The sequence below is a fragment of the Zingiber officinale genome, chromosome 4A, assembly GCF_018446385.1.
Source record: "Zingiber officinale cultivar Zhangliang chromosome 4A, Zo_v1.1, whole genome shotgun sequence".
Lineage (NCBI taxonomy): Eukaryota > Viridiplantae > Streptophyta > Magnoliopsida > Zingiberales > Zingiberaceae > Zingiber > Zingiber officinale.
In genome coordinates this window covers 149,397,762-149,469,850 of record NC_055992.1, presented here as the reverse complement: position 1 = coordinate 149,469,850, position 72,089 = coordinate 149,397,762, and the positions used below count along the sequence as shown (strand labels likewise).

The window sequence follows — 72,089 nt, the reverse complement described above, 5'->3', positions numbered from 1 at the left end:
AAGTAATGAAATAATGGGTTTTCTTGATAATGTTGGTGACCTTTGGTGAACCTAAACCATGCAAAATATAATGGCATTGGGAATGAGCCTACCAGTGTCATTCTCTATCAGTTAAATTACCATAGGCTTTACCAATTGAAAGGTTCTAAATGAGCATAGTCACCAACCAACTACAAGAGAGTGATGATATTTAATTGGGATGATTTTCCAACAAAGAAGAAAAGTGGTCCTCCTTAGTGAAAAATCTTAATTCATTATTCTACTACTATTACTTTTTCTTTTTCTTCTTTTTGTTATTATTATTTCAAGATCTTTTTTGCTGTCTTTAATTTAATTCAATTATATATTTTTCTCTTTATGATCCTAAATTAACCTAGTTGCATCCTTAAATTAACCAAGTTATTCTCCTTATTATTTATGAGAACTTTAAAACCTCCTCAATTGCAAGAACAGTAGAGATAAAAGAGACTAAAGGAAGCATGCGGTGAAAATTTTGGTCTAAGAAATCTAAAGCTTTAAAGGTCTTTCTTTGTTACCTTTTATTTTTTGTACTATTGATTTTTCTTAGGTGAGGTAAATTATAAGATACCATAGATTGTTATATCCTTTTGAGTCCTTATGTTGTAAAGATTTATCTATATCTTGAGTCTTCTACCTTGTGAAATTTTATTTTTTAATTGAAAATCCTATTAATATGAGTTGACATCTTAACTCATGATGTTTTATTCTTGATTCAAGTAATGGTGTAGAAGAAAAATTGGTAAGATGATTTATACTCTTCATTTATTTTATTTTAAAGTATTTTGTTAAATTATCATTATGTGTTAAATAAGTATTTACATGTCTATAATGGCTACAATGAAAGAATTAGAAAATCAACTTTCTGAAAATTATAATGATTAAGTGAGTCCGAATGATATATTTGCTCAAATCATTAGACCAGAAAGACTTGGTCAAATACGTATGCTTGGTGATGATGTTAGCCTATCTAATACAAAGTGGCTAACATATTGCAATGTTAGAAACAAAGATTTCTGATCAATCAAACATAAATCCTCTTTCAAATTGCAATAATAGTCAACATCGTTCATCAAATAGTAATCCATAAGGTTCTATTCCACCTCATCTAATCTTACGGGTAAGATTTGTTTAATTTCTATTTTATTATATGTTCCACACCTCTTGAAAACTTTTGCTATATTTTGCACTTTCATGTAGATTAAAAGTTCTGTCTTGATCAAAAGATTATTTGATTCGACAAAAATTGTGGCAAAAGGAGTGTTAGCATAAATCCAAATAATATAGTAGGGAGACAAAAACTGTTAAGGTCGATTTGTAGATAGAGGGGAGGGGGGGAGGGGGGTGAATAGCTCGTTGTGCGCTCGTCGTCCTATCGTCGCTTGTTTCTTGGTGATGATATGTAGCGAAAAATACAAGAAACACAAATACAACACTAACACGAAGGATTTACTTGGTATCCACCTCAAGAAGAGGTGACTAATCCAAGGATCCACATATGACACGCACTATCCACTATGAAAACACTCCTCTACGGTAACTACCGAAGGCGGAGAAGCCTGTATAGGACTCACACACAAAGATACACAAGAAGAACAAACTACAAGCTGATAAAATAATAAACCTTACAAGATTTACACGGTAGAAACCCTAGCTTGCCTTTCTTCTTGCTTGTTGTTGCCTCTTGAACATTGGAAGTGCACCAGCACTTGTTTCCAAGAGCCTCCAAGAACTGGCTGTGAGTTGTGGAGAAGATGCTGTGAAGATCAGAGAAGAATCAGGAGCTATCGAATGAATCCGTGCGGAGAAGAACGCTCACCAACGGATATAACCTGCGCCAACGGTCAAATCCCAATCGATTGAATTGCTCTTAATCGATGGGGGAGGCTTTAGATCGATCGACCGATCGATCCAGAGCGCCTTTGTGCTCTCTGGAACTCGCTTGAATCGATTAGTCGATTGATTCACTAAACCTCACGTGATTCCAACCTCTGTCCGCGATTTCCATCTTCCTAATCGATCACCTGATCAATCGGAGGCTCCCAATCGATCGAGAGGTCTTCTGTGCTGTCGCAGATTCTCCCCAATCGATCCACTAATCGATTGAGAGAAGGCTTTGTCGCAGCACCTCACCCAATTGATCAACCGATCGATTGGGCATGAGTCAATCGATCGGTTGATCAATTAATTCAACTTGATTTGCCCTAATCAAATCCCTAGCCCCTAAAACACAACATTTGGTCAACCATGACCTGTTGGGACATCATGCCTAGTGTCTGGTCATCCTCGACCCGCTAGGATTTACTCACTAAGTGTCCGGTCAATCCCTTTGACCCACTTGGACTTTTCTCCTTGTGCAAGTATCCGGTCAACCCTTTGACCTACTTGGACTTCTCAATACTAAGTGTCTGGTCAACCTTGACCCACTTGGATTTCCACATACCTGACTTCACTCACCAGGACTTCCCTTCTACCTAGCTTCACTCACTAGGTCTTTTCATTTGCCTGGCTTCACTCACCAGGACTTTCACCTAGCTTCACTCATTAGGGTTTTCATACTACCTAGCTTCACTCACTAGGTCTTCCCATCTGCCTGGCTTCACTCACCAGGGCTTCCCTTCTGCCTAGCTTCACTCACTAGGACTTTCCCAGTCAAGTATCCGGTCAACCTTGACTTACTTGACTCTTCATCACATCAACCTAGTCAACCTTGACCAGAGGAGAATTGTACCAACAATCTCCTCAAACGAATGATTGCCCCTGCAATCTCCATGTATTGTCAGTCTCCATGTATTGTCAAACATCGAAACCCAAATATCAAGACTCAAGCTTGAGCCATCTCAAGCTTAGTCAACCAAGTCAACCTTGACCTAGGGAATATTGCACCAACAATCTCTCCCTTTTTGATGTTTGACAATACCTTTTAAGTTAGGCTAATTCCATAGCCTCAACTTCCTTTTCCTGCCAAAGTATGAATGAGGGTTTCCTTTATTCTCCCCCTTTCGTAGAGGGTAAATTCCCTCTTGAGGTAATGAAGGCCTAACTTAACCCTGCACATTTCCCCCTATTGGCACACATCAAAAAGAACTCTCCCCTAAAGAGTTACTCACCGTTGTTCACAACTTCACTCGTTGTGCACAATGCCATAATGAAGGTCTCATACCCTTCATTATCTTTGCTGCTCACCCTTGAGCGTTAACCAATCCAACAATGAAGATCACATACCATTCACTGTATTAAATGCTCACCATGGAGCATTATTCCACTTGATGATGCTCATCCTAGAGCATCCATAACCCCTCAATGAAGATATCCACTCTCCATTGTATTTCAACGCTTAACCTTGAGCATTGTTTATCTAAATGAAGGTTTAACCACCTTCAATGGTGTTAAAAAATAAATTTCATGTCCTTAAAAAGTAACTCCCCCTAAACACATGCTTCAAACTTCTGTTATTGCACCAACAATGGTTTAGAATCCTCAAATATTTAGGAAATCCAAAATTAGAAGTTTTGAGGTTCAAAAATTCAATAAAGAAACCAAACCTCAAGCTAAACTTCTACTTAGTCTTCCTTAACCAATCCAATCTTATTTTCATCATGAAAACTCCCCCTAAACATAAATAAATGTGTTTTGAGGGGTTAGGAATGATTACCTAGACTCAACATGGTCTAAAATGCTGAAAACAGGCTTGCACAGCCAAATCCGGCACTTCAATCGATCAATGGATCGATTGAAGCAGTGTGGATCAATCAGTGGATCGATCCACTGCATTTCTGTTTGTGTAATCTGCCTTCTCAATCGATCGCCCGATCGATTGAGACACTTCAATCGATCGGGTGATTGATTGAATGCCTGATATCCTGAAATTTGATTTCCGCGAATTTCAGAGACTCCCTAAAAATTCTAAAAATCATGAAAATTTGTGTAGACATTACTTAGGGTATACACTATCAAGGAAAAATAGTTTTTTTATGAAAATACTTCATATTTTCAAAGATTGACATAAACTTGAAAACTTGTAAAAACTTTAGTGTTTTCTTCAAGTTTGTGTCTAACTTTTCAATGATGATTACTATCAAAAGATAGTCTTCACCAAGGTTTTCCAAAAGCATTTTAAAATGACTTTCAAAACCAATATCCAACCATATTCTTTGGGCTCAATGCACATGACTTGTACATTAGCTTTCCCTATGAATGGAAAACACAAAACTATGTGTTTTGATGAACCCAAAACTCAACTAGATGCACTAAATCAACATCTTGAGTTTCGTTCATCATCCTAACATCTCACTTGTATCTAATGTGCACTAAAACACATACAAGTCACCTTAAAAGTCTTTGTGAGATGTAAAGTTTGGTTTTACCCTAAACTAGGGATTATCTAGTCATTTTAAGAGTTTTGAACATCCACTAAGGATGTTACTAGTTAATAAATGTCATTAGTCCTTAATTTCAAGAGATTAAAAGTGATGCATGATGAGTTATGACATACATCAAAAATAAATGATTTTTCAAAGGAAAAATTTACTATAACTACATGATGTATGTATGACATGACATGACATTTTTGTTTGGTTTTCATAATAAACATGAATGCTAAACACGATGTCATGACATATGATAGGCAAACAAAGCATGATAGTTTAGCTTAAATAAAGTACCTAGATTATCTATCTAAGTGTCCTTAAATCCTTAGCTAAACCTAAAAATAACCTAGATTGCCCCTTATATACTGATGAAAATGCCAAGATCCAAATTGACATTTCTTTAATCCATGATTAAATTTGTGCCAATTAAAATTAAGTATATTCCTTAATGTTTGGAACACTTTTACTCTTTCAAAGAGTAATAATTTTAAAATAAGGCCTAACTTGCCCTTAACTTTCTAAGAAAATACCAAAATCTCAACTTGGCATTTTTTATCCTTTTCTCAAATGTGTCAATTTAAATTAAGTCCAATTCCTCAAATTTTCGACACATTTTACTCTTCCAAAGAGTAAAATAAATAATCCATTTCATTTTCAGAGGTTAATAAAAACCTTGAAAATGCTCTTTGAGTGTCAACTTCATCAAGGTTGGATAACTATCCTTCCAATTTGAGTTGACACTCTCTAACCCTCTAGGGTGTAGAGAATATGCTCCGAGGAACTCAAAACCTATTGATGCTCCTTGGATGTTCTAGGTACTCACTAGGGATAACTTCCCTAGAAACCTTCATAATGACCTTGTTTGGCTTCTTAGAAGCCTTGGTCACCTTCTCTAGGTCAACTCTAGGGATAGCTTCCCTTGTGACCAGATACTCCTAGGGATAACTTCCCTTGTATCCTTGCCTTGACTGCTAGACTTGTTCCATAGTTATATGGAACCTTATGATAAGAAGACACATCCTTCTTGGTTTTTTGTTTGTATCCCAAACCCCTATAATCATTGGATGACCCTTGTTGTTTTCTTAGACCTAATTTATGCTCTTTTTACTCTTTTAGGATATTTTCCATTCTTTTTAGGGTATTTTCAGTTTTATCAAACCTTGACCTCAAGACTTGATTTTCTTCCCATAAATCTCTAGACTTTGGTTTTTCATTAAATCCTTGAGCATTTTTATTTTTAGGCTTATACCTAAAATCCATAGAGTTCTTGCCTAAATTATTTTCTACCCTACTAACCTTAGGTTGAGTGGTTTTAGCATGATAGGCTACATGTTTTTCCTTAATGCTATCATGCTTCCTATTTTTATGGTAAATAGCATTAAAATGATAAAAACTTGAACTAGCATGCTTTTTAACATTATTTAAAGGGGTAGGCTCAATAAAAGATACCTTGGGTTTTACCTTGGAAGCTCCCTCTTGACTTGTGCTTCCTCCTTTAGCTTTGACCACTTTCTTCCCCTTATGACATTGACTTCAATAATGCCCTTTTTGATTGCACAAAAAGCACACAATGTGCTCCTTACTCTTCTTTATTGTAGGAGCGGTCTCCTTGGGCTTCTCCTTGCCCTTTTGTGCTACTTGGCCCTTCTTCTTGGCCAATTTAGGGTACTTGCTTTTGTAGTGCCCATGTTTCCTACACTCAAAACATATAATATGATTTTTATTGTTAATTGAAATAGTTTTACCTTCGCATGTAGGGATGACACTTGATCCTCCATTTGATGTCTCTTGATTTTTGGAAGATGCATCATCTTCTTCTCCACTTGACCAGGATGTAGAAGCTTCTTCTTCTTGATCCAATGTCACCAAAGGTTGCTCCCCCTCAATCCCAGAGGTGGAGGCTTCTTCATCTTCATCTTGTACATGAAACAAAGAGTATGCTTTCTCTTTGCCCTTTTCGTTGAGTTCCTTTGAAGATGAAGCTTCTTGGACTTTTTCTTCGAAAGCTGAGCATCTCTCAACTTTCGAGTCCTCTCCTTCTTCCTTTTGGTCTTGATTCAATGAATCACTCTCCTTCTTCCTTCTTCTTGGTTTGGTACAGTGGAGGGGACTTCATGAAGCTTGGTCAATTTGCTTCATAACTCCTTGGCATCCTTGAATTCTCCAACTTGAGCCAAAATATTGCTTGGCAACAAATTGACCAATAGCTTGGTCACTTTGTCATTTGTCTCGCTCCTTTGAATTTGTTCTTGGTTCCATTTGCTCTTCTTGATAATTTTACCCTTTGAATTTGTTGGAGCTTCAAAGCCTTCCATTAAAGCAAACCATTGCTCTATCTCCATCATAAGAAAATTTTCGATTCTTGATTTCCAAGAATCGAAACTCGTCATTGCGAATGGTGGAGGCACCCTTGTGTCGAATCCGAGTCCATCTCGGAATTCCATCTTAAAGTTGAGTCTTTTGATGAAGTCTTCGACTTTTGAATTTGCTTCAACTTCTTTGCCCTCTAGCTTTGTTGCCCCTTCCGGCGATGATTCCGGTGAAGAGCGACCTTACACTGATACCACTTGTTAGGGTCGATTTGTAGCTAGAGGGGGGGGGGGGGGGGGAATAGCTCGTCGTGCGCTCGCCGTCTTGTTGTCGCTTATTTCTTGGTGATGATATGCAGCGAAAAATACAAGAAACACAAATACAACACTAACATGAAGGATTTACTTGGTATCCACCTTAAGAAGAGGTGACTAATCCAAGGATCCACACATGACACACACTCTCCACTATGAAAACACTCCTCTACGGTAACTACCAAAGGTGGAGAAGCCTGTACAGGACTCACACACAAAGATACACAAGAAGAACAAACTACAAGCTGATAAAACAATAAACCTTACAAGATTTACACGGTAGAAACCCTAGCTTGCCTTTTTTCTTGCTTGTTGTTGCCTTTTGAACCTTGGAAGTGCACCAGCACTTGTTTCTGAGAGCCTCCAAGAACTGGCTATGAGCTGTGGAGAAGATGCTGTGAAGATCAGAGAAGAATTAGGCGCTATCGAATAAATCCATGCGGAGAAGAATGCTTGCCAACGGATATAACCTGCACCAACGGTCGAATCCCAATCGATTGAATTGCTCTCAATCGATTGGAGAGGCTTTGGATCAATCGGCCGATCAATCCAGAGCGCCTCTATGCTCTCTGGAACTCGCTTGAATCAATTAGCCGATCGATTCACTAAACCTCGCGTGATTCTAGCCTCTGTCCATAATTTCTAGCTTCCCAATCGATCACCCGATCGATTGGAGGCTCCCAATCAATCGGGTGATCGATCGGGAGGTCTTCTGTGCTGTCGCTGATTCTCCCCAATCAATCCACTGATTGATTGGGAGAAGGCTTTGTCTCGGCACCTCACCCAATTGATCAACCGATTAATTGGGCATTAGTCAATCGATCGGTTGATCGATTGATTCAACTTGATTTGCCTTAATCAAGTCCCTAGCCCCTAAAACACAACATCTGGTCAACCATGACCTATTGGGGGCATCATGTCTAGTGTCTGGTCACCCTCGACCCGCTAGGACTTCCTCACCAAGTGTCCGGTCAATCCCTTTAACCCACTTGGACTTTTCTCCTTGTGCAAGTATCCGGTTAACCCTTTGACATACTTGGACTTCTCAATACCAAGTGTCCGGTCAACCTTGACCCACTTGGATTTCCATGTGCCTGGCTTCACTCACCAGGACTTCCCTTCTGCCTAGCTTCACTCACTAGGTCTTTTCATCTGCCTGGTTTCAATCACCAGGACTTTCACCTAGCTTCACTCACTAGGATTTTCATACTGCCTAGCTTCACTCACTAGGTCTTCCCATCTGCCTGGCTTCACTCACCAGGACTTCCCTTCTGCCTATCTTCACTCACTAGGACTTTCCTAGTCAAGTATCCGGTCAACCTTGACCTACTTGACTCTTCATCACATCAACCTGGTCAACCTTGACCATAGGAGAATTGTACCAACAATCTCCTCAAACGAACGATTGCTCATGCAATCTCCATGTATTGTCAAACATCGAAACCCAAACATCAAGACTCAAACTTGAGCCATCTCAAACTTAGTCAACCAAGTCAACCTTGACCTAGGGAATATTGCACCAACAAAAACTATGATCAAATTGATGTGAAGTACAAGTACTAGTTGTCCTAGAACTAGAAGAAAATTTAATTAGACCTTATAATTTTTTTACAAGGTTTAAGGATACACTTGGAGGAATGATAGCTTGACCTTGTCATCTAGTATGATTTTAACCTTTTAGTGAAATATTATTAATTTTTTATATTTATCATGTTATTAAAATTTTAAATAAATATGAAATGTATTTGTAGTGGACAATAATCAAAGATTTCTATTAGTGCATATGGAATGATACTATATCTTTCTCATTTGGTATGATATTCAATCTTTTAAATTATATTTATTAGGTTTATATTTTCATTGTTTAATTTACTTATACAAATTTATGAATTGTATTTGTAGGTGACATGTATTTGGATTTTGCTTATAATATGATGGTTGAAGATGATTGATAGTAAATTAGTTGAGTTTTTATTTTATAAGACTTCGTTAGTTCTAAAACTCAATGTTTTGTTAGTATTTAGTTAGTGTTGGATTCAATACTTTTACATTAGTTTTACATTTGCACTTTTGTGATGATGAGATGAATTGTGATTATGTGGTGAATGAATTGGATATTTTGGATGTAAAATTTTTCTATTTTGTATAGTGGGTGAATTGTGATGGGTAATTAAATTGTAATGATGTGATGAATGGATTAGATATTTTGGATGTAAAAATTTTCTATTCTATATAGTGGGTAAATTGTGATAATGGGTAATTGTGATGATGTATAATTTTTCTATTATGTGATGAATGTTTTATATTCTGAATAATTATTAGCAACAATATTTAATGTCTTATAAAATATTATAATTGACATTTAATAATGTCATTATAGATTAGTTAAGATGACAATTTAAAATTCCCTTAAAAATTATCACTACTAACATAATTTATTGTCCTTATATAAAACTTTAAAATATTTATAATTGTCAATATAAATTAGTTTAGGTGACATTTATATTTGTCCTTATTAAGATAATAATGTTAGAATTTGAGGGATGTCCTAAGGCAATCGCCTTACGATTTTTTTCTATTTATTTGATAAGTATAGATTCATTATTTGAATGCATATTATATGTTTGATTGTTTTAAACTCATTTACTGAATGTCTGTAATATAATTCATAGCATGAGAAAATTTGTAATTGGATCACAACTAGTGATTATCTCTACATGTGCAATTATGAATATATTAAAATTTTCCTAGTCGTCGAATTGATGCATTCGAGCATCATCAATTTTATAAGACTAGCACGGGTTATACTCCTTAGTTCGACCAAGCAGCTGTTTTTTCACTCGCTGGAGACATTGGGATGTCGAGAGTTAAACGTGGATGCTGGTTATGGTAACTAGTTCATTGGAGTGACTCGCTGTAAGACTTCATATGGTTCTCTACATAGGATTTTTACTTGGATACAACCGGGGAGGTTGTTAATCCAAGGAAAGTATAGCACTAAATACTCCTTCAGGCTGAGAAGTCTCTTACAGCAGTGAAGCGCAAAAAACAAAGATGCTAATCTAGAAATAAAGCGTACAAGTGTTGGAAATGAATTGCTTGAGTTGATGTAAAGCTTCTGGACCAAGGCTGTATTTATAGCCTTGGTCGGGGTGCCCCGAAGTGTTTCGGACGTCCTGGGGGGATAAAACTTTATCCCCAATGCACAGATCTCGATTTGACCGAGATCTGGAAATACTTTCGGTCCGGGTGCCCGGAAGGGTTCTGGCCGCCCCAGACAGTTCCGGGCGCCCCGAACAATTCCGGGCACCCCGGATAGTTCCGAGCGCCCCGGGTGGGAAAGTCAACCTCATTGACTTTTTCAGCCCGGGTCTTTTCCTCCGGCTCCGTTCATCTCAATCCGAGTCTTCCGCTCGCTTGGGTGATCTCTGCCATCCGGAATAGGGTTCACCCGAACCTAACTTCCGGTCTTTTCGAGCAGGCTTCCACTCCGGCTTCTTGTCCCTCGGAATCATCGCTGCTTCCTTCTCATCTGCCAGTGTACTCATGCGCGGTCTTCGTCCCTCAGTCGCACCCCGTGCTGACCTTCTCGCCACTGCATCTCTTGCTCCATGAGTAGTCTTCCGCTCTAGCTTCTCTTCCCTCGGAACCACCGCACGCTTCCTTCTCATCTGTCGATGTACTCTTCCGCAGCTGCTCGTCCCTCAGGCATACCGCGTGCCGTCCTTTTCGCCAGCTGCATCTTCCGCTCAACTACCTGTGCTCCTAAGCTCCTGCACACTTAGACACAAGGTTAAAAACTAACAGGACCTAACTTAACTTGTTGATCATACCAAAACAACCTTGGGGTTCTAACAGTATACCCTATGACCACTCGTTAGGATTATCACTCAAAGTCTTTCACCAAAGCATCACATTTTAAGAGTGTGAGACTCTTATACACATGTACGAGTAATTTGAATCCATAGAATGAGGAAGTATTACTTAGCCTAGGTGTGATGTAGTTAGCCTAGTGGGGACAAGACACATAGAACATGTCTTGAACCAAGTGAGTATAAGACAAGTGAAAGAAACGAGACATGACTCACTGTAGCTGCTGAAGGGTTTAGAATTAATTCTAAGATCAACTATGATTTTCTGACTAATTGAGGATCATGATGTACTATTAGGTGCTACTCATGATTGTTCTATACTTAAATAGTTAATTATAGATGACCAAGATAAACCGGGAAGGTATTAGATCACACGCACTAACGAGTCTCTAAAAGACATAAAACAAGTTAAAAATAAAATTCTTAGATCAAGAGATAAATGTTTGGTTGGACCATACATAAGACAAATATGAAAATATTTATCGCAATGGAAGTGCGGATGAGCCACATCTCTTATGGAAGAATTGGACCATATTTGGTTTAATTATGAAATAGTCATGAACCAACTTGGTTTAGTTGTGAACCAAACCAATAGGTTAATAGGCTAATTTTTGGTTAAGGGATAATGGGTTGGATTTGAACTTTCTAATCTAACTCATTAATGAGGGCTATATATTGATATGGTTGAGAGAAAATTATACACATAAGATTATTAATTGGCTTGTAAAGTTTTTAGAAAACCTTAACCCAATTTCTCTTCTCTTCTCCCTCTCCCCTCTCTCTTTGCCACCGCCAACAAGGGGAGGCCCTTCCCTTTGTTGCCGTGACCACCACAAGGAATAAATCTCTTCCTTGTGTACTTCTCTTCCTCTTCCTCTTGATCCCTCTTCTTCGCTCATGGCTAGTAACTTTTGAAGGAGAGGCTTATACTTAAGAAGTTGTTTTGAAGAGCTCGACGTGGATACGAATAGAGGCGAGGTTCGACAACATCGCTACGGTTGATGCCCTTCTCGTTACAGATCATCCGTCAGGTATACCTAGCGTAAATTTATTTTTCATAAAAAAAAAATTAATTATACGATTATGTTTGACATGTTGTATCCTTATATGCGTATAGTGCGTGTGATGTTATAATTTAGTAATTATTATTGTTTTATTTTCCGCTATGCATGTTTACAAAACCTACTTTAGTACACACCGCATCGAGCATATCCCATCAAATAATAGGGCATACATAAATGCCCATGAAATGTTTTTCATAATATTTTCAATTGTCAGTATATCCCTATATTTAAGACACTTTTAAAGTTAGTATAGATATTTTATAATGACATTAAACAAATATCAGAGGGACTATGCCAACACCGCATTTCAATATATTTTTTGGTGATGTCACCATAGCCTTAGTGATGTGTACAATCTGTAAGTACACGGTTGTCATCAAGTAATAAAAATATCAATCCCACATGGATTGTTGATTAAATACTAGTTAACTTCGCGCGGTAAGTTATCTAGACAATCGAAGGTTGGCTCACGAACTCTTAATAGAGGAAGAGAAGGGGGGGGGAGAGAGAGAAGAGTAGAGAGAGGGAGCGTAAGTGAGTGAAAGTGAAGTTGGTTGGGGGAATGATTCTAGGAGTTCGATTTCACTATGATGCTAGTTAATATCCCTATACATTGTTCATCTCCTTACCTCCATCCTTATAAACATGTAGGAAGTCTAACTAAATACCGATATTATCCTGCACAGGCATGTTGAAGTGCTATGCCTATTGGTATCTGATGCCACTAAGTAGAAGAGATAACCTAACAAGTCTGGTTAAATGGATACCCTTGTCACTAGGGCCTTCTGTCATACAATCGCTAAATTATACAAAACACTTATTAATATAGGATTAGAGGTAATCCATTAAGCCTAATTATATATTTCCTTGTGGAGAATTAACCTTCCCTTTAAAGTGATACTTTAGATGGCTGGTGATATGAGTTAGGTTTCATGGGTTCCCGATAAGGAAGGGAAAGGAGATAACCAAATGGAGAAGATAGGTCAATATCGACCGGGATATGCCTCCAAGGAGGCAGATCCATATCGATCAGCATATACCTCAAAGGAGGTAAGCTGATATCGGCCGGGATATACCTTTAAGGAGGTAGGCCAATATCGGCAGAGATATACTTCCAAGTAAGTAGGCCAATACCAGTCGGGATATACTTCCAAGTGATTAGATCATTGTCGACCGAGGTATACCTCTAAGGAGGTAGGCCAATATCGGCCGGGATATACTTCCAAGTAAGTAGGCCAATATCGGCCGGGATATACTTCCAAGTAACTAGGCCAATACCGGTCGGGATATACTTCCAAGTAATTAGATCATCGTCGATCGAGATATACCTCTAAGGAGGTAGGCCAATATCGGCCAGGATATACTTCTAAGTAAGTAGGGCAATACCGGTCGAGATATACTTCCAAGTGATTAGATCATCGTCGATCGAGATATACCTCTAAGAAGGTAGGCCAATACTGGCCGGGATATACTTCCAAGTAAGTAGGCCAATATCGGTCGAGACATACCTTTAAAAAGGAGAGCCAAACATCAGTCAGGCTGAATAATACCTTGACAAGATACTTGATAAAAAGTACATACTTGATAAGATATAAGCTGGTGCCAGTTAGGATAATAAACATAGAGTAGCACGAACGAGCACTAAGCCTCATGAGGAGTGATAATAATTGATCAAACTTAATTAAGCTCAGCCCCGATCAATACAAGGACCAAAGTTATATATAATATAGTAAAACAAGAGGCACAAGTAGGAAAGATAGAAACACCTTGAGAGAACTTGTGATACAGAAGAGAAGTAGTATTTTCAATAAAATGATTAATGAAGATATTTGCAGTATATGATTGTATGACAGGTGTTATATATATTTTGGCGGGAAATGTGTTTTCAGACTGTTTTACAGGTACTAGACGACAAAGAAGGTACATCTGGGGTACAAAGAAGATTCCTTAAAAGTCATTCACCACAAGTACACAGCTTACGTTATCTCATAACAAACACTAACAAACCGGGGTCCACTTCATGACTACGGAGGTTATATGAAGTGGTATAAAGAGGGGAATCCTCTCCGTTGGCTAGGTAAGTTCACATCATTGCGTACATTCATAACCCTAATTTTTCAACTACTGTTCATCTTCTTCCTCCTTCTTCCACACCAAGAGAGATCACTAACTTGAGCGTTGGAGGGCCTAGCCAGGGATTCCCACCCCGGTCTTAGGTCACTGACAATAGTTTTGGTTGGTCTCTTGTGCGCAGGAAGTCTTGGGAGTTTCGAATTTGGGTATTATTCAATTGGATCTCTTGATCGCCATTGGTATCTTGCATCGAGAGGATACTCTTGTGGCTTCATCTTCTCGGATCTGCTTTGGGTTTCTCGGATCAGTATTCTACAGGTATTATTCTTCACCGGTGGTGGGTTTTTTCTCCCGGCTCTCCGTCTTGTCCAGCTTCTCAGACAGGATCAAATTTGGCGTCGTCTGTGGGAACTTCACCTAAATCTGAGACTATAAGATGGAAGAGGCCAGAAAATCAAACCTACTCACCATTAGTCGAGAGGATCTGGATTTCCTCATCAATTCTCATGTACAGAAAGCCTTACAACAACAACTTTAAGCTCAGACTGGAACTACTCTACCAACAGCTCATAATCCAGCGATTTCAACTACTGAGCATCGGAAAGGAAAAGAGTCGGAAGAGGAGGAACATGCGTATTTTCCCCCAGTTGTTGTTTCTCCGACAAGACATCCCCGAGCCTTTCTTCGCACTCCCATGGAGCAAGGGGGTAGGAGGCCTGTGTTTCAAGAATTCTCTGGCGAAGCACCAGACAGAGAGAAGCGTAAGATCAAAATAATAACTAGTGATAGCTCGCCAGAAAAAGTCATCTCTCCATTCTCTCAGAGTGTACTGGATGATCCGCTTCCCAAGCGGTATCAAAATCTTCAAATCGGCGAGTACACTGGAACAACAGATCCAGAAGATTATCTATTGAAATTTGAGAATGTAGCATTATTACAACAAAATTGTTCTGATGGGGTGAAATGTCGGATGTTTCTTACTACCCTCGGAGGAGCCGCACAACGCTGGTTTAAAAGACTGCCAGAGAAGTCTATTCGAAAATTCAAAGATTTCAAGAAAGTTTTTCTGCATCATTTTTCCAGCAACAAGATATATCATAAGACTCCTTGGAGTCTATTTCAATTAAGCAGGCATCCAAGGAGTCCATCCGAGCCTACATCAAAAGGTTCAATCAGGTAGCCATCGATGTACCTAATGCTACCACAGAAATCTTAGTGAGTGATTTTTCTCAAGGTTTAAATGATAATGATTTCTTTAAAGATTTAGTGAGAAATTCTCCTATTAATTTTGATTCCTTGATTGAGCGTGCTACTGAATTCATTAATGTGGAAGAAGCTCAAGCTGCCCGTAGGAAGGAGGGCGTTACTTCTTCTCCTATTCAGGTTAAGGAGAAAGCTCCTGTCCCTGTTCCTCCACCAAGAGGGCCTAGAGCAACTCATCCACCTCACCGTCAACCAAAATATCGTCCACAAGCCATACAACATGTGGAGATACAACCAGAGGCACCAAGGAGATGGTGCACTTATCATAAAACTAGCAGTCATCATACTGAAAACTGTTTTGTTTTAAGAAATAAACGAGCTAATAGGGAGCGTTATCAGAGGCAAAATTATTATCGGCAACAGTACCCTAGACAGCAAAGTCCGCTCAAGTTGGAATATCGCCCGGTTGAGCCCCAGCAGGATGCATTGCCCACCCCGGCCGGTACAAGTCAAGTATCGGAAAAAGCTCCTTCTGAAGCCATGACAACTCGACAAGAAGAAAACAGGAGTAATACAGTTCGGGACAATATTAATATGATTGTAGGCAAGCCCACTGATGGGGATTCTAATAGGGCTAGGAAAGCACATGCCCGAAGACTAGAAATTCATGTCGTAGGGTGTAGCATGGAGCGAGCAGCCGGTCCCGAAATAAGTTTTGGAACTAGAGATCTCGAGGGAGTAGAAATACCCCATGATGATGCCCTGATCATTAAAGTAGTGATAGCCAACTACGCTATTTCTCGTACCTTCATAGACACGGGCAGTTCTGTCAATATTATATTCAAGAAGGCTTTCGATCAACTACAGATTGACCCGAGTGAACTTCAACAGATGATCACTCCTCTATATGGATTCACGGGCAATGAAGTGCAACCACTGGGACAAATAAAGTTGGTCATATCTATAGGAGAGGAGCCTCTGATGAGAACAAGGAGATCTTATTTCATGGCCTCATCCTCTTATAATGTGATACTGGGTCGACCTGCCTTGAACGAGTTTAGGGCGGTCGTTTCTATATTTTGTCAGAAAATTAAATTTCCCGTTGATGACCAAGTTGGGGAGGTACGAGGTGATCAGAAGATAGCCCGAAAATGTTATGTAGAAATAGTTCGGGCCGAAGCTAACACTGCCCGAAAGATTTAAAGAATGGAAGTTAATGCCATTCAGGAGAAGCAGCTTGTTCTGGTTTATGAAGAAAAGGAAGAAGTTCTGATCCAGACTGGTCAGCCTGAAGCTACTACGTATATTGCGGCTGACCTTGATCCCACTCTGAAAGCCGAATTGATACAATGCCTAAAGAAGAATAATGATGTATTTGCCTGGACACCTAAAGAAGTCTCGGGCGTTTCTCCTACAGTCATGGAGCATTCCTTACATGTCTTCCCAGATGCCCGCCCGGTCATGCAGAGAAAGAGGAATTTTAGTGCGAAACAGAACCAAATCATCAAAGAAGAGATAAATAAACTTATGGAGGCTAGTTACATCAGGGAAGTACAATTTCCTAGCTGGTTAGCTAATGTGGTGTTAGTCTCTAAGCCAGGAAACAAATGACGAGTGTGCATTGATTTCCGAGATCTCAACAAGGCTTGCCCAAAAGATTATTATCCATTACCCAGGATCGATCAACTGGTAGACTCCACTGCTGGATGTGAGTACATTTCTATGCTAGACGCTTATCAAGGCTATCATCAGGTTCCCTTAGCTAAAGAAGATCAAGAAAAGGTCAGTTTCATAACATCTGAATGTACTTATTGTTATAATGTTATGCCCTTCGGATTAAAAAATGCAGGAGCAACTTATCAAAGGCTTATGAATAAGGTCTTCCAGAGGCAGATAGGAAGAAATATGGAAGTATATGTTGATGATATCTTAATTAAATCTCTTCAAGCTGTTGATCTATGCAGGGATGTAGAGGAGACCTGCAAGACATTAAGACAATATGGACTCAAGTTAAATCCGAGCAAATGTTTATTTGGAGCAAAAGGGGGAAAATTCCTGGGGTATATGGTGTCCGAACGGGGAATAGAAGCCAACCCGAGCAAAGTCAAGGCACTTCAGAACATGGAGCCGTCGCACAACATGAGAGAAGCTCAACGACTGACTGGCCGGATTACAGCCTTGTCTAGGTTCATCTCCAGGTCGGCTGATCGTAGCTTCCATTTCTTTAAAATACTCAGAAAGGCCAATAAATTCCAGTGGAATGAGGAATGTGATAAGGCTTTCCAAGAGTTAAAAGATTATTTATCTACTCTCCCTATATTAGCTAAGCCTATAGTAGGAGAGACTCTTTGGGTCTATTTGTCGGCTAATGAAAACGTCGTAGGCTCTATATTAGTCAGACAAGAAGGAAAGGAACAACAACCTGTATATTTTTCTAGCCATTTATTAAAAGGAGCTGAGTGTAGATATACTACACTAGAGAAATTGGCTTATGCACTAGTATTGACCGCTCGGAGGTTGCGCCCATATTTCTTAGCACATGAAATTATTGTATTAACCAACAGTACTCTCAGACGGGTGTTACTCAACCTAGAGGCATCATGTCGGCTGATCAAGTGGACCACTGAACTTGGTGAATATGACATACAATATCAACCCCGCTCAGCCATCAAGGCACAAGCTCTAGCAGATTTCATTATAGAAGTTCAAGGCCCTGAGGAAGAAAACAACTGGAAAGTTTATGTAGATGGCTCCTCAACTAGACAGGGTAGCGGAATTGGTATTCTTCTTATATCTCCAAGAGAAGACAGACTTCAACTCTTTATCAGATTGAATTACAGAGCTACTAACAATGAAGCAGAATATGAAGCTTTGATAGCTGGATTACAAGCCGCTCGACATATAGGGGCAGCTCGAGTATTCATTTATTCTGATTCTCAATTAGCAGCCCAATAACTATCAGGTAATTTTGAAATTAATAATGACAGGCTCAAGCTATATGCTGAGGCATTCGATAAGTTGAAGTCCCAGTTTCAAGAAGTAAATATACAAAAAATTCCTCGATCTGAGAATCAGGTAGCAAATGAATTGGCCAAGCTGGCCTCTGCTATAGTGTCATGGAGTCTAGATCGACCAGTAGAGCAAACTCTGATAATATCTTGTATCGAAAGACAAGCTGACGCAGAAATTCAAGGCGACTGGAGAGCTCAAATCATATTGTATCTACAGCAAAGTACTCTTCCGAGTAATGCAGAACAAGCAAGGGTATTTAAGAAGAGAGCTGCTCAGTACACTATGGTAGGAGAACAGTTATATAAAAGAGCTTTTTCTAGACCTTTGCTCAAGTGTATCAGCACGGAAGATATACAATTTATTCTACAGGAAGTGCATCAAGGTTCATGTGGTAGTCATATAGGAGGGAGATCCTTGGCCCGTAAAATCTTATTAGCAGGGTATTTCTGCCCTACTTTACACGAAGATGCCAACAAATTGGTAAGAACTTGTATGTCTTGCCAAAAACATCAAAATATTTCGCATCATCCCACACAGTTGTTGAAAACCTCTATAGTCTCATGTCCCTTTGATCAATGGGGCATGGACATAGTAGGCCCATTTCCTATGGCAGTTGCACAAAGAAGATTTTTATTGGTAGCAGTGGATTATTTTTCCAAATGGGTAGAAGCAGAACCACTTGCCAGGATTACTGAAGATGCAGTTATTAAATTTCTATGAAAAAATATTGATCCTGTCCGAATCGCTGAACCAACGGACGTTGGGCACGTGGCGCTCTCCTAGTCGATGACGTAGGCCTCCGTCTAGTCGCACGAATCGCCGGCGAGCCTGCACAAAAGTCGGGCCGGGAAGGGGTTCCCGGCGGCAACCTTCCGACGCTCAAGTCAGGCAAGCAAGCAGCGAAAAAGTGGCTCTCGAAATATTAGAACGCGTACCTCCGGCGAAGGATGAGGGCCTTTATATAGGGCAGCGGAGAAGCGAGTGTACACATACCGAGATGTACACGTGTCCGCGGCCCATACCCTAGTAAGGGCTTGTCAGTGAGCTTACCTGACCCATACTGCTACAGTCCAAGCATGTCCTCGACGGGACAGCGGAACCCCCTGTCATAAGATTTGGAGTATGGCCTACATGTGGAACATACCCGCTGTCAGAAAAAGATGTCACTTGTCCTTTTGCCCTTACTCTCTGGAGAGCGTCCGGCCGGCCAGCTTCCGCAACATCCGGCCGGACGTATACGGTGGTTTACTTGGGGAGATTCTCAATCACGTGCTTTGTGGAGACTATTAGCAGTATGCTACCTGATGGCTTTGGCCGAACGTGCAGTCCGATCGCCCCCTGCGATCTTGTCCGCTGAGCGCCGGAACCCTGACTTTCGACAGGGCGCCTTTAACCATCAACTAGACACCGGCTGACCGCCCAGCCGGTCGAACCCATCCCTCTCCGGCCGGGCACCTGCCACTTTGACTTCCATGTGGCGTTGACCCCACCGGACGGGGGGCCCCTGTTCTTACAACCGGATCACTTGCCTCCCCTTCAAGTCTAGTCGAAGGACGCGATTAGTCCGACTGACTGGACTGTTAGCCTAGCCGGGCGGTGCCTTCAGGCACACCTAATCCGCTCGGCTTTTCATAGGGGTGGCCTTTAAGGTTAGTCAACAGCAACCTTCCTCGGATCTCCTCGTAACCTGTGCCAATCTTCGACATTAAGGCTGAGCATGCACTCATTAAATGCATCGAATGACCGACCGCCACGTGGCGAATTGTAGTCATCATACGGCGGCGGCGGTGTGGTGCTTTGATGGGATCGAGGCGGTTCGAAATGGACGGCGCGATGTGCACTTTGATTCCCGTGACCTGGATCCAACGGCGGAGGCCGCCCGGCCCCCGCTATATAAAATCTTCGCTTTCTCCTATTTCCCTCACTTGCTTTCGTGATTTCTACCTTTGTTTCTGGTGTTTCGGTGCTCCGGCGATTCCATTCCTGCTTTCCGACGCTTTCCGGCGCCTCTTCTTTGATCCTTTTTCCTCGCAGTAAGGCTCTATACCTTTTCTTTCTTGTTTCCGGTGTTTACTCCGTATTTGTCTCCCCAGTTTCAATCCTTGAAACCTCTTTTCGATTGCTGTTGTTTTTCTCCTACCTTTTTGCCTTTTTGATTTCTTCCGACCGGCCTATGGCTAGCTCTTCCCATCCCGAAGACCAGTCCCTTGACCCTTGGTACACTACCATGCAGTCACGATTTGATCAGCGTGACTTTGACATTCTAACCAATAATTTTGAAATCCCCGAAGATTTTGAACTTCTTTTAGCCGGTCCTTCCGCCCGGCCGCACAGGCCGCCGCGCGGAGCTTTCTATGTCTTCCGCGACCAGTTTACCGTCGGTCTGCGTTTCCCTGTACATCCGTTCATCATAGATGTTTGTAATTTTTTTGGTGTTCCACTCGGCAGTCTGGTACCCAACACCTTTCGTCTCCTCTGTGGTGTTGTTGTTTTGTTCAAGATTCACAACATTCCCCTCCGACCGGAGGTCTTTTTTATTTCTATTATCCCAAGCAAGCCGAGCTGGGCACCTTCATGTTCCAAGCTCGGCCCGGCTTAGTCTTCTTCAACAAACTACCTTCTTCCAATAAACATTGGAAGGATTATTTTTTCTACATCCGTATGCCCGATCAGGCCAACTTCCCGACCAAGTGGCAGGTCAACCTACCCCCGACTCCCGAATTGAAGAAATTCAAGACCCGACCGGACTACCTCCATGCTGCAAATATGCTAGCCGGTCTGCGACTTGACATCAATAAGCTTCTTCACGAAGGAGTGATGTACATCTTCGGCCTGAGTCCCATACGGACTCCTCTTCCGACCGGCTTCGGTAAGAATTTTACTTGGGCATTTTCTTTGATTGCTAACTAATTTCTTTTCTTTCCTTTGCAGCGGACATCGTCATGGAGTCGGTAATGGCCGGCATTCTGAAGAGAAAGGCGGCGGCGCTCGAAGCCGCGGCGGCAAAGGAGATGGAGACGCTCGGCATCCAGCCGGTCGGCTCACATGAAGGGGAGAGCGGGACTCATGCAGAGTCGGCCGCTCAGGCTTCTCAACAGCATGTGGCAAGCGGAGCCACTCCCAGCGGAGGACAAACTGTCCAAGATGAAGGTTCCGCTCGGGAAGAGGGATAACCCGCCTCGAAGAGGCGCCGAGTGGAAACTCCACTCCGCTCGGCTACCTCTACCGTTCAACCGCCTGCCCGAGCTGCTGCACATGCTCGCGGCAAGGCGCCAGAAATCGAAGCTATTTCATCTGACCGGACGCCTTCTGAATGGGATGAGCCGGCAGCCCCTATTGAGACTATTCCGGTCAGCACCCTCCCGCCCGCTCGTCAACCAGTCAAGCACTCAACCATTCATTCTCATTTTTCGGCGTCGGCTTCTGATCCTCTCCCGACAGCCGGTCGGACGACCCCCGGCCATGGCCGCACTGTACGAGTCTATCTTCATCTCCCGACTGAAGAGCTGCTGCCAGAGGCCGATCGTCCAACCATGCCCGAGCACACCATCACCTTGAAGGGGCCCCTAGCCGAGATGTGGGCGGACGCTCGGGCGCGCGTCGCGTTGATCCCCCTTCGAAATTTGGCCAATAGCCATATGCAGGAGGCCACAGGGGTAAGTTTGTTTTCTTCAGTGTTTGGTATGCATTATCTCCGCTCGGCCACTAACAACTTTTAATTATCTTGCCAGAGATGGGTGGAAGAGATAGCTGTCTCCAACCGCCTGGCGATGGTGGATGAGGAGTTGAGACAACTAAAGGCGGTTAGCGGCCCATCCGGCTCTCAAGGCCCCTCGTATGCCGAGCTGCAAAAGGAGCTGAAGAAAACTCAAGACTTGTTGGCGGCCGAGCAGAGGAAGACGACCGATCATGCCCACGCCTTGGCCGAGTCCGAGCGACAAGTCAAGTCGCTCGACACAAAAATAACCTTGGCCACCACTCGAAAAACACGGCCATCTCCGATCTGGAGAAAAAGAACGGCCTGGGTTAAATCGTTAGTGCTAACCACACCAACAATCTCCCCCTTTTTGATGGAATGACAACCTGGTTAAGTTAGTGAAAACATATGCATTTATGTGGTTTTAAAGTTAGTTTGTATTTCCAGTTTGGTTTAGCTAACTTAACCACCTAACCCTCCCCCTTTGGCATTCATCAAAAGTAAGTATGGATTAAGTAAGCATAAATACAGAGTCTGCTAGGAATGTTAAGAGTCTTTGAAATAATATCAAGTTAATCTGGGGGAGTTTGAAACATAGATTATTTTGCTTTTAAATCTTTAAAATAAACTAAGTCTTGAAAGATAGCTGATTTATAACTTTGTAATTTTGAAAGATAGCTCATTTTTCAAGTACAGTTTTTAAGGTCAAAGTTTAAAAATCTAATTTCCACAATTTTCAATAACAAAGCAATTTTTAAAACTAATTTTTGTAAAATTTAATTTTCAAATCAAATTGTCAAAATTAAGTAAAATCAAATTTTAAGAACTAGATATTTAAATTCAATTTTCAAAACTAAGTTAAATCTAATTTTCAATAAAAGGTAAAACCCAATTTTTTAAAAATAACTTAGTTTTATAAGAGTTAGTTTTCAAAAATAGGTTTTAAAAAAAATTTTAAGAAAACATTTTTTAAACACAAATTTTAAAATAAAGGGAAAATTTTAATTAATTCCTCCCCCTGAACTTAACATAAAATCTTGAAAATATTTGCTAAAAATATTCAAACTAGAATTTTTTTTTTTTAAAATGACGTAGAATTTTCTAGAGAGATTTTAAAGAGAAGATTAAAAAATAACACTTAAGGAGATAATTAAAAAATAAACCTCCCCCTGAATTTGATACTCCTTTAATTTATTAATCCTCCTTATTTATTACTCCTCCTTAATATAAAATTTTACAACCGTAACATATTTTCGTACCTAAGTGTTTTAGGCGATTGTATAATTATCTTTATAAAATTGTTCATTTAAATTTGAGTAACCGTAATTAATGTTAGATTCAGTTGAAATAAATTAACCTTTAGTGTAATGTTAAGTAAGATAAGTTGTTATTAATTCAATAATTGATCAATATTAATAATTTATTGATTAAATTTTGCTATAATCTAAATTTTGTATTAATTGATGAAGGTGTTAGTTATAATTTAACTTTTCATTTACTTCCTTTTAAGTTGGATTAACTTAGTTTAAAGTTGGTGGTAATTTGAAGTTAAACTCGTTATTAAACAAGGTTAAGTAAGGTTCAATTTAAGTTAAACTTTAATTATGTTTTAATAAAAATAATTAATATTTTAAAGGTTGATTAAAAAAATGACTTAGAGTAATTTTAATATTTTTAATAAGGTTAAACTTAGGTTCTAATCAAATCAAGCTTAGTTCTCAAATAAGGTTAGATTTAAAGAATTAGTTATTTACTTATTAATTACTTGATTAAGTTTAAAGTCAAAATTTTTAGTTTTAAGTTTTATCTTAGGTATGAATTTAAAGTTTTAATTATAAGTTATATTAAGTCTTAAATTTAAGTTTTAAATTTAAGTTTTAAGTAATTTAAGTGCCTTAGTATTAAAATAAATTTTAACTAGATTTTTTTTTAATAATTTAGAAATAATTTTTAAAAGAATTTTTAAAATAGTTTAAAAAAATAGTTTTTAAAGGATTTTTAAAATAGTTTTGAAAATATTTTTTAAGTTTAGAATAAAATTTTTAAAGTTAAATTTTTAAGTTAAATATAAAATTTTTAAAATATTTTTAAGTTTAAAATAATTTTTAAAGTTAATTTAATTTTTAAAATAATTTTAAAAGTTAATTTAATTTTAAAATAATTTTTTTTAAAGTTAATTTAATTTTAAAATAATTTTTAAAGTTAATTAAAAAATAATTTTTAAAGTTAATTTAATTTAAAATTTAATTTGAAATTCAAAATTTAATTTTAGTTCATTTGAAATTTGAAATTTAATTTTAATTTAATTTAATTTGAAATTCAAGATTTAATTTTAATTTATTTGAAATTTGAAATTTAATTTTAATTTAATTTAATTTGAAATTCAAAATTTAATTTTAATTTATTTGAAATTTGAAATTTAATTTTAATTTAATTTAATTTTGATCCTTAGTCATCTCACCCGATTTAAGTTTTCAATCAGGGAATCCTATAATTTTGTGAAATGGGTTGGATTTTAATTGTGGAGTTTGGTTTAACTTGTGTTAGATTCAGGTTTAGTTTTAGTCTCTACAAATAGGCATTCTTCGGATAAACTTCTAAGCTTGGTGAGTCACATGGACGTCATTAGAAGTAACCAACCTTTCGAGGTTTTCCGAATAGTCCTATCCACGGAGCTTAGTACTAAACCTTGGTCTAACTAGTTATGATTCATTTAAGGGTAGCTTCGGTCAGTTCCACTTGGCCAAATGCACCAGATCGAAACCATATCTTTCTAGACATGCGATGCCCAAGCTTCCCTAACGTACTATCATCCAAAAACTTCATCGGTACCATGATTCAAGTTAAACTAATTCTAATTACCCTGCCGGGTTAGTTTGTTTAGGTTACCCTGTCGGGTAAGTTAGTTTTGGAGGTGCCAGCTATTCTGGAGCCTCCCCCTGAATCATTGGTCTTTAATTTAAGATTTTTGTATAATTAGAGTTGGTTTTAGTTAAGTTTTAATGTTTAATTTGTAATTTAAATTTAAGTTTTTAATTTTTAATTAATTAAATTGGTCAAATTATCTTTCATTAAGAGAGTGTATTTAATATTTGAATGTTCTTTCAATTTCAATTTTATTGAGTTAATTGAATTATCTTTCTTTAATAGCTTTTTATTAATTGTTAATTTTGAAATTTCTAGATTATTTTTGTTTAATATGTTATCTTTAACATTTAATTTTAAGTTTGTTAAATTCCGTTTTGATTTTATCAAAGTGTTTGATTTTATCCTTACATTTTCTTTGCCTTTTAAATTGATATGGTTAATTGAATTTATTAGATTAGTTTTATCTTTAAAGTTTAATTTTTTATTAATTAAATTATCTTGGTTTTGGATAGCATTTTCTAGACTGATTTTATCTTGATTACTAAATATTTTATCAAGGTATTTATTGATTTTATCCATTTTCTCATTTTTAGCATTTAAATTCAAATTTATTTTAATGTTTGACTTATTTATGTCTAAATGCTCACCTAGTTTTAAATTTTCTGAATTGATTAAATTATTTGAATTGATTTGGTCATTGTTCTGTTTGACCAAATCAAGGTTGATGCCAAATTGATCAGAGTCTTGATTGACTTGATTAGAGTCTAGATTATTTTGTGATTTTGAATCTAAATCATTTAAATCTAGATTATCATGCACCATACTTGGACTAATTTCATACCTATCATCATGCTAATTATTTAAACTACTATTAGCAGGGGTATTTTGGTAAAAATTACTAACCTTGAGCGCAACCCTTAATTCAGTAGGCTTCTCCGTTGGATTTGACTCAAGTCCATATTTGACTTTGACTTGATCTTCTAGCTCCATCGGTGTCTCGTGAAGCTTGATCAACTGGGTCCACAGCTCATATGCATTCTTGTACTTTTCTAATCTGCATAAAATATTGTTAGGTAAAACATTACAAATAATGTTACTTACCTTTTTGTTCAGTTCCGAGTTTTGAGAAGGTTTCCTCAAAATTAGCATATAATCGATATCTACGCTTCCTAAGAAGCATTCCATTAATCGCTTCCAGTAGTTGAAGTCTTCATGATCGTATGGTGGTGGTTTGCAGGGGTTCTGTCGTTCTAGAAGAGTCATAACTTCCCGACAAGAGAAATAAACAAAAAATCCCAAGACTTGGTCTTGGATTAGCAGTGCTGGAAAAGGAATATAATATTGCACTAATTTCGAAAAATAATAAAATATTAATAAAATATTAATAACAAAATATTATTCCAAAATTTTGAAAATGTAATATTTTATCTAATTTTTTTTTCTTTAAAACGACCCCCCTTTGCTTGATTGGTGGTTGCACCAAATCAGAGCGGTACCTGCTCTGATACCACTTGTTGGATCGTGAAACGTCGATAGAGGGGGGGTGAATATCGATTCGAAAAACAGCGTTAATAAGAGTTAAGCGCAGCGGAATAAAAACTTAGACAAATGAACACGGTGTTTTTACTTCGTTCGGAGCCTGTGACGACTCCTACTCGAAGGCCCGTACTCCGTGAGTACTTTCGTTGGGCAATCACTATCAATTCGAATATTACAGAGTTAAGTACAAGAATTGACAGATAAAGAAAATACCGACAATAGAATTAAAACAAAACCAGCACTGAGTCGGAGAGCTTTTCATGGCGTCGCAAGAGCACAGAGCAGCAGATCTTGGATTCTAAGTTCATATTGAAGCTCTGCCCTTGCCCCTTCTTTTATATGAAGCTCAGGGTGCCCCGGATCCCTTCCAGGCGCCCTGGTGAGACGTGGCAGGTCCAACCAGTGAGCTCCACGTGGCGACGCGCAATCGGGATAAAACTTGCCTCCCGGGCGCCCGGATCCCTTCCAGGCGCCCGGACTTCCGGGCGCCCGGACCACCTTTCTCCAGAACAGGTCATTCTCTTACAAGACAAGCTTAGTCTGAGGCAAGTATAATAAATTTCCTGCAAAACAAAGTGTTAGCACAGTTCATGAGTTTGACATGAAAAAGTATGACTTAGATTCCGTCTTTCCGAGACCGGAATCTAGTCACGATCTCGACTTAGATATCCGAAATGGATCTAAGCCGGATCGACGCCTAATGTTCCCTTCCCGGGAACGCGTCCTCACAGTCACTCCCTTCCAGTGACTTACCTTTACTCACCTGCCAGACGTCCGGTCAGCCCTTCAACCCGTCTGGACTTCTCGCCAGCTATCTGGTCAGCCCATCGACCTAGCTGGACTTCTCGCCAAGCGTCCGGTCAGCCCGTCGACCCGCTTGGACTTCTCGCCAGCTATCCGGTCAGCCCGTCGACCTAGTTGGGCTTCGTGCCAGACATCCGGTCAGCCCGTCGACCTGTCTGGACTTCTCCTGCACACTCGATCAGAGTGTTAGACAACAACAGACTAACTTAACCTGATTTGTCATTCATCAAAACCTGGGTTAAATCGTTAGTGCTAACCGCACCAACAGGAACATTCTGACAGAATTGAGATTCCGTCAATAATCTCTGATGGAATTGATATTCTAGTGGTAACCTCAGGATGGAACATCCCAACAGAATTGAGATTCCGTTGGTAATCTTCAATGGAATACCATTTCATCAGAAATTCTCGATGAAATACCAATTCTGTCGATAGACCCCCGTTGAAAAATTAGGACTATTACATGCGCACCTCACTTCCATCTTGATTACCGACGAAATCACAATTTCATCAAGGTTTCCAAATAGAATCACATTTTCGTCATAGTTTTCTGACGGAATTATTTTCCATCAGTATTCTTGTCACTATTTGTAATTTTTTTTGTAATATTATCTCGTATGCAGAATGTGGTATATACATTATACTCTTGTACCCAATTATGTGATTTCATTTTCACAAATTACATAATTAACAAATTAATTCATGATTTTCACTATTGAAAAATGTTATTTTTTAAATACCTTATATATATATATATATATAGTGTGTGTGTGTGTGGAAGATCTATTTTGGACAACAAGGAGGATCAAGGATGTAACGACCCGCCTTCTACTACTAAGCTGTAAGGCCGATCGTTACGTAATGCTGTGCTAAATTACTATTGCGAAAATCTGGATTGATTAAAACTTTGCTAAACTGATTACTGTAAAATCTGAACTTAATATTCTAGGTGTACCTAGGAGTTGTACACATGCTAGGGAAGATAATCTATGCCTCCCGGATGTCCTGCTAGCTGTAATCAGGTATTTCAGTCGATCCATGAATCGATTGGACTGTCGGATCAATCCAGTGATCGATCCAGCTTGATACTGGCACGGAGAGGGACCCTGGATCGGTCGGCTGACCGATCCACAAGCTATCCCGCTTCTGTGTGTTTCTGTGTGTGGCTGGATCGGTCTACCGACAGATCCAGGAGCACACTGATCGGTCGGTAGACCGATCAGTGAGCTTCTGTGCTCACTGTTCGCATATGGATCGGTCGGCTGACCGATCCATTAACACAGCCCATCTCTGATCGGTCTGTAGACCGATCTGGGTTTCTGATCTCGAATCAGAACCCCTGATTTCAGCACTTGTGCGTGCCAAAACCTCACACAACAATTCTAAAATCAATTGGAATATATTCTAGCAACTATTAACAAGCATTCTAACATAATTACTAACAAACTAAATAAATCTCCCATGGTTTAAACATTCTAAGGTCTAAAAATGCATGAAAGAAGAAATACTAAGAATTCAACTATTTAAGCTTGCTAAAACCCCTGAGAATCTTTTATTCCAGTTCCTGCCACACACACCATCTTTGCATTGAACTCCAGCTTCCTCTGCTAGTCCATTTTCCCTTTACCTTTATCTACAGTATAAGGAAAGTAGAATCTGTAAGCTTAAAGCTTAGTAAGAAACCAACTACCTCACTAAAACATGCAACGATGCAAACATGCTTTTAAAGAATGCTATTTGAAAACATGTACTGGCATGGCATACTATGGTTGCAAGCATAAACTGAAATAACTGAACATGTAAGCTGAAGCATGTCATAGCAGGCTAATCACATAGAACAATAATAGAGAACTAAGCTAACTGAAGCTAACCTGAAGTTGAAATCAAACTCAACTAACATAACTGATTTTATGAGTTTTGAAAACTAATAGCATAGTAGATCAAAATAATAATCATGTGTTGTTGGGCCCGACAGCTGTACTTACTGGCGCGCATCCCTAACTAAACCCGGGTTTGCAAGTCCCGAATTTTGTAGGGTTTACTAGGTTATCTGAACCTAGGGACGACTGTGGGAGTCCAACCCAATGGATATCTAATCCGGTACAGTGCCAACTGAAAAGTAAAATACTGAATATAGCTAAACTGTTCTGAATTGCTGTTTCTAGGTTATCTGAACCTAGAGCTAGGTTGTCTGAACCCAGAGGCGACTGTGGGAGCCCACCCATTGGACCGTAGTCCCATATAAGCTATAATAAACTGATTTACTGATTTAGATGCTTCTAATGCATTCAACTGAGCTGTTAAAATGCTTAATTTGCATTTTTACTTAACTAGCTATTTTATCGAACACTTAGTGTACCCCAACTCTCCTCTCTATCAGGGAGACCACTTCTAGGCACCCGACAACGTCTAGAAACCCCCACTGAAGATGGATTACGTGTCCGGCACATCTAGAAGTGCTCACTAAATCCCTAAACCTGCGAGGAGGATCAATTTGACGCTAAGCGTCGATAAAAATCTGCGTATAGCTAACTAATGCGTAGAAAACCCAAACGGAGCTACTTATACTGCAGGTGAGGGGTTTCTTACCTCGTACGCTAATTTCCTTACAATTCTATTCGCTAGAATTCCGGTGGAGACGACCCCTTCGACAATCTTCTCGCGTCTATGCGTTCCTCTCGCGAAGAAGAGCGTCCTCGTGCCGGAGTTGTCGTCGGAAGATGACCTTGGGGCCCTAGGGAGGGAGCCCTAGAATTGGCGCCGAGAGATGGAGAGGAGAAGGGAAGTCGGCGGTGAGGGTTTGAGGAGAGGAAAAATCACGATCCAAATAACCCTTCACTTAATTATTTCCTATTTATATTAAGTGGTAATTTCGGCCCAACTCCAACTTAAATATATATGTTTCCCTTTCCTTTCAGCACGGCCCTGCTGGGCTCAACTGGTTACTAAGGTTATCCGTAAACCATAGGTCTCGGGTTCAATTCCCGCTTAGGCCGTTTTCGTTTTCTATTTGTTTTTGCTACTTCCGCTACTCTAAAAATTCCGGAAAAATATCTAAAAATTTCAGAATAATTATAGAATATTTCTAAAATAGTTTTGAGAATTTTCGGGCGTTACAATCCCCCATACCTTATAAAAAGTTCGTCCTTGAATTTAGAATAATTCTGGGTACTTCTGTCTCATGCTGGCTTCTGTCTCCCATGTAGCCTCTTCTGCTGTGTGACTGTGCCAAATGACTTTGACTAATGGTACTTCCTTATTCCGCAATTTCTTAACTGCTCGGTCTATTATCTGAATAGGCCGACTGTCATAGCTGAGGTCTTCGCGGATCTGTACCGACTGGGGCTCAATCACCTGGGTGGCATCTGGGATATGCTTCTTCAGCATAGAGACATGAAATACATTGTGGACAGCTAACATTTCTTGGGGTAGCTCTAGCTCATATGCTACCTTGCCCACTCTTCTGCTAATAAGGTATGGTCCCACATATCGGGGACTTAGCTTGCCCTTCTTCCCAAAATGCATTACTCCCTTCATGGGAGCTACTCTGAGGAATACTGAATCCCCAACTGAAAACTCTAAAGGTCTGCGTCGTGTATCAGCATAGCTTTTCTGGCGGCTCTGAGCTATCTCTATGCTCTGGCGGATCCGCTGTATAGTTGTTGTGGTATCTGCCACTAGATCTGTCTGAAGTTCTAGTTCTTTCTGTTCACCACTCTCATACCAGCAGATTGGAGATCTACACCTCCGCCCATAGAGAGCCTCATAAGGTGTCATACCGATAGTGGCCTGATAGCTGTTGTTGTATGCAAATTCTGCTAAACTCAGATATTTGCACCAACTTCCTTTGAAATCTAGGGCACATTCTCGGAGCATATCTTCGAGTACCTGATTTACCCGCTCCGTCTGTCCATCGGTCTGAGGATGGAAGGCTGTGCTAAACTTCAACTTCGTGCCCAAAGCTGACTGTACACACTCCCAGAAGTGTGATGTGAATCTGCTATCTCTGTCTGATATAATGGTTCGTGGGACTCCATGTAATCTAACGATCTCCTTGAGATACAACTGAGCTAGCTGTTCCATAGAGTAGGATATCCTGATAGCTAAGAAGTGGGCTGATTTAGTCAATCTGTCGACTATTACCCAGATGGTATCAAAACCATTCGTGGTTCTGGGTAATCCCACTATAAAATCCATAGAAATGTCTTCCCACTTCCATTCTGGTATCTGTATGGGCTGCAAAACTCCCCCTGGTCTCTGATGTTCTGCCTTAACCCTCTGACAGGTTAGGCAGGTGCTGACATATCGAGCGACGTATCTCTTCATCCCAGGCCACCAAAAATGTTTCTTCAAGTCCTGGTACATTTTGGTGGAGCCAGGATGCATCGCATAGGGAGTCTTGTGAGCCTCATCTAAAACCTTCTTTTTGAGTTCCTCCTGATCTGGAACACATAGCCTGTCACCAAAATACAACACCCCGCTATCTGATATTCTGAACTCTCCACCTTCTGATTCTGCTAAGCCTTGCTTGATCCTCTGAATTTCAGGATCCTGCTCCTGAGCTGTCTGGATGTCACCAAGCAAGGTAGACTCTAATGTCATAGTAGAGAGCTGTCCGACTATGAGTTCGAGACCGAAATCTGTGATCTCTTTCTGTAGGGGTGGTGACATGGCTGCTAGAGATAATAAGGTAGCACTGGACTTTCTGCTAAGTGCATCTGCTACCCTATTTGCTTTTCCTAGGTGGTAGAGGATGTCTATATCGTAGTCTTTGACCAGCTCTAGCCATTTGCGCTGGCGCATATTCAGATCCTTCTGAGTGAAGAAGTACTTCAGACTCTGATGATCTGTATACACTCTGCACTTAGCTCCATACAAGTAATCTCTCCAAATCTTGAGAGCGAACACTACTGCTGCGAGCTCAAGGTCATGAGTAGGATAGTTCTTCTCATAATCCTTAAGTTGTCTGGAGGCATAGGCGATCACCTTGCCATCTTGCATCAGCACTGCTCCTAGTCCCAACTTCGAGGCATCACTATATATGTCAAAGCTATCTGCGTTCTCTGGTAGAGTCAGAATAGGTGCACTGGTCAATCTCCTTTTCAGCTCGCTAAAACTGTTCTCACAGCCCTCTGTCCACTGAAATTTTCTGTTCTTTCTGGTAAGAGCTGTCAGTGGGGAGGCTATCCTGGAGAAGTCCTCTACGAATTTCCTGTAGGAACCTGCTAATCCCAGAAAGCTTCTGATCTCACTGGCTTTCTTGAGTCTTTTCCAGTTGCTCACAGCTTCTATTTTGCTGGGGTCTACCATGATACCATCCTTGGAGATGACGTGACCCAGGAAGGACACCTGATCTAACCAAAATTCACATTTTGTGAACTTGGCGTACAGCTGATTCTGCTGAAGGGTCTGCAATACTGTTCTCAGGTGCTCTGCGTGTTCTTCCTGAGTTCTTGAATAGATAAGAATGTCATCGATGAACACGATAACGAACTTATCTAAATATTCCCTGAATACCCTGTTCATGAGGTTCATGAAAGTAGCTGGAGCATTTGTCACGCCAAAGGGCATGACTACGAACTCGTAATGTCCGTATCTAGTCCTAAATGTTGTCTTGGGTATATCCCCTTCTTTAACCTTCACCTGATGATAACCTGATCTGAGGTCTATCTTAGAGAACACTACTGCTCCCTTTAGCTGGTCGAACAGGTCATCAATTCTGGGAAGAGGATACATGTTCTTGATTGTAACTTGGTTCAGTGCCCGGTAATCTATACACAGGCGCATGCTCTCATCCTTCTTCTTCACGAACAATACAGGTGCTCCCCATGGTGAGTGACTAGGGCGTATGAAGCCTTTGTCAAGCAGCTCCTGTAGTTGTTCATGAAGTTCTTTTAGTTCTGCTGGAGCCATGCGGTAAGGTGCTTTGGAGATCAGATTGGTACCGGGAATGAGCTCTATCTCAAATTCAATCTCCCTGTCTGGTGCTAATCCTGGTAACTCTTCAGGGAAGACTGCTGGGTAGTCACATACGACTCGGACCTCTGCTAGCTGTTGGTCCTTGTCCTGACTACGTGTGCTAAAAATCCCGTACACCCTGAATCCATCAACCTCTGTGCCTTCATAGTTGAGAGAAACTTCTTGGCCTTTCTCCTGGGTTCTCCGACGAATTCGAACTGTGCTTCTGCTTCGGGTTGGAATATGACTCTCTGTTTACGGCACTCGATGGAAGCACCGTATCTGATCAAGAAGTCCATTCCAAAAATGACATCGTAGTCAGTCATATTTAGCACGATCAGATCACAGAAGAGTTCTCTGTCTGCTATAATGACTGGCACTGCTCTGAGCCAGTGCATGGATGCCATAATTTCTCCTGAAGGCAGTGTCGTCAGAAACTGACTACTGAGTACCTCTGGAGGTATTGCTAACCTCTCGGCAAATGCCCTGGATATATATGAATGGCTTGCCCCAGTATCGAATAAGACAGTTGCTATTTGCTGGAAAATATTAATCTGACCTGTAACAACTGTCGAAGCATTTGCTACGTCCTCTCTGGTGAGTGAGTAGATCCTCGCATTGGTCATAGCTGGAGGGGCTTCTAATCTGCCCTGGCTGATGTGTGGACCATCTAAAGCGGCCTGCATCTGATGTAACTGAGCTGGCTGGCCTCCGTACTGAATCGGCTGTGGCTGAGGAAGACTGATCTTGTTTGGACACTGCTTGGCCATATGCCCTTCCTGTCCACATTCAAAACATCCTCGTGTGCCCTTACGACAAACTCCAGGATGGAATTTCCCACAAGTAGCACACTTTGGATAACTGGCCTGCTTGCTGGCTGGTCCTCCTTTTGGGTAACTCCCTGGTTTACGCTTGTTGCTGGAGTTCCCTTTCCAGTTAGAGCCATGGGAGCTGTGGCCCTGCTGTTTCTGAGTGCCTGAGCCTCCTTGCCCTTTAGCTTCTGAGAGGACTTGCTTCTGCTACTTGATGCTATTCTGGTAATGCTCAGTGATTAGAGCACTGCTCACTAATTCTTCTGTGGTTTGTGGCCTATGAACGCCACCAGCCACGTTCATCGCTATTTCCGGCCTCAGCATCTTGAGCATCAACCGGATTCGTTCCCTTTCTGTGCTGACTAATTCTGGGCATAGACGAGCCAACCTGTTGAATTTCTTCACGGCTTCCTCAACTGATAGGTTGCCCTGACGAAACTCTGTGAACTCTTCGTAGTGGCGGTTCGTGACCCGCATGTGAAAGAATTCCTCAAAGAACTCCTCGAAGTCAGCCCACAACATCTGGTTCACTGGGCGCTTCGCTCTGATTCTCTCCCACCACATGCGTGCATCCCCTGTCAGGCAGAAGGAGGCACACTTCACCTTCTCGTGTTCTGGCCAGTCCAGAAGCTCCATCGTACTCTCCAGTGTTTTGAACCAGGCTTGTGCATCCCATAGTTCACTAGTGCCTGAGAAGTTCTCTAGCTTGACTCTCTGCCACTGGATCAGATAGGCTTCTCTCCTTGTCTCTGTTGCTGGGGCTACTGGTACTGTAGGCTGGACTGGTGGAACCTCTAAGACCACTGGAGTCGTCAGATTTGGTTCCGAGGTGACTGTGGGGGTATTCTGCTGATTAGCCCTGAGGGTGGCTATCTCCTGTTGCTGTTTAGCTAGCTGCTTCTGTAACTGAGCCACTAGTGCTGTAAGGTCTGGGGGAGGCACTGAACTGCCTGCCTCATGTTGGGGCTCAGTAGCTGGTGTCCTTCTAGCTGGGCGTCCTCGTGCCATTTCTAAAGACATAGAGGACAGGACATGCATAACTAATACAATCATAATTGTATAACTATTACTATCATGTTATCTATTATCACATACTAACATGCATCAGTTATCTATAAACATGAACTATAACAAGAAAGCAAGGAACATAAATAAAGTAGAGGTATTCTTACTTGGAAGCTGCAGGTTCAATGCTGATGTGTGTGTAGGAAGTATGGAACACTGCTCTGATACCACTCTGTAACGACCCGCCTTCTACTACTAAGCTGTAAGGCCGATCGTTACGTAATGCTGTGCTAAATTACTATTGCGAAAATCTGGATTGATTAAAACTTTGCTAAACTGATTACTGTAAAATCTGAACTTAATATTCTAGGTGTACCTAGGAGTTGTACACATGCTAGGGAAGATAATCTATGCCTCCCGGATGTCCTGCTAGCTGTAATCAGGTATTTCAGTCGATCCATAAATCGATTGGACTGTCGGATCGATCCAGTGATCGATCCAGCTTGATACTGGCACGGAGGAAGGATCTGGATCGACAAGCTATCCCGCTTCTGTGTGTGGCTGGATCGGTCTACCGACAGATCCAGGAGCACACTGATCGGTCGGTAGACCGATCCAGTGGCTCACTGATCGGTCGGCTGACCGATCAGTGAGCGTCTGTGGTCTCTGTTCGCACATGGATCGGTCGGCTGACCGATCCATAAACTCTCTGTTCGCGCATGGATCGGTCAGCTGACCGATCGAATGGCACAACTCGACTCTGATCGGTCTGCAGACCGATCTGGGTTCTGATCTCACCCTGAAATTCTGATTTCAGCACTCTGGCGTGCCAAAACCTCACACAACAATTCTAAAATCAATTGGAATATATTCTAGCAACTATTAACAAGCATTCTAACATAATTACTAACAAACTAAATAAATCTCCCATGGTTTAAACATTCTAAGGTCTAAAAATGCATGAAAGAAGAAATACTAAGAATTCAACTATTTAAGCTTGCTAAAACCCCTGAGAATCTTTTATTCCAGTTCCTGCCACACACACCATCTTTGCATTGAACTCCAGCTTCCTCTGCTAGTCCATTTTCCCTTTACCTTTATCTGCAGTATAAGGAAAGTAGAATCTGTAAGCTTAAAGCTTAGTAAGAAATCAACTACCTCACTAAAACATGCAACGATGCAAACATGCTTTTAAAGAATGCTATTTGAAAACATGTACTGGCATGACATACTATGGTTGCAAGCATAAACTGAAATAACTGAACATGTAAGCTGAAACATGGCATAGCAAGCTAATCACATAGAACAATAATAGAGAACTAAGCTAACTGAAGCTAACCTGAAGTCGAAATCAAACTCAACTAACATAACTGATTTTATGAGTTTTGAAAACTAATAGCATAGTAGATCAAAATAATAATCATGTGTTTGTTGGGCCCGACAACTGTACTTACTATGCGCGCATCCCTAACTAAACCCGGGTTTGCAAGTCCCGAATTTAGTAGGGTTTACTAGGTTATCTGAACCTAAGGACGACTGTGGGAGTCCAACCCAATGGATATCTAATCCAATACAGTGCCACTGAAAATAAAATACTGAATATAGCTAAACTGTTCTGAATTGCTGTTTCTAGGTTATCTGAACCTAGAGCTAGGTTGTCTGAACCCAGAGGCGACTGTGGGAGCCCACCCATTGGACCGTAGTCCCATATAAGCTATAATAAACTGATTTACTGATTTAGATGCTTCTAATGCATTCAACTGAGCTGTTAAAATGCCTAATTTGCATTTTTACTTAACTAGCTATTTTATCGAACACTTTGTGTGCCCCAACTCTCCTCTCTATTAGGGAGACCACTTCTAGGCACCCGACAACGTCTAGAAACCCCCACTGAAGAGGGATTACGTGTCCGGCCCATCTAGAAGTACTCACTAAATCCCTAAACCTGCGAGGAGGATCAATTTCACGCTAAGCGTCGATAAAAATCTGCGTATAGCTAACTAATGCGTAGAAAACCCAAACGGAGCTACTTATACTGCAGGTGAGGGGTTTCTTACCTCGTACGCTAATTTCCTTACAATTCTATTCGCTAGAATTCCGGTGGAGACGACCCCTTCGACAATCTTCTCGCGTCTATGCGTTCCTCTCGCGAAGAAGAGCGTCCTCGTGCCGGAGTTGTCGCCGGAAGATGACCTTGGGGCCCTAGGGAGGGAGCCCTAGAATTGGCGCCGAGAGATGGAGAGGAGAAGGGAAGTCGGCGGTGAGGGTTTGAGGAGAGGAAAAATCACGATCCAAATAACCCTTCACTTAATTATTTCCTATTTATATTAAGTGGTAATTTCGGCCCAACTCCAACTTAAATATATATGTTTCCCTTTCCTTTCAGCACGGCCCTGCTGGGCTCAACTGGTTACTAAGGTTATCCGTAAACCATAGGTCTCGGGTTCAATTCCCGCTTAGGCCGTTTTCGTTTTCTATTTGTTTTTGCTACTTCCGCTACTTTAAAAATTCCGGAAAAATATCTAAAAATTTCAGAATAATTATAGAATATTTCTAAAATAGTTTTGAGAATTTTCGGGCGTTACAAAGGATGTAGAACTAAATAGGAACAAGGAGGACAATTATCTATATCTCTATCAAATTGACCTCAGTTGAGGAATATGCTAAATTTTATATAATTTATTTTTTTTATTTCAATTAATGATTAAAAAAATAATAATTAATGTTTCACACTTACGTACGTGATATATTTTGACAAGACCCTGCACGATCACAAATTATAGGGGCAGTATATGGACCTTTAACGTACATCTTATCCATCAATCCCTTAAAATTTATGGCCTCTTGAACTATGATAGAATAACAAAAGATAAGACAAACTCTCTAGATAATAAGGATTTACTCAAGCACATTCTATTTGAAGAGTTTGAAAAATTTATGATGCTAAATCATCCGTTGTAATCCATATGTGGTTCTTGATTTATCATCTCTTAGACTTTTTTATTTAACATGATATTAAAAATGAAAAAAAGTCTGATTAATTAAGGATAAGTATTCTAGTTTCCTTATATAAGAATAAGATAAGTATAAAATTATGTAAACTATAGGGATATTAAACTAATAAGTCATACTATAAAACTTTAGAAAAAAATAATAAAAATAAATTAAAAAGGAGATCACAGTGACCAAAAATCAATTTAGGTTTATGCTTAGAAGGTCGACAATAGAAGTTATACATCTTCTCTGACAACTAATTAAAAAATATTGAGAGCAAAAATATGATCTACACGTGGTGTTCATTGACTTAGAAAAAAAATTTGATAGAGTTCTAAGAGAAATTATATCGAGAATTTTAAAAAATAGATGTGTTAGCGTAACATATATTGAACTAATTAAGGATATGTATGAGGATGTAACGACCATAGTAAAGACTTCAGACAGAGTAACGAAAGTATTTCCAATAAAGATAGGGTTATATCGAGGATCAACTCTAAGTCCTTATCTTTTTACACTTATTATAGACGAACTCACTACACATATTCAAGACACAGTACCGTGGTGCATGATGTCTGTAGACAATATTATTTTGGTAGATGAAGCACATGAAGGAGTAAATTTTAAACTAGAATCTTAGCAGAAAATATTAGCAAGGAAAGATTTTAAGCTTAATAGAATAAAGATAAAATATATAAAATTTAAGTTTAATAAAAAAAAAATGTGGAACCGCCACATCAGCGGCCCCCTAGAGCCGGTTCCACGGATATGGAGGGAGGTAAATGCAGGTACACAGGTGGAAAGTATATGGCGGAGACGTTAATCCCAGGCAGTGACACCCCGGGGATCGACCCCTGGACCTTTCAGCCACGGAACCATGCACTCCCCATCTGTGCTACGCCCTGGGGACAAAAAAAATTTAAGTTTAACAAGATTAGATGTAATGTGTCAATTGTTAAGATAGGAGATGATGAATTGCTCGAAACCGAGATCTTTAAATATTTAGAATCATTTTTGCAACACAATGGAGGGATTGAGAAAGATATCTTACATAGAATACAAGCAGGATGTTTGAAATAAAGGAGAACATCGGGTGTTTTATGCGACCATAAAATACCTTTAAAACTTAAAGTAGACTTGTTATGTTATATGGAACTGAATATTGGGTTATGACTCGAGCACATAAGCAGAATGCGCTAGTTACAGAGATGAGGATGTTAAGGTAGATGTGTGGACATATGAGGATAAACATAATAAGAAATGAGAACATTAAAGAGAAAGCCGGAGTTGTATCTATTAAGAAAAAACTTTAAGAGACATGTTTAAGATGGTACGAGCATGTATTTAGATGACCAATAAATGCTCTTGAAACTATGACAAACATACATATAAAATGGGGAAAAGATAGATAAAAAAAATTTGATAAGGAATAATATAATAAAATAAAATTTATTTAAATATAGATGACAATATAATAGTAGATAGAGTTCAATGACGTAAAATATCTATATAATTGATCTTATTTAATAGGATAAAATTTGGTTATTGTTGATGTTGTTGCATAACTTTGTTACCTGAATTAATTTAAAATTTAATATTTGCTGTGTATGTTATCGATAATATATAAAGTACATAAATATTATACTAAATAAAATTTTCTGGTAATTTGAACATAAAAAGTAAAATTATTAACTAACTTTCGTGTTCTTGCCTGTTTACAGCCTAGCCAAATTAATAATTAAGTGGATTCCATATTGTCTCATTCAAAATTGTGTCACTTTCGCACAAAGAACAAAAGAGGAAAAAAAATTAATAAAAGAAAGAAATTGTGTCCAACAAAATTGACCTTTTTCTAGAAGGAATTGATTTTAATTCGAAGGAAGAAGTCATTTTATATTTATTACCGGCAGGCGGTTGCGTCTTTATATGTGCGTCGATTCTGAGAGAGAGAGTGAGAGAGAGAGGCGCGATGGGGTCGGCGGAGGATGTGGTGGTAGCGAACAAGAAGGTGTTGCTGAAGCATTTCATCCCGTCCGGAGCGCCCAAGGAGACGGATATGGAACTGGTGACGACAGGCACCATCCGGCTGCGCGTGCCGGAGGGCTCCACCGCCCTGATCCTCAAGAACCTCTACCTCTCCTGCGACCCGTACATGCGGTCGCGCATGACCAAGCATGAGGACGGCAGCTACGTCGATGACTTCGTCCCCGGCGAGGTATACTGACCACGTGGCCCACACCACCTGCCCTAGATGATTGATAATCATTGGAATCGGTTTAAGATTTTTTTTAAAAAAAAATAATTTATGTGTTTTTTGGAGAATCTTTGCACAGTGTGTCTTCTTTTTATATATGAAGTTACGGGGCTATTTTATGGGAAGAGTGCCAGGATCTTATGGATCAGGCACTCTCGGATTCATGTGAAAGGAGTATGCTAGTTTAGCATGAGGGGAAATAAACTAAGGGGAAATTCTTAAAAGAGTATGTGCATGGAGGATATTATGGATTCTTAGGTAGTTAGTATGTTGTTTTAGCCTGCACCAATTTCAGGAGAGTAAAAAAAATGGACTTTCTAGTTTTGTGAACAAGCTGTCGGATTTTTAGCAAATAGTGTATGCTCTCAGCTCGCTTAGAGTGATATTTTTTCTATGAAAAATTTGGAAATTTTGAATTGTCAGTAATAGGATGAGGGATTGCTAGATCTCGAAAAGTAGGTGCTTGAACACCATGATGCTCCTATGGTAGAAATGGTTACAAAACGGAGACGGATATTATTCTGCAAAGAGAATAAGGGATGGTTTCGATTGGCTGCTGCATGGGGCTTGAATTTCAAAATTCTTTCTCATAAAGATACCAGTGTTTGTTTTGAGTTTTATGCATTTTATCCTCTTTGTTGGCTTGTTTGATGTCTCAGACTGACTGTGCCTTTTATTCTTTTACTAAAATAATTGCAGACTTATTCTTTATAAGACATAGTTTATTGAGAGTATGCTTCGGTCATAGTCAATGGTAGTCCCCTAAAAATAATGGTGGCAAAAGGCGAATACGCTCGTCCCCAGCGCCCCCGCCAACCCATCTCAGGGCCAACACGAAGGAGGTAAATCACGGACGGCTACTAGCCTTTGGAATAGGGAATAGCACATAAGGGAGGTATTTACCTTGGCTTTATCGAGATTTGAACCTCAGACCTCATGGTGACAACACCTCATGTGTTAGCCACTAGACCGTCCCGAGGGGACATAGTCCCCTAAAAATAATGAACCGATGGATAGTTAGATTGAATTTGATCTGTGTAAAATTTGCTTTGCACATTTAATTTCCAATGATTTGACAATAGAAGTGAAACTCTAACAAAAATGGATGAATTAATGAGATAAATATTCCAGGTACTCTCTATGTGGAACAATTATGCTATTAAATCTGTCTAAATGTCCTGAACAACTGTTGTTTCTATTTAGTTGGTCAAAAAATTTGTACATGTGCTTCTGGTCTCGGGATCAGCTGGTTGATAATCTCTTAATAGTGCTTGCTCAAAATTAATGCAATTGCTTGCTTTATGGACTTGATAAGATGTGAAGTAAAAAAAGAACAGTACAAATTGGAGGTGATCATGTGTTTTCATTTCATAAGCATCAGCTTGTTACCGTTTGGACCTTTCAAAAAACACTGGATTCAATTTTCCTGTATCCTATAAGTTTCCAATGAATAACACTAAAAGAAGTTATGCATGTTGGCATGAGCTACCAACTACAACCCATTTACATACAAAGACCAATATTTATCTATTTTCTACTAGGAGAAATAGTTCATTAGTGACAGGAGCAGCGGTTAGTTAGACAAGTCTATTTAATTTTTTCATATGAGGCTTTACTTTATCGTTTCTACATCAATTTTTGTCTTATCCTGTCAATACTAAATTTTTCATCCTTGTTTTCATATTCTTTATAGTCCAGTCAACAAATATCCATCTTCCCCACATTTTGTTTACTTAAATTTTTATTTTTCCTCTCTCCAACTGTATTTTTTAACTCACACTATAGAGATTCCTCCACTTTTTTCACATTTCTACCACAAGAAGTGCTTCAGTTTAATTGAGTACATTTAATACCTCTGAAAGCTTCTTAACAACTAGCCATTTTGTTGAAGTGTAGTTATAAAACTTTAATTTTGAAAGGCTGTCCTCTGCTAACTCAGTGAGGCTCATGAGTAAATCATGACCCATGAGAATCAAATCAATCAATTATAACATAATTCCTTTTGAGCCCAGGTATGAAATTGTGGTGCAATTTAGATATTGTTCTGCATTAATATTGATTAAGCTGAATGATAAATGTAATATTACTAATATGCCTTTTGATTAGTTTTCATATCTAGATTTTGACATCGTATTTTTTCTTGTATAGCCAATAGCTGGTTTTGGCGTTGGAAAAGTTGTAGACTCCAGCCACCCAGGTTTTAAAATTGGTGACTATGCGTGGGGCATGACTGGTTGGGAAGAGTATAGCTTGATTACAGATCCAAAACTACTTTTTAAAATCCATCACACTGAGGTTCCACTTTCTTACTATACTGGTATTCTTGGTAAGTGCTGTTTCTGCATAACTTAAATGGTTGCCATACCTTCCACCTTTTTAATGTGATAACTGCATGTCAATCAGTCTGCAACATGATAATTTAGTAGTAATCATGAGAAGACAAAAAACTAGTTGATACATTCTAGTTCAGTCAAAGTGATACTAGTCAGCTAAATATTGGTTAAAAATTTTGTTTTCTTTTATTGTATATACTGTTGTTTTAGATTGATCTTTCCTTAAACATAGAATACAAAAACAACATTCAATGATAGAGAACACTTTCTGACACAATCAATAAGCCCTGGAAGTCAAAATTGGAAAACAAAACAGGTGGGTGAAATTGAGCAATTGTCAAAGAAAATTCATGGGAATCTTTTAGAGCCTATATAGTGGTGCATTCTAGTCTGTGAATAAAGTTTGAAGTCAAAATATTTTCTTTTTTTCCTTTTAGTTTTCAATCAATGAGCCCTGGAAGTCAAAATTAGAAAACAAAACGAATGGGTGAAATTGAGCAATCGTCAAAGAAAATTCATGGGAATCTTTTAGAGCCTATATAGTGGTGCATTCTAGTCTCTGAATGAAGTTTGAAGTCAAAATATTTTCTTTTTTTCCTTTCAGTTTTCATGCTTGTGCCCTACTTTATGCCACTTGGGCTATAGTGAAGAATATTACTTTCCCTGTTTTTGGTAGGACATTTGCTTTGCCACAAAGTAGCAACATTACAAAATTTAATCATGTTCGTTCTCTTTATCAACATCCATAAAGAAGCAACCTTACTAATATTAATCACGTCCCTTATCTTTTCTGCAACATTAATCATATCCATAAAGACCATGCTACTAGTCCTATGCTAAAAGTTTTAGCTAGCTGCCAAACTAAAAGTCGTTTCTTTATTCTTAGGCAGAAACTTTAAGCAACAAATTGATATTCTACCAGGAATTTTTTATATGAGCTTACTAAAAGGCAAACAGTGATGTCACTTCAAGATGAATTACCATTTTCAGAGTTGAAAATGAACTATCATTTTTCTCGCTCTATTAACAATTCTAGTATTGCAATCTCTAGGTATGCCAGGTCTTACAGCTTATGCTGGGTTTTATGACATTTGCTCTCCGAAGGAAGGGGAGCGCGTTTTCATATCAGCAGCATCTGGTGCTGTTGGCCAACTTGTGGGACAATTTGCCAAACAATTGGGTTGTTATGTTGTCGGAAGTGCTGGGTCTGATGAAAAGGTTTGACAAGATTTGACTTATTTTTTACTTCCATAAGTAAATTAATTTGTAGCATACCTACTCAAAGCATAAGCTCTCTCTCTCTCACTACAAGCTTTTCCCATTTTGATGCTGAATTATCGATGAATATTCAGATCAAAATATTGCATTAGCTCAGATTAGGAAGGCTATTTCAAACAACTTTTTAATAATAAAAAGCTGAATTCAATGATAAGGGGCTTATGTATATGGTGTACTCGTATTTATTTGATTATCTGTTATTGAATTTCAATTCTTTCTCTCTAGTATCTAACATTTGACACATTGACATTTAGCAAAATGAAAAAAACTAGGATGTTGGTTTGACATATTATCGCATAATAAATTTCCAAAGACTAATCATCTTATTTGTAAGTTGGCATTTACTTTTTTCTTCTTCTTATTGTTCATTAGGTTAATCTTCTGAAGACTAAGTTTGGCTTCGATGAGGCTTTTAATTATAAGAAGGAACCTGATCTGACTAAAACTTTGAAAAGGTTGGCCACTCGTCAAAATATGCTTTATTTTTTTGAAAGTTTGGTACATTAGCTGTTTTGCATAATACATGATCGGTCATAATTAATACTGACTCTTTAGCCCCTTTAAAATGTATGTGAGAATGGAAACTGCAACTAGCGTTCTGTTTCTAGATGCTTCTGAGCCTAATGGGGTGTTTATTATGAAAAGTAGAACTACAAAAGAATGCTAACTAGGATTATCTCTAAAAATTGATGATTTTTAGACCAAGTGTTTTGTTCAAAGAGCATGGTTGTTATGTTTGTCTATATCATACAAAATGGATGAATTGGTGTTTAGAATAGAATGTTTTTTAAGCATGATATTTAGTAATAAACTCTATAGTGTTCTCTACATGATCTTCAAACGAGTTTGCTATGGTCTACATAAGGTTCCTCCATTGCACTATGGGCAATCTAGGTTCAGTTCACAAGGGTAAGATTAGGTACATTAAACTTTCATATATTTGGCATTGCATTTGGACAACCTTCCTACATCGTGTGTCCATAAATAGAGATGGGCTACAAAAAGTATAGACATAATTTTTTCACAGAAATCTCGAGGTTCAAGTTTAATAGGTTTGGTTATGGTAGACATTGGCTCGTTCAATACACCGAGTTTCCAATTATACATGTCAATTATTCTTTTGTTCTGTTGAAGTTAAAAGCGTCTCTAATTTGTATCCTGGTTATATTCTCCTCTGCAGGTACTTCCCAGATGGCATCGATATCTATTTTGAGAATGTAGGTGGTTCAATGCTCGAAGCTGTTCTTTACAACATGAGATTAAAAGGACGAATTGCTGCATGTGGAATGATTTCTCAATACAACCTTGAGATACCCGAAGGCGTGCGCAACTTGTTCCTCATTATTGGCAAGCGCATCCGAATGGAAGGGTTCTTGGTATTCGATCACTATGGCAGTTATCTAGAGTTTGAAGAGAAGGTTGTGCAACTGATAAAGGAAGAGAAAATAAAGTATGTGGAAGATATAGTCGAAGGCCTCGAGAATGCACCTGTGGCGCTAGTAGGCCTCTTCGAAGGCCGAAATGTTGGAAAACAGTTGGTTGCAGTCGCCCACGAGTAACAGTTAGAAAAAAAGAAAACCAGTCAGGTGCACGAAGTTCCTGTCATGTGCGGTACGCCCACGAGTAACAGTTGCTATTAGTTTTTTTAAACCTTCATTTGACAATAAAGTGTTGAAACTTTGAAAGAAGAGGAGGTTGTTCTCTTCATATATAACACAAGCATCTTTTTTATATTTTATATATATATATATATATATATATATATATATATATATATATATATTTTTTTTTTTTTTTTTTTTGCAGTTTATGAATCTTGTAGCAAGTGATAAAATAAAGTTTGCAACTTGGTTTTGCACTGTCACATTGATTTTTTGTTTCTAGTTTTTGATGGAATTGCTCAGCTTACTATCTGGACAGCTCACGTATTATAAATACTGATAATATTCTAATTTATCTTTACTAACTATTTTCTGACAGCATTCTACATAAACTTTATGGTATAGAAATGATTATATACTATTATTCATAGTTTCATCAAATGCTATAGTATTACTATGGGAAAAAAATGCTTAATATTCTATTAGAATTTATGGAGACGCAAGAACATCCATAAATGTCCATCTATCATGGATTGATAGAGGAGGATCAGCGATTGATTATACATGGAATATGAGATGTCCATCTATCGATGGATGTTACAGGTTCATGGATGGTATTATAGAGGTGGACATCTACTGACAAAAATTAGACATCTCGCTTTATCTTCATCCGACCCAACCTCACGAAGGTGGTGTTATATGGAGGGCATGTAATATTAATTTTTTTTTTAGTAAGAATCGATTGGATCATTTAAAAAAAAAAAATGATAATTCTAGTTAACGTCAATATCCCTAAAGTGACTGGTTCGATTCCATAAAAATTTTCTACTAACCATCAGAGTAAATCGAGAAGTGTACACAGTGGCCAATCCAGAAGTCTATCATCTTTTGATTGCACCCTCTATTTAGAGAAAAAAAATTCTATAAATACATTATAGTTGGGGTTCAAATCATGGGTACCTGAATGATAACTTGAATATCTTATCGTGGTATTATAACTTCGGGTACTTGATGTTGGGTGTAAACCCGTTAAAATTTGTGTGATCGTCTCAGAAGCTCTGTTTCACGCTTCTGAGTGCGTACCAGATGTCAGATGTACAAGGACTTACAATTAAGTAGGTTTGAGCAGATAATCTCAAACCGTCGACTCTAGTGAGCCGAGCCACGCGCCAAGTAGGTGAGTTGCGGACACTGTGAGTTGTTGAGCGGCGCCAAGTTGCGCTAAGAGTTGCTGACAAGATGTCGGGAACTACAACACGACTTCAGAGTGGATGCCGAGTCCAACAGAGCGATGTCTCCTTAAAACAGATTCGGCACCTCCGCGGTGCTCAGAGGATCAGGTGGGCGTCTGTTTCCCAGGATAAAACGGTAGGATCACGAGCACAACCGAGCACTGGTTGTCGTGACGATCTGAACTAGATCCGAAAACTATCACTATTTCTGTTGAGCAAAAGAAGTGCACAATAGAAGGGAAAGAACACATGGGGATTCAAGGAGGAATGGAAGCACACTTGTGTTTTTCTCACACAACTCACTGAAGCTTTTCTCACAAAACTCACTGAAGCTTTTCTCGTTTCCGTGTCTTTCTTCATTCCCCTTCTCAGGTCTTATATAGACCTTTGTTTTTCTTGGCTTGCAAGCACAGCAAGCCACAACGTGGCTTGCTGTTGGTGGCGTTGTGGCTTGCTGTTGGTGGCAAGCAAGTCACGTTGTGGCTTGCATGCTTGCCAAGTGGCTTGCAAGCTTGCCACATGTTGTGGCTTGCTTGCAAGCTTACCACGTGGCTTGCCACGTGGCGTGCAAGTAAGCTAGCGACTTTGGCTTTGACTTGCATACTGGTCAACAAGTTGCCTTACGCAGACATATCGTGTCCTGACCGGATTTTACGAGCAATGGGTTGATGTCCTCCGGGCCCTGGAGTCTCACCCCCTTTGTTCCAAATCAGCCGGAAAGCCTCGCTTTCTTTCATTGTGGGACTATAACCCACAAGTCACGTTTCCATTCAACTTTTTCCAACAATCCCCCACATGAATGAAAACAAGGATTTGTGATAGTCTTTGACAGTCGAGTCAAGTATATAGGTGCAGCCGAGGCCGGCAAGAGGGGGGGTGAATTGCTGCAAACAAAAATAAAACTACCCTCCTCGGATTTCAACTCAGAAAAGCAATAGTAAAATTAAAACAAGCAAGGAAATAGAAATTAAGTAGAAGACAGGATTTAACCTGGTTACAACTAAGGAGGTTGTTAATCCAGGGTAGTAGAAAATGTTAGGATCTTTCGTACGGCTAGAGAGGGGGGTGTGAATAGCCGCCCCAAATCGCTCTCGTTTCTTCCTACAATTAGGTTAGTCGCAGCGGAAAATACAAAGAAACGAAAGAGAAGAAAACCAAACCTTAACACGAGGATGTAACGAGGTTCGGAGATTAGGGCTCCTACTCCTCGGCGTGTCCGTAAGGTGGACGAGTCCGGTCAATCCGTCGGTGGATGAGTCCCCGGAGAACCGGCTAATACAATATACTCCTTGTGGGTGGAGAAACCTCGCCACAAACGTTTGCAACAGCAAACAAAGAGTACAAGAGCAGTAAGAAAAGCAATACAATATGAACACAATCGCACTCTACCAATTGCTTGCTTTCTTGTCGATTGGAGGTGAAGCAGCAACTTCACGCGACGCCTACAACAGGAACCCAGGAAGCTCACGCGAAGCTTTGGAGGAGCTCAACAAAGCTCAAGCACGACAGAACAGCAAGAAGGAAGAAGAGTCATGGCGCAGAGCCCTCGACCCCTTTATACTGCGAAGAAGACGGCGAAGAAACTAGCCGTTGCGTCGCTAGAACCTCGATCGGTCTAAGGACCGATCGAGGCCGATCGGGTCCCGGACCGATCGAGTTAGTGCACGTAACCTTCATGCGTACTCGATCGATGCGTGGACCGATCGGGACATAGGATCGGTCCGCACCGATCCCAACTCTTCCTTCGCGGCGTCGTCTCTGACGGTCCCCGCATCGGTCAGATGATCGATGCGTGGACCGATCACCGCCTCTCTTGCCTCTTGGCCGATCGGTCACGGATCGATCAACAGAGCTTGATGTCGATCGGTCACGGACCGATCGAGCAACAATATCCGGATCGGTGCGGTGACCGATCCGGAGCTTGGTTTGGCCCAAACCAAGTCCCAAGACTTCCAAACCAATATCCGGTTAACCTTGACCTATTGGTACTTCATCCCTAGCATCCGGTCACTCCTTGACCTGCTAACTCCACCAAGTGTCCGGTCAATCCTTTGACCTACTTGGACTTTCCTCAACACCGATGTCCGATCATCCCGATCCATCCGGATTTTCCTTGCCTTCACTTAGGACTTTCACCGGCTTCACTCACCAGATCCACACGCCTAACATCCCAGTTAGGACTTTCCCTTGCTGTCTCTTCCAACTTTCACCGGCTTCACTCACGGGACTTTCCTTTCACCTAGCTTCACTCACTAGGATTTTCACCGCTTCACTCACCGGATTTCACACCGCCTAGCTTCACTCACTAGGTCTTTCCCCTGGCTTCACTCACGGGACTTTCTCCAACTGCCCGGCTTCACTCACGGGACTTTCCATCGCTGGCTTCACTCACGGACTTTCTCCGTGCAAACTCCTGTTTGGACTTTCCCGTCCAAGTCTCCATACTTGGACTTTCCGCGTGCCAAGCTACCGCTTGGACTTTTCCCGTGCCAAGTCTCCGTGCTTGGACTTTTCCAAAGTCTCCATACTTGGACTTTTCGCCAAGCTCCTGCTTGGACTTTTTCCGTTGCCAAGTCTCCATACTTGGACTTTTCAGTCAACCAGTCAACCTTGACCTAGGGTTGCACCAATAATCTCCCAACCATCTATTCTTGTCTCACATCAAGAATACAACTCTTCCACGAGTGTCAACATCAACATGCAACTCAACTAGGTCAATCTTGACCTAAGGTTGCATCAACAATCTTCCCAAGTCAAACATCAAAATACAACTCGAGTCAAGTCAACTCGAGCCGGGTCAACCAGGTCAACGTTGACCAACAATCTCCCCCTTTTTGATGTTTGACAAAACTATAATCAAGTTAGGTTAACCCGATAACCTAACTTAGGTTTTCCAACCATCTTCCAATGTCCAATGTTCTTTCCTTGAACATTCTCCGGACATTCTCCCCTTAGGTTAACCCGATAACCTAACTTGGGTTCTCCAATAGTTCTCCCCCTTTTTGACACACATCAAAAGGTATTCCAATGTTCTTCCTCGAACATTCCTTGACATTCTTTCCCTAGCTTAGGTTAAACCGATAACCTAACTTGGGTTCTCTAATAATTCTCCAATGAACACTCTCCCCTTTTTGACACACATCAAAAAGAAAAAGGAGAGTATCAAGGTCAAGAGTTTCTTCCTAATGAAAGTCCCATACCTTTCATTGAAACTCTTATTTTCCCTTTGATACTAAGCTCAACAATCCACTTAATGATAATCCCATATCACTAATCCTCAAGGAGTAAAAACTCCCCCTAAAAGCCAACTCCCCCTTGACCATTGCACCAACAATGTCTGGAGAGTTTCAAACCTTTATAAATCTAAAAACCAACTGTCAGTCGAAATTTCAGACATGCAGTCGAATTTCAGCACATTGGCACGCTATCAGACCTCACTGGATCGGTCACCAGACCGATCCACAGCACTCTGGATCGGTCCAGTGACCGATCCAGCCCTCCCTGGATCGGTCCAGCGACCGATCCAGACACTGATCACAGGGATTTCTGATTTTTCTTCTCCCGAAATTCAGAAACCCCTAATAAATTCCAGAAAATTCGAAAAATTGTGAAATTTTGAGGATACATTCCTCATAACATACATTATCATGGAAAAATAGTTTTCTATGAAAATAGTTTCCATTTTCAAATCTTGATACAAAATTCGAAAACTTTGAAATAGTTCAAAGTTAAGTCATCTTTGTATCATCTTGCTCAATGAAGAATGCTATCACTAGGAAAGCTTCATCAAGGTTTTTCAAATCAATTTTAAAATGCTTTTAAAACCATTTGAATTTAGGACCATAATCTTAGGGCTAAATGTACATGACTTGTACACAAGCTTTCCCTATGATCCCTATTTTCTTGAATTAGGCTCATCTAGGTACAAAACCTATGCACCTTGATCCTAACTCATGATCCTAATATCTCACACACATCTAAAGTGTATCAAACACATCCAAGTCAATTTTGATGTGAGATATGGGTTAAGGTCAACTTAGGCTAAGTTCTCATGCATTTTCTAAACACCAATTTGATCTCAATATCAAATTATATGTTTGTCCTTAAATCAATTCAATTGATTATTAATGCAAGAGATGATGACATGGCATAAAATGGTATCATAAATGAAAACATGTGTCAATGTCATGATGTCATGGCATAAAGTTTGAAACTAAACTAACACATGACATATAGATAACCTAAGCATTATCATGACATTTCAAATGATAATAAGATAAATATGATGTCATGGCATGGCATATGGCAACCAATCATGGTAAGTTAGCATAGATAAATATACCTAGATTACCTATCTAAGTATCCTTAACCACTTTGCTAACTTAAAATCTAACCCTAGATTGCCCAAAGTGCTCCAAGAAAATGTCAAAACCCAAATTGGCATTTCTTGATCTCTTGTTTGATTTATACCATTTAAAATTCTACAAGAGTAGCACTTCTAATTTAAGGCCCGGATTGCCTTGATTACCTAAGAGAATATCAAAATCCCAATTTGATATTTCTCTAGGTTTTTCAAAATTGTGTCAACTTAAAGTGAGATTAATATATTCTCACTTTGGCACACTTTACTCTTCCAAGGAGTGAATGATAAAGATTATTCCATTTCATTTTCAAAGGTTCCCAAAAACCTTGAAAATGCTCCTTGAGTGTCAATTTCCTTAAAGTTGGGTTAACTACCCTTCTTATTGGAGTTGACACTCTCTAACCCATCTATGGGGTAGAGAAAATGCTCCTAGGAACCCAATACCTACTTGAGCTCATTGGGTTCACTAAAAATTCACTAGGGATGACTTCCCTAGCAACCCTCCTAATGACCCTTTTAGGCTTTAAAGCCTTGGTCATTTGGGTCTCATCAAGGTCAACTATAGGGGTGACTCCCCTTGTGACCTTGGTAATGGTCTTCCTAGCCCTAGGTCTTGTTCCATAATCAAATGGAACATTATGATATGTGGGCTTGACCATTTGGGGCTTAGGTTTGTGACTCAAACCTTTCTTGTCCTTGGACTTGGGTTTTTGACCCCTAGACCCTAGAGTCAAATCCTTAAAAGCCTTTTCTAGAGAGTCAAGTCTTGACCTCAAGACTTGATTTTCTTTCTCTAATACCTCAAGTTTTGGTTTGTCATTCTTTCTTGAGGTGTTCCTAGGCATGTGTCTAGTTGATTTAGGGTTTCTACCTAGGTTTTCCTTAACCTTAGAAGTGTTAAACCTAGGGTTAGCATTCCTAGTAGTATCCCTATCTAGGTTGACATGTTTAGCACCTAAGCATATGTGTTGATTTCTAGTGTTAACATGCTCATCATTATTGACTAATGCAATAAAATTACTAGCATGTATCCTACTAGAATTGCACGAATGAGCCTTAAAAGATACCTTAGGGTTTGCCTTAGCTCCCCCTATCGATGTGCTCGATCTCTTGTCCTTGCGAGGTTTCCTCCCCTTCGGACATTGGCTCCTATAGTGTCCCCGTTGCTTGCATTGAAAGCACACCACGTGCTTCTTGCCTTTGCGTGTTGGGACTCCGGCTTCCTTGACCTTTGGTGCCGGTGGAGTCTTCCTAACTCTCTTTGGACATTTGCTCTTGTAATGTCCACACTCCCTACACTCAAAGCATATTATATGTAACTTATTTGAAATTGAAATGCTTGAGTTACCTAGGTTTGGGCATGGGTGTGAGCTCTCTTCCTCATCCCTTCCGGAGGTAGATGCCTCTTCTTCTTGCTCCGAACTTGAACAAGAGGAATTCTCCTCCTCTTCTTCCTTGGATGTTGAGTAGCCCTCAACTCCCAATTCGCTCCCTCCATGATGTGAGCTACTTGGCTCACTAGGCTCCTCTTCATGGCTTGAAGTGGAGCTCTCCTCATGGTACTTGGCCAAGTTATCCCATAATTCCTTGGCATTGTTGTACTTACCTATCTTACACAAAATATTAGTAGGTAATGAAAATTCAATTGTTTTAGTTACCTCATTGTTGATTGTAGATTGGTGGACTTGTTCCTTCGTCCACTTGTTCTTCTCTAGAGGCTCTCCTTCTTTATCCATTGGAGGAGTAAAACCTTCTTGTACACAAAACCAATTCAACATATTAGTCCTAAGAAAATACATCATCCTTACCTTCCAATATGCGAAGTTGTCGTTGTAGAAGGGTGGAATGGTGATGTCTTCTCCGAATTGATCCATCTCTAGCTTTGCTCCCACGGGTGTTGATCCGATGAAGAGCGACCTCGCTCTGATACCACTTGTTAGGATCTTTCGTACGGCTAGAGAGGGGGGTGTGAATAGCCGCCCCAAATCGCTCTCGTTTCTTCCTACAATTAGGTTAGTCGCAGCGGAAAATACAAAGAAACGAAAGAGAAGAAAACCAAACCTTAACACGAGGATGTAACGAGGTTCGGAGATTAGGGCTCCTACTCCTCGGCGTGTCCGTAAGGTGGACGAGTCCGGTCAATCCGTCGGTGGATGAGTCCCCGGAGAACCGGCTAATACAATATACTCCTTGTGGGTGGAGAAACCTCGCCGTTTGCAACAGCAAACAAAGAGTACAAGAGCAGAAGAAAAGCAATACAATATGAACACAATCGCACTCTACCAATTGCTTGCTTTCTTGTCGATTGGAGGTGAAGCAGCAACTTCACGCGACGCCTACAACAGGAAACAGGAAGCTCACGCGAAGCTTTGGAGGAGCTCAACAAAGCTCAAGCACTTCGCAAGCAAGAAGGAAGAAGAGTCATGGCGCAGCAGCCCTCGACCCCTTTATACTGCGAAGAAGGCGAAGAAACTAGCCGTTGCGTCATAGCGGCTAGAACCTGATCGGTCTAAGGACCGATCAGGCCGATCGGTCCCCGCCGTCGATTAGTAACCTTCATGCGTACTCGATCGATGCGTGGACCGACAGATAGCCGGATCGGTCCACGCATCGATCGGTAACTCTTCCTTCGCGGCGTCGTCTCGATCGGTCCCGGACCGATCAGATAACGATCGGCGGACCGATCGGCTGCCTCTCTTGCCTCTGTTGCCGATCGGTCACGGGCCGATCGACAAGAATCAACAGAGCTTGACCGATATCGATCGGTCACGGACCGATCGAGCAACAGACATCCGGATCGGTCGGTGACCGATCCAGTTGGGTTTGGCCCAAACCAAGTCCCAAGACTTCAAACCAATATCCGGTTAACCTTGACCTATTGGTACTTCATCCCTAGCATCCGGTCACTCCTTGACCTGCTAGAACTCCTCGCAAGTGTCCGGTCAATCCTTTGACCTACTTGGACTTTCTCAACACCGGATGTCCGATCATCCCGATCCATCTGGATTTTCCTTGCACGGCTTCACTTAGGACTTTCACCGGCTTCACTCACGATTTCCACACCGCCTAACATCCCAGTTAGGACTTTCCACTGCCCGGCTTCACTCACGGGACTTTCACCGGCTTCACTCACCGGGACTTTCCCTTTCACCTAGCTTCACTCACTAGGATTTTCACCGCTTCACTCACCAGATTTCCACACCGCCTAGCTTCACTCACTAGGTCTTTCCCACCTAGTCACCAGGACTTTCTCCAACCGCCTGGCTTCACTCACAGGGACTTTCCGACCGCCTGGCTTCACTCACGGGACTTTCTCCCGTGCCAAACTCCCTGTTTGGACTTTCCCCGTGCCAAGTCTCCATACTTGGACTTTCCGCGTGCCAAGCTACCTGCTTGGACTTTTCCCCGTGCCAAGTCTCCGTACTTGGACTTTTCCAGTGCCAAGTCTCCATACTTGGACTTTTCGCGTGCCAAGCTCCCTGCTTGGACTTTTTCCGTTTGCCAAGTCTCCATACTTGGACTTTTCAGGTCAACCAGGTCAACCTTGACCTAGGGTTGCACCAATAATCTCCCAACCATCTATTCTTGTCTCACATCAAGAATACAACTCTTCCACGAGTGTCAAACATCAACATGCAACTCAACTAGGTCAATCTTGACCTAAGGTTGCATCAACAATCTTCCCAAGTCAAACATCAAAATACAACTCGAGTCAAGTCAACTCGAGTCGGGTCAACCTTGACCTAAGGTTGCACCAACAGAAAAAACTCAGTAGAAAAATCTCCTTTGCTGAAGGCGGAGAAGTCTTTTACACTTTGGAAGCTTAGAACTATTGCTAGGAAAGAGTACACAGTTGATTGCTTGAGTTTTTATGAATTCCTAGCTCCAGGGGTCGTTTTATAGCCCTTGGAAATTCTATCCCGAAGCTCCAAGGCGCCTCCATTGAGGGTCTAAGGCGCCTCCAAGCTGGGTCAGCGGATAAAACTTTATCCGCGCACGAACGGTTTGTTTGACCAGGTTGAAGGCACCTTGAACAAACCTTGAAGGCACCTTCAAGTTGAAGGCGCCTTCAAGACTGTTGAAGGTGCCTTGAGCTTGATTTTCCAGCACAGCTCCTTTTTCCAGCTCCTTTGCGTGGGATTCCGATGCTCCGTTCTTTTGGGTGATTTCAGCCAACCGAAATAGGACTCACTCGAACCCAATTTTCGGTCTTCTCCTTGAGCAGCCTTCCGTCCCGGCTTAACGTCCCTCAAACGTCGCGCACGCTCTTCACGCCCACTGGAGTACTCTTCCGCAGCTCTCTCGTCTTTCGGACGCACCGAGCCCATCGGCTCCCTTCCCGTGCCGTCTTTCATGCTAGCTGCGTCTTCCGCTCGACTTCCTGTGCTCCTAAGCTCCTGCACACTCAAACACAGGGATCAAACACAGCAGGACCTAACCAACTTGGTTGATCACATCAAAACTACCACGGGGTCCAACAATCTCTCCCTTTTTGATGTGCATCAACCCAAATTCAAGTTAGGGTTAAAATAGACACAAATAGTAATTTTAAAGGAAATTACTAAACTAACATAATTAAGCATAAATTTGCAATAAATAAATTGTAACACAGTTTAGAAAAAAAATATTAAATTTCTGTACTCCCCCTAAACTTGTACCTTTCTCTCCCCCTTTGATCATAGCAAAAATGAGGTACCAATAAGAGAATATTAAGCAAATTATTAAATTAGAAAAAATTCTAAGTTAAATTGAATTTTAAAAAAAAATCTAAGCAAAAATGAATTTTTAGAATTTACAAAAAAATTTCTAAGTTTAAACTAAATAAAAAAAATTTCTAAGTCAATTAAAAAAAATCCTAAGTAAACTTTTTGAATGTTCTCAAAAAATTTCTAAGTTAAATGAAGTTATTTAGAATTTCTTCAGGAAAAAGATTTCTAACCAAGAAAAAATTTCTAAGTTAGAATTTTCAAGAATAGTTTTAAAAAAATGTTTGATAAACTTTCAAAGAATTATTTAATTCTTATTTTTAATATTTTTTCAGAAAGTTAATTAAACATTTTCTTTCAATATTTTAGCTTCTAGGTCGTGGCGAGGCACTAGACCTTCTTAGTTATTGGAGCAACAACCACTTCCTTAGACAAAGCTTCCATAAAGAATTTCAATGTTTAATTTTCTCTCTTAAAGTTTTTTTAAAAAAAACATTAATTTAGCACAGATTTTGGAACCCAATAGAGGTTCCTTTCTACAGGGTTATTCAAAAATTTAAGGGGTATATAGTTTCTTGGTACTTTTCTAAGTTGACCCTGATGGTTTCTAATGTACCAATTTAATTTACCATAAATTCTAATTTTTGAATTTGGAAACTTCTTTAAGCATGCATCATTTTTCAGTTTTTCAATATCATTTTTTAATTTTATATTTTCTAATTTCAAAATTTCATTTTCCTTTTCAAATTTATCTAATTCTTTATAAAGTGCTTTTATAAATTTAAAGGACTAAGTCGGGGTTAGATTGCGTACCTTACTTACCTGACTCGGTGATGCTCCCCATTCACTGCAGCTTTCCTATTCTGACGTTCCTCCCCCTTCATCGATGCTCATCTCTGAGCTAGACGTTTCTTCTAGCTGATGGTTGACCATCAGTGCTAGTCCCGAGAATTCTTTGACTTCCGATTTAGAGGATGACGAATCATCCCACGTGGCCTTTAGGTTGTGTTTGGTTCAAGCTGGCTTCTTGCTCCTTTCCTTATCCTTCTGTTTGCTCTTCAATTTTGGGCAGTCCTCCTTGATGTGCCCTTCTTCGTTGCAGTTGTAGCAACGGACTGTCCTTCTCTTTTGACGATGTTTACTTGACTGCGATCTAAATTTGTTAGAGTTAAAAAACTTATTAAAACGTCTTACTATTAATGTAGCTTCGTTTTCGTCGATTGTCGCTTCGGAGTCAGGATCGTCCTTTTCGGCTCGTAGGGCAATGTTGAGGTTCGACTTTTCTACTAGATTTTCTGCAAGTCGAGATTCGTGAAGTTCGAAGGTTGAAAACAATTGTTCCAATGTACTTACCTCGAGATCCTTAGAGATGTAGTAAGCATCTACTAAGGAAGCTCAATCGGGAGTTCTCGGGAAGGCGTTGAGCGCGTACCGGATAGAGTCCCGGTTGGTTACCTCTTCTCCAAGATTGGTTAGTTGCGTGATCAGCTCTTTGATCCTTGCTTGGAGCTGCGCTACCTTTTCGCCTTGGTTCATCCGGAGGTTTGTTAACTGGTTCCGGAGGATGTCGCGCCTGACTAGCTTCGCTTCTGAGGTACCTTCGTGAAGCTCCAGGAATTTCTCCCAGAGATCTTTCGCGGAGTCGTAGTTTCCGATCCGATTACCTCCTGAGGTGGTAGTACACTGAGTAGATGGAACTCAGCCTTTCCGTTGGCGACGAAATCGGCTTGCTCCTTCTTGCTCCATGTGTTTTCTTCTTTATCTTTCGGCGCTGCAAAACCATATTTCATTGTAATAAGAATATCAAAATCTGTTTTAAAAAATACCTCCATTTTGCGCTTCCATGTGGCGAAGTCTCCGTCGAACTTCGGGGGATGAATGTTCGCTCCGGCCATCGTCTTAATCGTAGTGCTTCAGTTGGCGGTTAGTCCTTCTGAGGCGATCAGACTCTGATACCAATTGTAGGTGCAACGGAGGCCGGCAAGAGGGGGTGCATTGCTGCAAACAAAAATAAAACTACCCTCCTCGGATTTCAACTCAGAAAAGCAATAGTAAAATTAAAACAAGCAAGGAAATAGAAATTAAGTAGAAGACATGATTTAACCTGGTTACAACCAAGGAGGTTGTTAATCCAGGATAGTAGAAAAAGCTCAGTAGAAAAATTTCCTTTGCTGAAGGTGGAGAAGCCTTTTACACTTTGGAAGCTTAGAACTAATGCTAGGAAAGAGTACACAGTTGATTGCTTGAGTTGTTATGAATTCCTAGCTCTAGGGGTCTTTTTATAGCCCCTGGAAATTCTATCCCGAAGCTCCAAGGCGCCTCCATTGAGGGTCTAAGGCGCCTCCAAGCTTGGTCAGCGGATAAAACTTCATCCGCGCAGGAACGGTCTGTTTGACCAGGTTGAAGGCGCCTTGAACAAGCCTTGAAGGCGCCTTCAAGTTGAAGGCGCCTTCAAGACTGTTGAAGGCGCCTTGAGCTGGATTTTCCAGCACAGCTCCTTTTTCCATCTCCTTTGCGTGGGCTTCCGATGCTCCGTTCTTTTGGGTGATTTCGGCCAACCGAAATAGGGCCCACCCGAATCTAATTTTCGGCCTTCTTCTCGAGCAGCCTTCCATCCCGGCTTAACGTCCCTCTAACGCCGCACACGCTCTTCACGCCCACCGAAGTACTCTTCCGCAGCTCTCTCGTCCTTCGGATGCACCGAGCCCATCGGCTCCCTTCTCGTGCCGTCCTTCACGCTAGCTGCGTCTTCCGCTCGACTTCCTGTGCTCCTAAGCTCCTGCACACTCAGACACAGGGATTCAACACAGCAGGACCTAACCAACTTGGTTGATCACATCAAAACTACCACGGGGTCCAACAGAGTATAGGATAGGTAGGTGTTACCCTTTGAACCTTCCTTTGTAAACTCTGTTTGCTCACTGGCTGAATAGTAGACATGATGTCTTTGAACTGTTCGGCCGTTGGTGTAAGCATGGACAGATCTTACCCAAAACTCTCCCTGATATAGCTCAGGTCTTATGAGTGTGTTCATTCTTGGCCATGAACACGGCTGATTCTGTGAGAAGCTCTCAAAATTGTGCCTCCAATTCTCTTCGAAGCGGCCCCACTTCTTTCTCACATAGGTGATCTCTCAAGAGTTACCATCTACTCTTTTTGATCACTAAAAGCCCATCGGCTTATCCTGGTCTAGTCACTGTTTCATTGGGCTCCCCCTACAGTGTGTCTAGTCAGTGCAGAGTAGTTGTCCCTTTGAACCTAGTTCTTGGGATCTCCAATCAGCATAGGTTGGGTGTCTGATTACTGACAACGGCATCAGGATCATTCCCTGTGATGAGCTTGCAACTAACTCTCGATTTAACCCCTTAGTTAGTGGATCCGCTAGGTTATCTTTTGACTTCACATAGTCAACAGTGATAACTCCAGTTGAGAGTAGTTGTCTAATGGTATTATGTCTACGACGTATATGTCTAGACTTACCATTATACAGATGGCTCTGTGCCCGACCGATTATTGATTGACTATCGCAATGTATGCAAATCGTCGACAGGTTTTTGCCATTGTGGAATATCTTCTAAGAATTGTCGTAGCCATTCAGCCTCTTCACCGCATTTGTCAAGAGCTACAAACTCAGATTCCATTGCGGATCTGGTTATTACGGTTTGCTTAGAAGATTTCCAGGAAATGGCTGCACCAGCTAGAGTGAAGACATATCCACTTGTAGACTTAGAGTCTTTTATATCAGATATCCAACTTGCATCGTTATATCCTTCGATCACAGCAGGATATCGTGTATAGTGCAGTCCATATTCACGAGTATACCTCAAGTACCTCAGTACTCTTGTTATCCATTTCCAATGCTCAACACCGAAATTACTCGTATATCTACTTAGTTTGCTTACTGCGTAGGCTAAGTCTGGTCGTGTACAACTCATCAAGTACATCAGACTACCAATCATCCGAGAGTACTCTATCTGAAAGATACTTTCACCTCGATTTTTCGATAGATGTTGACTCGTATCTATCGGCGTTCGTGCCAACGCAGTCTCACCCTTGGTGAATTTCTCAAGAATCTGGTCCACGTAATGGGACTGACTAAGAACAAGTTCTTCTGTCGTTCTAAGAATTTTTATTCCTAGAATCACATCAGCTAGGCCCATGTCTTTCATGTCAAATCTTGAGTTCAACATATCTTTAGTGGATTCGATTATCTTATCATTACTCCCAATGATAAGTATGTCATCTACATAGAGGCACAAGATGACATAGTCACTCTCTGTGATTCTCATGTAGACACATTTATCACATTCATTGATCTTGAAGCCACATTCCTTCATGACATTATCAAATGTCTTATGCCACTGCTTTGGTACTTATTTCAAACCATATAATGACTTCACCAATTTACAGATTTTGTTTTCTGTCCTGACACAGAAAATCCCTCAGGTTGGTCCATATAGATTTCCTCTTCTAAATCCCCGTTTAGAAAGGCTGTCTTTACATCCTTTTGATGTATTTCGAGATTTCATAGAGCAGCGATAGCCAATAATACTCTAATAGAAGTTATTCTAGATACCGGAGAGTATGTATCGAAGTAATCAAGGTCTTCTCGTTGTCGGTATCATTTGATTACCAATCTGGCCTTGTATTTATCGATTGTGCCATCTGATTTCATTTTCTTCTTGAAGATCCACTTGCAACCTAATGGTTTACTTCCCGGAGGAAGATCCACGAGTTCCCAAGTGTGATTTTGCAAGATAGATTCTATCTCAGATGTAATTACCTCTCTCCAGTGAGGTCCATCAGACGAGCTTACTGCTTCTGAGTAACTCCGAGGCTCACTTTCTAGCATGAAAGTGATAAAATCCGATCCGTAGGATTTTTCTACTCGAGCTCGTTTACTCCGTCTAAGCTCAACCTCAACTGGTTCATCATCTTTTTCTTCGTCTTGTGTTTCATATACCCGTTTTGAGGAGCTAGCATCCTCTCGGGTCTTAAAAGGAAATACATGCTCAAAGAACGAGGCATTTCTCGATTCGATTATCGAATTCTTGTGTATCTCCGGTATGTATGACTCAGACACACAAAATCTATACGCAGTGATGTTTTGTTCATATCCAATAAATAGGCAATCAACAGTCTTTGGTCCTATCTTAATCCTTTTCGGATCAGGTACCAACACTTTGGCAAGACACCCCCACATTTGTAAATATTTGTAGGACGGTTGTCTTCCATTCCACAACTCATAAGGACTCTTATCTATTTTCTTCCGGGGCACCTCATTTAAAAGGTAATTAGCTGTTAACACAGCTTCCCCCCACATGAACTCTGGCAGTCCAGAGCTTAATAGAAGAGCATTCATCATCTCCTTTAGAGTTCGATTCTTTCGCTCAGCAACTCCATTTTGCTGAGGAGTATAAGGAGTTGTTGTTTCGTATCTGATCCCATGTTCAGCACACAACTCAGCGAATGGTGATACATATTTACCGCCTCGGTCACTTCAAACCACCTTAAATTTCTATTACGCTGGTTTTCAACCTCATTTTTATAGAGAGCGAATTTCTCTATAACTTCATCCTTACTTTTGAGAAGATACACATAACAGTATTTTGTGTTATCATCTACAAAAGTGATGAAGTATTTATTACCACCACGTGTTAGCGTACCTTTTAGGTCGCACACATCAGTGTGGATTAGGTCAAGTAGTTCATTACTTCTTTCAATATGTTGAAAGGATGACCTTGTCATTTTTGCTTCAACACAAATCTCACACTTGTGTTTTGGGTCAAGGTGGAATGTAGGTATGTTTTGCATGTTTATTAATCTACGCAATACATCGTAGTTAACATGTCCTAGTCTACCATGCCACAAACACGAATACTCAAGCATATAAGTGGAAGAGCTTTCATTTTTATTTATCTTGGGCCTAGTGGCCATTACATTGAGCTTAAACAGTCCATTAGATACATAGCCTCTTCCTATAAACACTCCGTTCTTGGACAATACAACTCTATCCGATTCAAAAACAATGCAAAAGTCATACTTGCTCAGAAGTGATCCGGACACTAGATTCTTCCGAATCTCCGGAACATACAACACATTGTTCAGAGTGAGGTCTTTGCCCGAGGTCATCTTCAGCACCACCTTTCCTTGGCCCATGACGTCCGAGGTTGTTGAGTTCCCCATGAACAGTTTGTCTCTAGTGACTTCTTCGAAGTTGTGGAGCAACTCTTTGTTGCAGCACACATGTCTGGTGGCTCCAGTATCAATCCACCATTGCCGAGGATTGGAACCTATTAAGTTCACCTCAGAGATCACGGCGCAGAGATCCATATCCTGTTCTCCTGCCAGGTTGGCCTCAGGCTTTTTCTTCTTTGGCCTTTTACAGTCTGAAGCCTTGTGACCCATACGATCACAATTGTAACATTTCCCTAAGAACTTCTTTTTCATGTTTTGTCCTTTGGGTTGCGTCGTGGAAGATTTTGGATGCTTCCGTTTTGAGCTTTGTCCGTGCTCAACAACATTGACTTTTACAGTAGCATGAGAGAACAGTTTTTTCTCTGAATTCTTGTTGTCTTCTTCTATACGAAGGCGAACAACAAGTTCCTCCAGGTTCATTTCCTTCCATTTGTGCTTCAGATAATTCTTAAAGTCCTTCCAGTCAGTTGGTAGCTTTTCGATGATAGCTGCCACTTGGAAGGTTTCGCTCAGAGTCATACCTTCTGAGTGAATTTCTTGTAAGAGTACTTGAAGCTCCTGGACTTGATTGATTACAGACTTCGAGTCACTCATCTTATAGTCCAGGAAACGACCAACAATAAACTTTTTGGCCCCAGCATCCTCCGATTTATATTTCTTGTCCAGAGATTCTCACAGTTCCTTTGCCGTTTTCATCTCACAATACACAAGATAGAGTGAGTCGGCAAGATTGTTAAGGCTGTAGTTTCGACAGAGGAACTCAGAATCGTTCCATTTGTCGATCAGAAGGAGAGTGTTCACCTCATCTACACCCTTAACAACCTTGAGAGTTTCCTCGGTCAAGATACGTGCCAGACCTAGCGTGGTTAAGTAGAAAAACATCTTCTGCTGCCACCGCTTGAAATTCACTCCTGTGAATTTTTCTAGCTTTTCCCCATGATTGATTGGCACATTCCCAATCGGGGCGGAGGAGGCCGGTACATGTTGAGCCTGTTGCATCTCAACATTTTCTGCCGCCATGGTAACAGAACGAATCTGTTTTAAGTTTTGTTGGGTGTAAACCCGTTACAATTTGTGTGATCGTCTCAGAAGCTCTGTTTCACGCTTCTGAGTGCGTACCAGATGCCAGATGCACAAGGACTTACAATTAAGTAGGTTTGAGCAGATAATCTCAAACTGTCGACTCTAACGAGCCGAGCCACGCGCCGAGTAGATGAGTTGCGGACACCGTGAGTTGTTGAGCGGCGCCAAGTTGTCGCTGAGAGTTGCTGACAGGATGTCGGGAACTACAACACGACTTCAGAGTGGATGCCGAGTCCAACATAGCGCTGTCTCCTTAAAACAGATTTGGCCCCTCCGCAGTGCTCAGAGGATCAGGTGGACGTTTGTTTCCCAGGATAAAACGGCAGGATCACGAGCACAACCGAGCACTGGTTGTCGTGACGATCTGAACTAGATCCGAAAACTATCACTATTTCTGTTCAGCAAAAGAAGTGCACAACAAAAGGGAAAGAACACATGGGGATTCAAGGAGGAATGGAAGCACACTTGTGCCTTTCTCACACAACTCACTGGAGCTTTTCTCACAAAACTCTGAGGCTTTTCTCGTTTATGTGTCTTTCTTCATTCCCCTTCTCAGGTCTTATATAGACCTTTGTTTTGCTTGGCTTGCAAGCACAACAAGTCATGTTGTGGCTTGCATGCTTGCCAGCAAGCTTGCTGTTGGCTGCAACTTGCCAGCAAGCCACGACGTGGCTTGCTGTTGGCGGCAAGCAAGCCACGTTGTGGCTTGCATGCTTGCCAAGTGGCTTGCAAGCTTGCCACGTGTTGTGGCTTGCTTGCAAGCTTGCTACGCGGCCTGCCACGTGACGTGCAAGTAAGCTGGCGATTTTGGCTTTGGCTTGCATACTGGCCAACAAGTTGTCTTACGCAGACATATCATGTCCTGATCAGATTTTACAAGCAATAGGTTGATGTCTTCCGGGCCCTGGAGTCTCACTCCCTTTGTTCCAAATCAGTCGAAAAGCCTCGCTTTCTTTCGTTGTGGGACTATAACTCACAAATCGCGTTTCCATTCAACTTTTTCCAACACTTGATTGGATCATGAAATGACTTATAGGAGTGTATAAACCCATGTATACATGAACAAATAATACCTCATCCAACATGAATCACTTTTATTCTGTAAAAACTATGAAATCCGTCGTGCTAGAGGCTCCGACCGAAAGACATGAATCACTTCTAGCACTTAATTATTGTGTACTCTTGCGCTTATGATATATACATTTTTTTAATTATCCAAAAAGGAAAAATGCTTAATGTATTTAATAAATTGAATAACATGCTGTGTGTGGTTAATATATATAATATAATAAGTAAATTTTAAACGGCGTGGAACAATAAACAAATGAAAAGTATATATATTAATTCGATGAACAATCAGAAGACAAAGTTCTTATTCATTTTATTGCAAAGTAAATTATTTTTTCAAAAAAATAAATCAATGGAAAAATTAATGATTCCTCACTTAAATATTTACACTAACTATATTTTTCCTAAAATTGAAATAAAATATAAATTATAGATATAATAAAATCCTAAATTAAATTATAGTCAAATATATTTAGGACATTTACACATATTTAGAATTTAAAATTTGTTATGTAGATGAAAATTTCTTTAGGAAATTATATTTGACAAAATACAAAATTAAATTAATTTTAAAAATAGTTATCACATTTCAATATTTGCTGGCTTAGGAAATAACTCATAAAAGGTCACGAAGGACAATGATTTAGAAATAAATAAATAAATGGAGAGTATTAAAAAATTAATTCAAGCTGTTGCAAGTAGACTGGGGGCCAGTATCAAAAGTATAGGGGGTATTTTAATAATGTTAAAAGTTTAAAGAGTATGCTGAAAAATAAGTAAAACTTTGGGGCATTTTGAAACAATATCTTCCCATTACCCTGGTAAGAGCGAGCACCCAGGTGACACACCCAGCCGCGGCCGCCTCACGCCGTCACTCCGCCCGCACGGCGATCACAGTAATTTTTTCCTCCAGCCGCTTCCTCAGCCATCTCCACCGGCCGTCCCTCCGCCTCCTTCCACCCGACTCCCGGCGTCATATAATCCGCCTGTGGACGACTCCGACCTCTCGACGCCATACCCTACTGTACTATTCCTCGAAGACGAAGACGAATGACCAGCACCAAAAGGAACAGCCGAACAGGTCTCCTTCCGTCTCACTTTTGAGGAAGTGCATTATATTGGACTCGGATGCCTTTAGGTTCATATTGCTTGTCTGTTTATAGGATTACATTAGAGAACTAGTAGATTTAGTTAGCTTTGTTGCAAGGTCTATAAACCAATTATATTACTTAACATCTTCTGTCGACCAAATGTTTTGTTTAACCTATTCAATGGTCTAATTAAATGACCAGTATGTTACTGTGATTAGTTGGTTAATCCCTTTTTGAGCTAGGTCCATGTGGTTGATTGGGTTCCCTTTCTTTTAGCCTGTTTCTTTGGTTCCTCCATCTCAAGCTTGGCCTATGTGGAGAGCAAGCACATACCACCACTCCACTCCCAAATATGCAAGTCAAGTTCGGGTGTCTTTGCTGGAACTTTAGTGCTTATGTCTTTGGTGGGTGGAACGTTATGGAATAGTACAATAGAGTCAATTTTTTTTTAATGATTCTTGAAGGTGTGGAATTGTCATTTTTCTTTGGCTACCATGTTGAATCAGAATTGCAGTGACATGGCTTTGAAATCCCAACTTATAGGTCTGATTTTTCCTCAACCAATTTAATCCTAGAAATTAATCATTTAGACATTCAATTAAACTAGAATTTTGGATAAACAAACTAAAAGAGAAACAAACATTAGTTGAATTCATCTTGACATGCTTGATGCATGCTCAAGCATGCTAAAGCATGTCAAGTGGTTTTACCAGAATAGTATTCAGGCTATGTTGCGGGCATGGCAATAAATTTCGAGCATTTCAATGCTCAATCATTTTGCTTTGAATTTCCAGATAGGTGCAAGTATGAACCTATGGTATTTGCTAGATTGTTTCTTTTGATGTATATTTCACTGCTATTGTGCTTATTTGTTGAAATATTTTGAACTTATATTAAGTTTTTGTTCTTCTAGTTTTTTATCTGTTCCTCTTGTTCTTGTTGAAGACTTTTCTTTTTGAATAGAAATGGCATGGAGAACTTGCAAAAGTTTGAACTTTTAATTATGTAGTTTGCCTACTTTGATGCAATAGTATATCCATTGTCAATAACATAGCATCAACATATTTGATTTTTTTTAATGGTCTTTTCCAGGGAGAAAGGAAGGCTTTTTGCTGATTCATTTTTGATGCCTTTATTTGGACTGCAGTGAGCTATGACTTCTGTTTGAGTGGTTAAGGTGTCTATGAGTTTCAGCTGTAGTTATCTGCTCGGCTTCCTCACATCTTCAAGAAGCAGAATCAGACTCTTCTCAACATTAAACCTTTCAACACCCTCAACATTGTCTCAGTATGCTTCCTGGTTGAAGGATTGCAAGACAGTTTTCACCACCAGACAACTTCATCAACAGATCATCAGCCTTGGTCTCCTCCATTCACCTCCGTGCCTCTCAGTTACTTCACAGTCATCTTCACCATCATTAGGTGTTGGCATTGTAGCTGCATACTTTGCTTGTGGTGCTCTAACTGATGCTCTCACCTTGTTGGAACGTCTCTCGCCCTCACCTGTGCTTTGGTGGAATTTGCTTATAAGGCAATATGTGAAGGAAGGCCACCTTGATCATGCCCTGATACTCTGTCGCTGCATGCAGCGTGTGGGAACTAGACCAGACCATTACACCTTCCCCTTTGCTCTAAAGGCATGCGGAGAGCTACCTTCGTACCGACGAGGGATTGTCCTCCATGCAGTTGTTTGTCGCAATGGCTTTGAGTCTAATGTTTTTATTTGCAATTCAATGGTAGCCATGTACTCCCATTGTGGTGCTCTGGATGAAGCTTCCCATGTGTTTAAAGAAATTCTATCAAGGGGAATAGATGATGTAACATCTTGGAATTCAATGATAGCAGCACATGTAAAGAGTAGTAACCCACAGCTCGCATTAGAATTGTTCTCTGAGATGTCACAAAAGGCTAGTAATATTGAGAGTCTAGGGAGGTCAGATGTCATAAGCCTTGTCAATATTCTTCCTGCTTGTGCCTCCCTGAGGGCACTGTCTCAGGCAAGAGAAATACATGGATATGCTATAAGAACTTGTCTTTTTGTTGATATCTTTGTGGGTAATGCATTAATTGATGTTTATGCAAAGTGTGGAATGATGGGTGATGCTTTTAAAGTTTTCAATAGCATGGAGATTAAAGATGTAGTTTCTTGGAATGCAATGGTCACTGGATATTCACAGAATGGCGATTTTGACCATGCCTTAGAGCTTTTTAAGAAAATGACTAAGGAGAACATAGCATTGAATGTTGTGACATGGAGTGCAGTAATTTCTGGGTATGCCCAGAGGGGACATGGGCATGAGGCCCTTGAAGTTTTTAGGCAGATGCAATTCTCTGGCTCAGAACCTAACGCTGTTACCATTATTTCTCTTCTCTCTGCATGTGCTTCTGTTGGTGCAATTTCTCAGGGAATGGAGACTCATGCTTATTCGCTTAGAAAATGCCTCCTTACGTGGGATAACAGTTATTGTGATGGGGAGGATCTAATGGTGCAAAATGCGCTGATAGACTTGTATTCTAAATGCAAGAATTTCAAATTGGCACGCTCATTATTTGACTCTATACCTTTGAATGAGAGGACAGTTGTTACTTGGACTGTCATGATTGGTGGTTATACACAACATGGAGATGCCAATGATGCATTAGGGCTCTTCTCTCAAATGTTATTACAGAGTCACTCAGTACCTAATGTTTTCACCATATCTTGTGCTCTTATGGCTTCTGCTCGCCTTTCAGCATTGCGGCTCGGAAAACAGATACATGCTTATGTGATCCGCAACAGCGTCCAGGGCACTATGCTATTTGTAGCCAATTGCCTCATCGACATGTATTCTAAGTGCGGAGATGTCGATGCAGCTCAAACTGTGTTTAATGTGATATTAGATAAAAATTTTGTTTCCTGGACATCCCTAATGACTTGTTATGGGATGCATGGCTATGGTAAAAGTACCCTTCATCTCTTTGAGGAGATGCAAAAGGCAGGGTTTGTTCCTGATGGCATCACTTTCCTAGTTGTGCTCTATGCCTGTAGCCATTCTGGTATGGTTGATGAGGGGTTAGAATACTTTGATAACATGAGCAAGAAATATGGGGTTGCTGCTAAAGCTGAACATTATGCTTGTGTTATTGATTTGTTGGCTCGTGCTGGTCGCTTAGAGGAAGCATGGGAGATGATAAAAACCATGCCAATGGAGCCCACATCTGTGGTTTGGGTCGCCTTGCTTAGTGCATGTAGAATCCATTCTAATGTGGAGCTTGGTGAATATGCTCTCCATAAGTTGCTAGAGATAGAGCCCGGAAATGATGGCGCATACACATTGCTGTCCAACATATATGCAAATGCAGGGCGGTGGAAAGACGTAGCCAGCATCAGATCTCTAATGAAGAAGCAAGGAGTCAAAAAGAGGCCAGGGTGCAGCTGGATTCAAGAAAAGAAAGGAACTGTCTCATTCTTTGTTGGAGATAGATCTCACCTGCGATCTAAAGAAATCTATGAGCTTCTTGCCTCATTGATTGAACGAATCAAAGCCCTTGGCTATGTGCCACAGACGGATTTTGCATTGCATGACGTGGACGATGAAGAGAGAAGTAACCTTCTATCTGAGCACAGTGAAAAACTTGCTGTTGCATATGGCATCCTCACCACCTCCCCTGGAACTCCTATACGTATTACAAAAAACTTGCGAATTTGTGGAGATTGCCACACCGCCATCACCTTCATCTCTATGATTGTTGACCACGAGATCATACTGAGGGATTCAAGTCGTTTCCATCACTTTGAGAAAGGTTCTTGTTCATGTGGTGGTTTCTGGTGATTTTTTGAGAGGTTCTATTCTAATGGAGCATCTGCATCAATCGGCTTTATTAGTATTATTTTCTTTACCCTTCTTGAATGCTTATAGAGACAGAATTATATTTCTTACCCTGTGATTGAAAATGCTCTGGTGAATCTAACTTCTTGTACTATTTGTAACCTTAAACAGAATACAGAATGAATTATTATTTTTTTACTTTTATTTCTTTTAATTCTTGTTTGAATACAAATCTTGCACTCGGAAGCCTATTCTCTTTAGTAAGAAATAAATTTGACAGTGCTTGTATTAATTCTTGCAAGATTTATGCTATCTACCAACACACAAACATTAGACCAAAGCTTGGTTGCTTAGATATTTAAACCATGGCTTATATATATATTTCTGTTGTTATTCATGAATTGTTAGCATCATAAAGCTTCTAGAGTTATTGGACCGCTTGGTGCTTCAAGCAAGTTTATCATCTTAAGGTTTGTATCTTGAATCATCTCTGCAGATTTTTAATTTGAGAACTGTATCAAATTGTAATCTAGAATTACATCTTGAGCTACTCTTTGGTCTCCAGGTGTTGAGCAATATTCTAATAAACAGCTTTGAATCAGATTTATTTTGTGTTATTCAGATTGGTTGGATACTAGATGTAATCTTTGGCTAGATCAACCTAAATCAGCTTTATCTTAGCGATTGTATCCAGTATTCAGTGGCAACATGAGTGTACTTTAGTCCATGACAGTCTGTCGATATGCAGCATAAGGAACTTGTACCACCCAAGGTACAAACTTAAGAGGAAGACAAGGTGAGTTTTGATTCTTTTATTATGAATTTTACAAGGTTTTGCATCTTGTAATCTAATTAGGCTGCTTTGCTTTTGGTAACTTGCTTCTGCAGGTTAAACCATTGATGATGTAATATGATAGATAAGTAATATTGCATTCGGCTACGATCTTTGGGCAAGGGCTAAAATATTTACACTGTATGATTGTTATGACAGTACATTTTTGCAAGCTAACACATTCTTAACCTCCTTTCATTAGTTGTATACTTTTCATCATCTAATGTTCATTTTTCCACAGATATTAGAAACACTACACAGTAAAGTTGTTATTTGCCAAGAATTATTTTCCAGCGTTTGTTAAGTGTCGGTTGCTGCTTGGATGATTGTCAATAACAAAATTTTAACAAAAGGAAGACAAATGGAAAGAGGACTTAGGAACCATTTGTTGTTTCAGATGGTTGTTTCTTTCTGTCATTCCTACCCATATGAAAATGAAGCCCTGTATTCTTTGAAGACTGTCTCATGAATGGCTTTGTATGATTTGGAGGATCAAAAATAAGGAAATCTTTGAATCTATGGAGAATGAAGGTATGTATCCTGCAGCATAGTGTAGTAAACTAATTCATGCTTGGTCTGCTAGAAATACCAATCAAGTTGCATGGCCTTGTTCAATTGAGCACTGTTTGATGTTTTCTAGCCACCTTGATAACCTGTTTTATTGCTTCTGCTGGATCTTATATCTGTTTAATTTTGCACAATAAGTTTTTTTCCCTGGTTTCATTTTGAAAAAACAGTGTGGTAGCCCAACTACTCTTGTCGACATCATCTACTCTCCTTTGCTACGTAATTTTTTTTTATTATTCATTAAAATTGCAATATGGTATTTAATTTAGTTTTATGTTCTTGCCTTTCATATCCACAAGAGATTTCAAGATGATGTACTTTTGGACTTTTAATTGAGTTTTTGGCTCAATATCCACTTTTTTATCTTTTCTTTTGATTAGGTAACATCTAAAAAGTTGTGAACAAAATACCAAATTTATGTATTCTAATTTTGATAACACATAATATCTAATAAAAGTTACAATATCTATCAAAGAGGATGTGAAAGAAAAAAAAAAGATTTCTTTGCATTCTAATTAGTACATGTGTGAATCTACTAAAAGGAGAGGTCTGTATTCCCACCAAATTTATGTATTTTGTCAAATGTTTACTGCTTAGCTCGTATTTCTATCCCAAATGTGTAGTTGATCTTGAACTTTTGCTTGTATACTTAAATCACAATGTGTTCTCATACCACATTGGATATGAGATTACACCTAGTGTGAGAGCGATAACTCTTCACAACCATGCTATTATAGCTTTAGCGAGACATCTTTCCGATCTAATTCACTTAAGCTAAGTATTTTTTTTTATATATACCAAGTATCCCGATCTTATAACACTTGAGCTGAGCATTGATTAAGGGGGTGTTTGATTAAATGATGAGAATGACTATGGGTATGAGTTTGATAGTAGGGTGAAATGGGAATAGGAATGGAAATGAAACCCATCAAGTTATATGAGTTTGGTTGATTTCCATAAATCTGGCAATTATTCTTAAAATGTGATTCCCAAATCCACAATCCAAACACTATCTTTTACTATCATTTTATTCCCTCATTTTCAAATCCATCAACCAAATACCCCTAAATAATGAGTCGCTCCTACTCACATAGGTTCCGACAAAAAGAAAGAAGAAAGAAATATGTGAAAAGAAGTAACTGAGAATTATAGTACAGTCTTTGTTTTTTTTTGCTTTCCTGTTTGTAAGTGCTTCGACTTTCATGGTGGAGGAGCCCGAATGCGATGGCCACCATGGCATGGACTTCTTAGCCAACACGGTAAAACCTGAAAAACTGAACTTTAAGGAACTTGACCATCAAACCGCACTCGGTTTCTTTGAAAGCTCAAAGTCAACTGATGGATGAAAGTAGACAGAAACACACGTTCTTTTACAGGTCAACGAGGAAGAATAACGAGTGTGGATATGTAGATTCTCAATCTTATAACTAGGGAGAAGAAACCACTAGTCTAGCTAGAAAAAGATTAACTAAAATATAGTAATGCGTCATCAGTCATGTGCATGCATGCTTACCGTCACATGCTTCTGCATTGAAATTCAACGCCGAACATGGCTTTAGTGCATGGTTGGAGCATTTTAGGGTTGACTTCAGGTGGTGGTTTACTTCTGTAACGAGTTATAGACGCAAAGCCAACGGGAAATGGAGGCAATTTATAAGTTCACACATGTAATGTAATGAGCCCCACTCTGTTGATCTTTTATAGGCAGTTGGTTTATAAATCAGTTTATAGTTTTTTTTTCTTCTTTCAAATAGCTAATTCT

The 72,089-nt window shown here is 40.1% G+C and overlaps 2 protein-coding genes across 3 annotated transcripts; both read left to right on the top strand.

Annotated features, from left to right (window-relative positions):
• The first annotated feature begins 39,821 nt into the window (after nt 1–39,821).
• Nucleotides 39,822–45,516, top strand: LOC121971645 (2-alkenal reductase (NADP(+)-dependent)-like). Its single transcript, XM_042523004.1, has 5 exons — nt 39,822–40,128; nt 42,316–42,493; nt 43,552–43,718; nt 44,151–44,233; nt 44,959–45,516. Exons 1-5 carry the CDS (start codon nt 39,883–39,885, stop codon nt 45,335–45,337), a joined length of 1,053 nt encoding a protein of 350 aa, XP_042378938.1. The 5' UTR covers nt 39,822–39,882; the 3' UTR covers nt 45,338–45,516.
• A 19,305-nt stretch (nt 45,517–64,821) lies between these two features.
• LOC121971644 (pentatricopeptide repeat-containing protein At5g16860-like) lies at nt 64,822–69,170 on the top strand. Of its 2 annotated transcripts, none has more exons than XM_042523003.1 (2): nt 64,822–65,110; nt 66,268–69,170. In XM_042523003.1, the coding sequence occupies exon 2, from the start codon at nt 66,304–66,306 to the stop codon at nt 68,929–68,931; it is 2,628 nt and encodes an 875-aa protein (XP_042378937.1). In that variant the 5' UTR covers nt 64,822–65,110; nt 66,268–66,303; the 3' UTR covers nt 68,932–69,170. The 2 variants fall into 2 exon arrangements, with proteins under 2 accessions (XP_042378937.1, XP_042378936.1); XM_042523002.1 differs by having other exon boundaries at nt 66,213–69,170.
• The last annotated feature ends 2,919 nt before the right edge of the window (nt 69,171–72,089 follow it).

Coding starts and splice junctions, on each gene's coding strand:
- LOC121971645 (XM_042523004.1), top strand. CDS start 39,883: ATGGGGTCGGCGGAGGATGTGGTGGTAGCGAACAAGAAGGTGTTGCTG. Junction 40,129..42,315: donor ATGACTTCGTCCCCGGCGAG/GTATACTGACCA, acceptor TTTCTTGTATAG/CCAATAGCTGGTTTTGGCGT. Junction 42,494..43,551: donor TTACTATACTGGTATTCTTG/GTAAGTGCTGTT, acceptor TGCAATCTCTAG/GTATGCCAGGTCTTACAGCT.
- LOC121971644 (XM_042523003.1), top strand. CDS start 66,304: ATGAGTTTCAGCTGTAGTTATCTGCTCGGCTTCCTCACATCTTCAAGA.